This window comes from Poecilia reticulata, chromosome 14, assembly GCF_904066995.2.
Source record: "Poecilia reticulata chromosome 14, P_reticulata-male-v2, whole genome shotgun sequence".
Lineage (NCBI taxonomy): Eukaryota > Metazoa > Chordata > Actinopteri > Cyprinodontiformes > Poeciliidae > Poecilia > Poecilia reticulata.
Genome location: NC_088843.1, coordinates 14,911,217 through 14,973,409, shown reverse-complemented (window position 1 = coordinate 14,973,409; position 62,193 = coordinate 14,911,217). Strand labels below are relative to the sequence as shown.

Sequence of the window (62,193 nt, the reverse complement as noted above, 5' to 3'; positions counted from 1 at the left end):
ATAAAGTGAAACATAACAACCTAATGCCTACAGATGATGGAGACCCAGCATTCAGTGGCCCACAACATTACAGTAAAGTGAAAAAGCCATTCATGAAGGGTGCATCTAAAACTTGCAGGAGGACTGGACTTAGACAACCATGAGTGGATATCCCTTAAAAGTTGAGTGGTAGGAAAAAGTGTGGCTTGAGACAATTGTTGAGCAATATCTTTCCAGCGATTTGAGGGAGTTTCATAAGGAGAGGGCTGAGGCTGAAGTAACGAATCCTGGTGTTTCTGTTGAAAATATCCTGTGTTTTTAGTCAATTTCACATAATTTCTGAGACACTGAATTTTGTTTTTTCATCATCTATCTTTAAATTTGCGAGCAATAAACGCTTGAAATATTTATTTTAAAAAATAATATATTTTATCATTTTCACTTTCTGACATGAGGGACAAAAATACTGACCAAATTTTTCTGAGCTTTAGTCGTAGACTCACAAAAAGTGCAGGTGTCAAATGTTGTAATCCCTTCAATTAGCAGATTCGCACATCATTATTTTATCATGAGCAGCAGGTGCCAAGTCCCTCACAAATGGGATGTGAACTATTGTCTGGCTCATGCTGCTAAATTGCAAATGTGAAAGACTTCACTCATTAAAGTCGCAGCTGTGACTGGGGGCTGCTGAGATGAAGTGATTCCGGCGTTGGCAGGGGATTTATCGCGGAGGCATAATTGAGATTGCTTTTCTCTTTGGGGGAACTGTGCAACCTGTGCTTTAGGAGATACAGGGGAAAAGAAATGCTAATATAAAATGCATTGTGGCTCTGAATGGATGAAGGCAGCGATATGCTGCTGTACAGCCGCTAAACGAAGCTAAGATTTATCCTTAAATGTTAAACGCTGTGCAGTTTTTAGGGTAAAGATAAAATATGACCTTCCATTATAGACGCAGCATGTCTCTACTGTCAGCCATTTTTAGCAGCTGGGAACAGCTAAAGCTGCTCTGACGGCTAAAATTAGACGATAACTCGTGGCTCCAGTCTTTTTTGTGATTTTTCACACAGTGAGGAAACGATTTCCTGGTCAGCGTGACATCCCTGCCAATCATCTTCTTTTTCTTGTGACGAACGAAATAGGACACGGTCCTGCTAAAGATAACAAAGCCTCAAAGGAAACCATTACAGAGACGGCAAAAGACTTGACTGCACGTCTTTAAAATAACCGAATGAGGAATAATTAGGTTCTGTTCACGTCAGTTTTATTCACGCAGCACCAATTCACAACACACGTTGTCTCAAGGCACTTTCAACTCAAACAGGTTTCAATTGATGCTGGCCATCAAACGGTACTTCCTATGTTGAAGTTAAAAAATACAAATAAATGATCAGAAATTTATATGAAAGTATTTGTGAATTAATAATCATGTCATTAATATTTTTTTTTCTTTTTTAATAATGAAAACGTGATTGAAATAAAACTCAAAACTGGGTGAAATTATTATTATTTTAGATGGATTATTGAGAAGAAGCCTGTTTGTCTATTTATGCTTGGAAAAATGCTAATTATACCACAGAGCAGGTCATTAGAAAGCAAAATAACTATAATTTCATTTTTTTTATTATAAGGTCTTGAGCTTATTTAATTTAAGTAAAATTCATTCTAAAAATCAAACAACATAGTTCCAAAAATATAATTGCACAGTCGTGCTTTTAAAGGTATGGGGACTCAGATCACTGCTAGCTGGCAAGAAGAAACCTAAAGCTGAAGGAAATAAGTTTTATTTGCAGTTTGCAACAAGCTAGCGCCTGCAGTAACAAATGACAAACGTGGAGGAACTTTATAAGCTACATGCCAAACAATATGGAAAACTAATTCATCACTTTTCTTACCGGAAGAAAATCTGTTCAGACCGGGTTGGTGGTCCACCAAAAAACAGGGATTTCCCACCCCTCCAAAAAAAAAAAAAAAAAACATTTTTATTGCAACGATGAAGATCTAAACCTATTTAGTTAGAATGATCTGGCAAAAGTCATGGCTTAAGTCCATTGGAGAATTTGTTGCAGGGTTTGAAATCTGATGTACACAGACTCCATCTGATCTGAGTTTGTGTTGAGTTGCAAAGGAAGCCTTATAATATACACTGCTCAAAAAAATAAAGGGACACTTAAACGACACAATATAACTCCAAGTAAATCAAACTTTTGTGAAATCAAACTGTCCACCTAGGAAGCAACACTTGACAATCAATTTCCCCTGCTGTTGTGCAAATGGAATAGACAACAGATGGAAATTATTGGCAATTAGCAAGACACACTCAATAAAGGAGTGGTTCTGCAGGTGGGGACCACAGACCACTTCTCAGTACCTATGCTGTCTGGCTGATGTTTTGGTCAGTTTTGAATGTTGGTGGTGCTTTCACACTCGTGGCAGCATGAGACGGACTCTACAACCCACACAAGTGGCTCAGGTAGTGCAGCTCATCCAGGATCGCACATCAATGCGAGCTGTGGCAAGAAGGTTTGCTGTGTCTGTCAGCGTAGTGTCCAGAGGCTGGAGGCACTACCAGGAGACAGGCCAGTACACCCGGAGACGTGGAGGAGGCCGTAGGAGGGCAACAACCCAGCAGCAGGACCGCTACCTCCACCTTTGTGCAAGAAGGAACAGGAGGAGCACTGCCAGAGCCCTGCAAAATGACCTCCAGCAGGCCACAAATGTGCATGTGTCTGCACAAACGGTTAGAAACCGACTCCATGAGGATGGTATGAGGGCCCCACGTCCACAGATTCGGGTTGTGCTCACAGCCCAACACCGTGCAGGACGCTTGGCAATTGCCAGAGAACACCAGGATTGGCAAATTCGCCATTGGCGCCTTGTGCTCTTCACAGATGAAAGCAGGTTCACACTGAGCACATGTGACAGACGTGACAGAGTCTGGAGACGCCGTGGAGAGCGGTCTGCTGCCTGCAACATCCTTCAGCATGACTGGTTTGGCAGTGGGTCAGTAATGGTGTGGGGTGGCATTTCTTTGGAGGGCCGCACAGCTCTCCATGTGCTCACCAGAGGTAGCCTGACTGCCATTAGGTACTTATGAGATCCTCAGACCCCTTGTGAGACCATATGCTGGTGCGGTTGGCCCTGGGTTCCTCCTAATGCAGGACAATGCTAGACCTCATGTGGCTGGAGTGTGTCAGCAGTTCCTGCAAGATGAAGGCATTGAAGCTATGGACTGGCCCGCCCGTTCCCCAGACCTGAATCCGATTGAGCACATCTGGGACATCATGTCTCGCTCCATCCACCAACGTCACGTTGCACCACAGACTGTCCAGGAGTTGGCGGATGCTTTAGTCCAGGTCTGGGAGGAGATCCCTCAGGAGACCATCCGCCACCTCATCAGGAGCATGCCCAGGCGTTGTAGGGAGGTCATACAGGCCCATGGAGGCCACACACAATACTGAGCCTCATTTTGACTTGTTTTAAGGACATTACATTAAAGTTGGATCAGCCTGTAGTGTGTTTTTTCACTTTAATTTTGTGTGTGGCTCCAAATCCAGGCCTCCATTGGTTAATAAATTTGATTTCCATTGATGATTTTTGTGTGATTTTGTTGTCAGCACATTCAACTTTGTACAGAACAAAGTATTCAATGAGAATATTTCATTCATTCAGATCTAGGATGTGTTATTTGAGTGTTCCCTTTATTTTTTTGAGCAGTGTATATTTTTTGTACAGCGCTGTTCTAAACACTCAAAGACACTCGTGTAAAATGACGAACACAACACTATGTACATAAAAACAAAATCAAAAAAGGAGAACACTTAAACACATGTAAAAAAATAAAAATAAAACAGGACAGTAGTTATACAAAGCTGTTCTGAAAGGGTGTTTTTTTTCTTTCAACCTTAAAGATTTTCATTGTAAATAATAAAACATATGTGTAAACGCAACAGGCATAATTTCCCCATCACAAGTATAAGTTACTCTGCATTAGTAAGAGCATAAAGGGGGAGAACATTTTGGAAATGTAGACAACACTGATAGAAAGTAAGAGAGCATTAAAGCAAAATAATTTCAAAACAATATAAAAAACCCCATAAAATTCAACACTATTATTAAATTAACATTGTGTCATCTGTAAAACTGCTTGTCATGCAAAATAATGGTTAATTAGCTTAAATTACATAACATTTGACATATTTTTCTTATTTTTATTGTGTTTATTATCCCTCCATTTGCCCACGTAACCCCCCACCACCACCAGCCCGCACGTGCTGCGTGCTCGCCCCTGCTCCGCTCGTCTCGTGCGCGTCGCCATTGGTGTGGGATGATGTCATCCACAGCGGAGACAATAGAGCCCACCTCCCCCGTCAGTGTCTCCTCGCCACACGCGCACCGCGGCTCGGCGTGACACACGCTCGGACGTGACGCCAGCTGAGTGAGCCAAGCACTTCTGATGACATTCGCTGCCGTGTCGGTTCAGTCCGGAGCCCAACCGAGCACGCCGAGCATCTGCCACTCAGACCGGGGCTCCTCTCTCGTTACGCTCCCACGCAGAGGAAAGTGTCACACATCTGGATCAGCACACTTAACCCACCGGCTGGTTCCGCTCGGGGTCCACGGCATGAGGCGTGAGGATTTGTGACTCGGCTGCGCGTGAGTGATGAACACACAGCGGGACTCTTGATGTAAGTCATGTTTAAATCTCAGTGGTGTTGGTGACTGTCGGCCTCAAGCAGCAGCAGCAGCAGCAGGTTCCAACAAAGAGCCGCAGAACAACCTCCACCTACGTGGCCCGATGACTTCCACTACAATAGCAACGTGTTGTTCACTTCTGCCCGAAACGTGCCACAACGCGCAGCGCGTGCCCCTTCGTTTTTTGTTTAAAACCCACGAGAAGGTGGCACATGCAGGATGGTTATTGGTTCTGTTTGGGTAAACAGTGCAGATTTAGGCAGGGAGAAGAAGTGAAGGGACAGGCCTGCTGGCTCGGGCCCACATCAGCTTTATTTCTCATCATGGTAAAGGTTGGCAAGACCGCAAAGATGCGATGAAACATGGAGTTGGTGGGGGGAAGCGGGCAGTGCGCCACCTAGCCGCCGAACAGGAGTGAAGTGTGTTTTTTCCATCACTGACCTGCAGAGTGGCCCTGAAAACAACAAGGTGGAGGAAGAACAGCCAAGATTTTAGAGCTGATTTACTCACCATCATTTGAGCCTTTTGTTGTTGGTGCAAGCGGCATCGGTGAAAGATTAATGGCTTAAACAGAGGAGGCTCTTTAGATCGGAGCTAATTCGTTCTGTTTTCTGTTTTTTTTTTTGAAGGACTGCTTAGACAGAAACTAGTCTGCAGAAAATGTGACTGGTTATAAAACACACAAGAACCATTGAGGTGCAAAAGCCAAATTGAGCAAAAACAAACAAAAAAAACCAACAACATAAATTCCCGTGAGGCGTTTATTGCACTGTATGTATTTTAGATGCCAGCATGACTCTTTATTGTGACAGGGTCACGCCTATTGATCACCCCACAGAGAGCCATCACTCAGCAGCACAGCTTGACGCTGCTTTCACACACCATAGACTTGACTCATTGCTTATATAAAACCACAGGAACCCTTGTTGGTGACAGAGAAATGTTTCGCTAATGTGCTTTGCTCATGAAATCTAAAGTTTTTGATGCTTGTGGGGATTAAAATAAAAAAAATAAAATAAAAAAAAAGATGCCTCTCTGGCTGGAGGATGATCATTCACAATAAGACAGGTGCAGCCTTTCTCTGTGAGCAGTTAGCACTTATTTCTAATTGGCCGGCTCTATAGTTCTGAACCGTGTGCTTAGATGGAGCCATTTCACTATTTACTGTGTGCATGGATAGTCCACTGTTCCACATCGCTATGTGAAAAAATCAATCACTATTTATCTCTGTTGTGCAGTTCTATGTACTGTATTTAGGCTATACGCTCAAATACTCTTGTCAGCATTGTGAACCAGAAGTAGATCCAGACTTATATGCATTTTATTTATTTTTTAATGATAATAACCCTTCAAACTGTAACTCTCACCTGACCAAATGTGCGGTCTGATGCTAAGTGCTAACAGCCACAAAGTCTCCACGCAGACCGTCGTGACGTCACAGTGAAGCATAGAGCACTTAACGAGGTCTTAGAAGCTTTGACCTTTAACACCTAAAGGAATCGTTCCGTCCTGCAGCCGAAGTGAAAGACTTGCTGCAGAACCAAAAATCCCCTTTGGGGTGTTTGAGGGATAATATGTTCACGGAGGTGGAACGAGGCAAAATATGGAAGGACAACTTGAGAACACAATGCGTTTGGCCGTGGTTGGCGTTGGTGTGAACACATGAATAATCGGCATGGGGGGAGGGACGGCCTCAGGTAGGCTCGTTCTGAACGCCTCAGCGCGTCGGATCTAAATATAAATAGATTATTTCGCATTATTAACAGGGTTTTTTTTGTCATTTTTCTGATTGACATCTATTGATTTTTGACCTGAACTTCATGTATGATTTAGTCTTAAGTTATTAGGGGAGCTAAATGCTTAATGAGAAGGCACAACATTTTGGTTCACAAACATTTTTTGTTGTCCCAGCATTTCATAAATCTCAAAGTCAACACTGGATTCAAGGTGTGTCGTCTAAACACGTTTCCACAATTAACATCTGAAAATATTGAAAGTTCCCAAACAGCAGTCTCATGTGAACGAAGCCACAGTTTAGCAACGTTTATTCTCTTTAGTCTTCTTCAATAATTTGACATGGAGTATCACCTCTGTACTTACGATCAGTCGGCGCTTAATATGTGGCTTATTTGGGTGCGTTAAACATGGACCCAATGTGAAATGGGATTATTCCTGAAGAAATCTCAGGAAATGTAGCTTCTAAATTGTCCGACACCCTACAAGAAAACATTTCTGCCCCAAAACAAATGCAAGATGTCCAAAACCAGAGATGAAAGTATTGAGTGATGTCATTTTGTTCATGCAGGCCTGAGAGAGAGAACTGATTTCTATGCGAGCGTTAGCAGAGATAGAGGGCGCCACGCTTGAAGCTCTCTCCCTGATATCAGCGGATTATAAAAGAGTAAACTTATTTTATCCAGACGACAGCCAGAAATGACAGCAACCTGGACAGCAGCGTCTGCAAATCGAGATGTATTGCCACATTTTAATATTGTGACCTTTTTATACCCCTACAAAAACTCATGAGGGTTTTTTTTGTCATCTTACTAATGTTATGACGAAATAGCGAACCCAAGCAAAACTCTAAGAATTATCACTTCACATAACCTGCAAGACAAAATCCTGACTGATCGATTCAAGGAATTTTATTATGCATCTAAACTTTGGTTCTCTGGGGTCACACCGTTCTTCAAAACGTATATCCCTTAGAGTCACTTAGCCCAAGTTTAGTGATAAGAGTAACTTTTTTTTTCTGTGTGCTGTGACGCTGTCTAAGGTTGTGTGAGTTTCCCACTGTTGTTGTTTTCGTTGATTTTCCTTGAAGACCGTCTGGCGCCAATTCCAAAGGGGGAAAAGAAAGAGTCTGTTTTTATCCACTTCAGCTCATCGATGCTACTGTTGGTTTTTTATGTTCAAGCCAAGCAGTCTCCTGTCAAAAGGAATCGTCTCGCATATTATTTGGGTTTATTTTTCTGAGGCGGACCTGAAAACTAAACGGTTTGGCGGATTCTCTTTGCTGCAAAGGTTATTGTGTACCTGAAGAATGTAGAGGCTATATTTAAAGATCAACCTAATTACTCTCATGCATACCATAACATGCCTCACAAACGTATTGTTTCCTATTATAGCTGCTTTTGTTTTAATTAGGAGTATCTGAGTCAATTTAAACACGGAACATGCTTTTTGTTTGCCTCCTTTTTGGTACTTCTACCTTGTGTCACCCTGTCACATAAAACACGATGGAGTTCTCTCATCTTTAACATAAAGTGCAAGAGGGGTTAATGCTTCTGTGAGGCTCTATCCAAGCCAGAACATTTTCCACCTGAGGTCCATTAAGGTTTCAGTTCTTGCTAAGACCGTCTGTATTTTGAGAAGATTATTTAAAATATATTCAAAGCAGATTACGGTTGGTTTTATCATCACCTGTCAGAGGGCTCAAATCTCAGCCAACGACAAAACCTTCTTTTCAGGCGAATTCTCTTCAGAGACTTCTATTTTTGGAGGCTTTTTGTTCTAACTTTCTGAAAGATCACACTCCCGATTGAGTGTTTTAATGCATTTTTCTTGAGCAGTTCAGTGGCTTAGTTTAACATATTTCCTATAAAGGTAATCGTAAACTTTCTTTCAAATAATGAAAGTAGAAACCCTTTTTTATTTTTTAATCTCAGACGGGGATTCTGACGCTAGATGTCCACTCAGGTTTGTCCGCATGGTAAATCCGTCAGGCTGAGAAGAGAAGAAGAAGAAACTGCTGCATGTTTTCCATCACGCCGTTCGCTAATTTTCCTCTCCACTCTGCAGCTTCAATCACTCTGTCTGCTGACTGCGGAAGTTAAGTGATGTAATTATTTTGACTTGCCCCCTTCTCGCCTGACGTGATGTGAGGTCTGACGAGACGGACGAGCGAATTTAGCGCATATCTGGAAAGGGTCTGCTTTCCCCCCTGTAATGGAAAACGTCATCATGTGCTCCTCACCCCTCTTGTGCTTCAGATTGTGTCTGCATGATCTCATCATGAGATTGGTCAAGCTGCTCTCCTATAAACCTCTACAGTGCCGTATAACAGCAGGAGTTTCTTGATCCTGGAGACTATCTAAGTGTTACTCCCCCAACGTAGAAGTTATCTGCCCTCTTTCCTACCTCTGTTCCTTAACAACAGCCTAATGTCCAGACCATCCGTGTTGGGCTCCACAGAACTGTTGGTACATAACAATCAGGGATTCACACTTATTGTCTCTCTTCTCTGACCAGAACCTGTAAAAGGTCAGAGCAGACTTGACAGACTCCTCTCACCTTGCAAGGTTTTAATACATTTCTTATTTCTTCTCATCCAGACTCTTGTTAAATTCTTTTTTTTTTTTACATGACACCCCCCCAGTTCATCCAAACGGATCTAAATCAAACGGCACCGATCGTTATCGGGGTGTATTATAAGGCCAGTGTTAACGCGGCGCTTTAATTTGGGCGACTGAGTCACGGCGGGCGGCGCGCCGAACCGAGTCGCTTTGTTTACTTCGTGTGACATCATTAGATTTGTAACGTAAGCCTGAATAGAGTTTGAGTCATCTTGTAGTTTTTCTTTTCATTCACTGCACTTGATTGAACAATTCATCGTCATTTGATTTGATTTGATTTGTGTGCTGATCTAACTCCCTATCCGTTTTGTTTTTTTGTTGTTTTTAGTCACGTCCCTGAGCTACACTCTATAAACAACCAGCTGTTTACTCCTTCATTACTGATAACGACCGACCCGGCTAATGTTGTCGTTTTCATTCCCTGAGTCGCAGTGTGCGCCTCCTCAGAGCTACGCCCCACTGGGCCGCCGGAGGGATGTGACATCAGCATGAAGGCTCCCTCTGATCCCCTGCTGACTGTTTCCTCTTTGTTTTTAACAAATAGGCCTGGCTCCAGACTTATTTGTATATTTAATGATCGCCTCTGATGTTTACCCGAGTGCATTTTCTTTTCTTCTGTTTAGCTTGAAGACGAGTCAATCTATTTTCTCCAACCTCCTTGTCCAGATGTGAACATCTAGCGCCATTTCTCTTGTTCTTGAAGCAAACATTTTCTCGTTGCGGATGTCTTCTTTGGTCCTGTTATGTGGACTAATTGAGCAAACTGTGCTGCACGTCTCGGCATTTAATCTGTCCAATGGACCCGACGTCTCTGCACACTCCTGCAAATGTTACTGCTGCATCAAAACAAATGGAGCAGCTTGCATGTATTTCCTTGATTAGCTCCCTGTAGTTAACCGAGCGGCTGAAACGGTTTGATGTCCTTTTTCTCGTGTAAGGATTAGGAGAGCGACTCGGTTCTGTTCGGCTTATTTATGTAGAGCCAGCTCACAGCGAATCTCAAAATAAGCAGGTCCAAATCCAGAATCCTATTCAGTTCATGCTAATGCAGTCCGCTCAGTCGGATTCAGATCCACTAGAATCTGAATCTAGTGTGTCAGATTCTAAACTCGGTTAATCTTATCATCCTAGTTGCTTAAAAGAGGTTGTCGGAGGAAAACTGCAGCAGTCCCTCCTTCTGAGCAGGCATGTGGAGAGGAATGATCCACTTTTGACAGACAAGGTTCAGTACAAAAGTGTTGATCTGCTGTGACTGGCTGCTTCAGGCAAGGAAACAAAGGGTGAAAAACCATGGAGTGAACTATGCAGTAATGTCTCCACCAAAGTTTTTATGCTGGAAAGAGTCCGAGCTAAACACTGAAGCACTGGGTTACTTTCAAGAAGAATAAATCCTGAGTATACACAAAGTTAATGGCAGCAATATCTCCATTAATGGTGATATTAAAGATGTTTCCCCCCCCCCCGCTGGTGGTGGAGAGGATGCTGAAGGTTTCAAGAGCTGAAGGTGGAGAAGGGGTGGAGTTGAGTTGAATCTGGTATAGAGAGGACGCCAGAGATATTGATGATGGTGATGCCTGTTTGGAGAAGACCGGCGCCGATGGTCTGGGAAGGAGGCGCATGATGAGATGGAGAGAGTTTTCCAGTCTGAGTTTTTTTTCATGAGAAAGAAAGAAAGGAAACTGAAGGATAATAGCAGCAATGCTTGTAAATAATACAGGACTGGAGTGTAGAAGACGTACGGTTGTGACACTAATGTTACCCAGATAGGAAATGCATGAACGCAATAAATAATGAACTTACTGCATGTATTATTAATTTTGTCTAAAGCTTTAAATACTGCTGCTCACTGGGGACAGCCAATAGCTGCTACAGGTCAGAGTTAATGGAGCATCAGCTGGTTCTGCTATGACCCAGAAGTCTGAATGTTTTAGCAGGAAATTGTAACGGCAAAGGATTTCAACTAGAGAAAATATCTCTGTCCGTTCTGTAGCATAGTTTGAACCGTTTTCCATAAAATTTTATTAAAACAGATGGTACAAAATGTTTGTACATGTATAGATAATTTGGCTTTATTACTATTCTTTTGAACTGACGGATAGCCGGCACAATTTACATATTCCTTTCGAATCAACAGCCGGACTATTGTTCTGAGTTTTAGCTTGTGAATCAAATGTAGACAGAGCCACTATGTGATGTCCCTATTTTGAGGTTTGCAGCCTCAGTCAGCAACTATCAGGTTTCCAACGAAGTGGACAGCAGTCGGTTTACATTTTAGGAAGCAATATTTCCTGTCACAGCAGCAGCTCTGCTGTAAACCGAGTCCACACCTCGACGGCTACACGAAAACAAACAGAGCGGTCGTCCTGTCGCCGTAAACAGAGGAGAACCCTCCACCTGCTGCGACAGTGTCTGCGCGTCCTTAAAAGATTTTAAATGAACGAATCTAAAATTTAGGCCTCAATGTGTCTTAAATTATTTTTAAAAAAAAGCAAGTTGGCTTTAATCACATTAGTCTCAAATTTTGTTTTTGCCTTTTGCCTTTCTCGTGGTACTTTTCTGTCTGGAAAAAGTTTGAATCGTGCGCAGACGTTGTCATTGCGTTTTGTAAGTCGATGCAGTCGAGACTACCGCTGGCTGCTAATACTCTTGCTAGCTAGCTAATTTTACATCCTCATTATAAGAACAAATTTATCAGCAATAGGTTGAACAACATTCGTCTTCACCACTGGTCTCCTGTTGATTAAAAGAAATGGCAATTAATCTCATAATCTTGAGTAAGAATCTGAAAATCTCTCATGGTTAATCTCACAAGGAGTAGCATTTCTTACTCTTAGTCTGTACACACACATATACATGCATATTTAATTTAATTCATAACGGTCTTAAAAAATGTCTGTGTTGAATTTGGAGGTCCGATGTAGATCATTTTCACCTTGTTGCTCTGATGTCATCCTCTCCACACTGTGTTTGGCTCCATCATGTGCTTTTTGATGAAGTAGCTGCATAAAAGTGGGATGTAGAGTGGGAACGGAGAGCTCTTCATCAATCTTGTGCGTTCAAAGAACCATCTTGAACGTACCAAATACACCGCCTCCCCATTTGGAGCAGAACCTCGCATCCCAAACAGGCCAGGTGATGAAGACTGTGGAGCCTACAGGAGAAGGAGAGGCCTCTGTGATCTCACTTTGCAAATACCAGGCGCCGTCTTTATCAGATGATGAAGAAATATGTTTCTTTATCATCTGATTTAATTAAAGAGCTACAATGCCCTGCATTAGTGTTCACACTCTCACGTTACAACCACAAAATGTATAAAAAAAATAAAATAAAATTAGGTGATAGATCAACAAGATGTGATGTATAATTGTGAAGTGGAAGGATTTGTTTTTCACTGGTTTGTTTGCAGCAGCTGCCATGCTTTTTATCAGCCTGGCCACTGCTTTCCATAACAAACTGCAAACAAGACTTTTAATGACTTTTTCTTTCTTCTTGCCTTTGTTCCAAACTGGCTGGATTGATGGAGCTGCTTCTCTGATTAATGTTCTCTGTCCTTGGCCAGTCGTCTCAGCGAGATGATTAAAGTTTTGTAATCTAACCTGGTTTTATACTTTTCCACAACTTTCTCCCCGAGCTGTCTGTTTGTTCACTAAGGTCAAATGTAAAAGCACTTTGAATTGCCTTGTTGCTGAAAATGTGCTTTATAAATAAAATTACCTTAGCTTAATGCCCTAGAGAGGGGGAAAAAGAAACCTTCTGAGTCCTTCACGGAAAAGCTGGATTTATGCTGAGACTAAGTTATTGTATTTATTGATTCCCCTGATGTTAACTAAGGATAAGAAAAAATTGAAACTTCACGATTTTGCAATACTTTGTGTTGATCTAATGGCCTCAATAAAGTAAAATCAATACTTTTGCAAAGCTTTATCCATCTAAATACTGAATTTATGTCCCCAGCAGTGCTGGGTGTTTGTGGGAGTGAAATCTCTTGACAAAACATGGACATGTGCTCCGTCCTCCTCCTGGCGGTTGGCTGTCTGTTATCTTCCCTCTGCTGGTGTGTTGTGAGCCGAGGGAGGCCATCATGAACTCCCCCTGCAGACGTTTAAAGCTCTTGCTTTGTAGGCCTGCTTCCCATCTCTTTTTTTAGCGCGTGTCTTTTTATCTTGGTGAGTTTGAATTCCAAATCACTCCTCTTTCATGTGCTCCACTTCAGACGGAGCTGAAGGGATTTGATAGCGTAGCCTCCTTAAGCTTTTGCACACCTGAGTGGACGCGTTCTGCAGTGGTTTTGCCGTAAATATTGTCCTGACATCTTTTGAGAAGATCTGATCGTGGCCTTTGTTGTGATCCGCAGGTATAGCTTTATGCTTCCTGTGATATCTTTGGAAGACATATAATGCCGTTTCACCGCATGTTACAGCTATTTTCCTGCCACTACTTACCTCAGAGGATTGCCATCACACACTGTCTGATGGCCCTGAGTCAGGAACACTTCGATTTGAGCCATTAAATTGATGGAAGAGTTTCTTTTTCAGCGTTCTCGCAGTCAGCACCGAGCCAGACTGTGCCTGCACTGTGCAGTAACACTCTAATCGGCGTTGTGTGCTTCCCGTTATTCCTCTCTCTCTCTTTCTCTCTTGCTTGGCTGTCACCTCTGAGGCAATCTGCTGTTTGGCAGTTTAAACAGCTAACAAGTGGACCACAATGAAAAAATGCCAAGAGAAAAGAACAAGTCAGTTCTTTGATCACAAGCGAAACAGTGTTTTTTTGTGGGTTTTTTTAGACAGGCCCCTAAACTCTTTGTACTGTTTGGCTGCAGGTTTTAAGAGAAGCGGCTTCAGCAGGGATGTAAGCGCACAGAGCAACAGGACTTGGTTACTTATCAGCTTCAGTGACTAATTGGGATCAACCAACAGAAGTGCTGTTTCACATGAACCAGGCTAATTAAACACAGTTTTGATTAACCTCCTAAAGAGACCGTTTTAGATCATTTAGAGCATTTCGCCTTCGGGACGAGAGAAAACACAGCAGAGACATGACAGGATATCAGATGTTGTTCCAGCTCAGATTGGAAGATTTTTGCATCCGTTTGGAAGTGAAAACCCTGAAGACACGGCCGCCGGTAGAAGAATGATGCATTTATCTTTTTTGTGTGTGTGTGTGTATTTTATTGAATGCGTCAAGTTGCAATTAAAATGACAGCAATGCAAACAATAAACATTCAAAGGAGTGGGTAGAAGTGTAAACCTATTAAAACCCAACCCTTCTCCCTATTTGTAAGTATTGTATCAGAATACCTTCATTCTACTCTCAGGTTCTTGCTTAATGCAATACATTCAGTAATTTACTAATAATAACTCTAATAACAACAAAGTAATCATAATGTTGAGGCTAACAGTGTTTTGCAACAACAACAGCATAATACGTCAAAACAGTCCCATATTTAGTGTAAACCGTTTCCTTATAAATTTGAATTGGTTAATGTTTGGACATTATTTTAGTTCCATAGTTTCACACCACAGACTGGAACATAAAAACTCCTTCTTGTGGTTCTGATCCTACAAACTTTAAATTTGTCTTTCCCTTAGAAATTATAAAATCCTTCTTCTTTTGAGAACAATTTTTTTTATTTTTTTTCTAGTAACTGTTGATTTTGTGCTTTAAATAAGACACACGCTGTTTGTAAACTCACAAAATCAGTAAGTTTTAATAATTCCTCTGAATTCAGACACATTCAGGATGATGTGGAATAATACCTGTTGTATGTATTGTACTTTCACTCCGATACTCAATATTGCAGTGTTGCATATCGGGCGATTCCGATAACGGCCCGATACGATATCAGCAAAAATCATACATACTTTTATTACTTATTTGTTAGAGTGGAATAATAGAAAAGACTCGATCAAGTGATGTTACTCAAAAAAGAAAATAGTCAACAATAAGAACTGACCCAATATAATGTGGAAGGAGCTTCTATCAACATAATTATATCAGAGATTGTAGAAGCATTTCAATACAATCTGGTTCTCTTTTTTTGATTGATTGGACTGATTTCTGATATCAAATCAGGTTGAGATGATCCTGATATGCAGCCAATGTTCTGCCAATGCCCTGCAGAAGTATTGACATCCTTGATAGATGGTTAAAAAAGCATCAATATAAATGTGTGTCTTGTTGACATAACGCCTTCCAACACTGATCTTTATCTGTTAATATGAGTGAATCTATACATTGAGATTCCTCAATAATCCATATATTCAACTAAATATTTTTTTCCGCTGTAAATTTTTAGCACTCAAAGAATTAAAAAAATACTACTTTTTATGCTACGTGTCTTATTTTAGAGCATCCGATTCGAGATGAGACCTATTAAGCAAATCAGGCAGAATGTTTGACCTAATCATGCTGTCAGACGAAATGGCAAATCAGATCTCTGTAATCTCTGCCAGCGCTTGTGCTGCTGCCCCTGGCTCTGGCTTTTGCTCATGCTTTTGCTCATTCTCCCGTGTTTTTCCCAGTAAAACACTGTCAGCCAGCGACACTACCACCCAGTATTTTTAACTTCTGTTTGGCCCAAGCTGCAACTGTAGTTGAGTGAAAATGCCAGTGGCCAGCCTGCTCTTTCTGTCACACATTCTGCTTGTGAGGGGAAAGTGATCAGAGTGATAGTGACTTCCACCATGATAAAACTGGGTCAATGTAACCCCAACCCCCCTCCACTGCAGGCAAGGCTGAAAGAGAGGGGTGGAAAAGAGATGAGGAAACCATCACCAGACTACGCCAGGACTTAAACATGGAGACACCGGAGTGCGCTTTGCTTTCCCGATGGGTTGGTAACTGTGTTGTGTTGGGGTTGAACTCCCGTCCCCACAATTGTTCTGACATGTTCCTTCCTCTCCCTCTAGTCTGTGGTTCATGGTGCATCTGTCTGATCTGTCCCTCTGTAGATTTATCTCTGCCCACTTTTGTTACTGTCAGCCGGGGTCGTGCACTTCCAGGTCTTCCCAATGGTCTTCCATTCCCCAAAAGAGTCTTTTATGTTTTTTAAACTATGGTTGTGTTGAAATGAAAATCCACCCTATGGGAGGGAGGGACTGTAGGTTGGGTAAAGTTTGCTTACGTCCATCCTAGTTGACTGAGAGTGACCAACCAACTAAGCAAATTTCTGCCCTTGTTTATTCATGTGGACAGCAAAAATGCCTCTTTTGTGAAAACGCGATTAACTCCTGAGCTATAACCCCAAATATGACATGCATAATAGCAACATTGAGGGATTATATGTTCGTCTGGCACTTTTTTAGGTAAATAATTCAAAGTGACTTTGTCGTCACTTAACACAAATGACTCCACTTGTTCTTTGTTGTTAGACTTTGTAGTTTTCTTGTTATGTTTACCACTAACCTCATGTGGAGGCTTTATGCGCACATCCAATTTTCCATGTTTAGCGCCACTTAAAAACAGTGTTTCGGGCTGTTTTTAGGGTTTCTGTGTGGATGAAAACATTTCTGGAAAAGGCTCCATGTAGACATGAGTGTCTTTAAAACTGGCAACCAGTTTTAAGAAAGAAATGTTCCCGTGTGGATGGAGCCAGAATCTGACAACTTTAGACGGTCAACATGCTAAATGTGTTCCACCCATTTCTAAGTGTCAAACTAACCATACAAGTAGTTTCAGTGAAAGGTTCGAGGTCCATTAGCATGCACTATTCACGGGGGGAAAGATTAGCATTACACATGTGGCTCACTAGCAAAGCTGGAACTACAGGTGGAGCAGAATGTGCTTGTATCTCCATTACTCTACTTGCATGAAGCAATAAAGACCAAACGCTTTAACACAATGGAGGAATCCTTAAATGTAATCGTTGGTTTTGTGTTCATTGAGAAAACATCTGATCCTTTTCAGCCAACACAGACTTGAACTTGATGCTAAGTTTAGCATGCTAACATCATCCTCGCTGACCAGTGCGGCCACCCACAGAGCCGTCTTGCTGGAGGAAATTGAGGCACTTCATCAAGCAAAGATGGAGGCTGATTATAATTACCCGTGTATGTATCAAGAGGGTGGATTTTCATTTTAATGGCAGTAATATTTTATCCTAATGTCTCACAGCAGCCTAATGACTGCACTGCAAAAAATGTTAATATCAAACTAATGTAACAAGTATAGCAATTCTATAGTTGGCATTAATCACAGAATAAATTTAAACTTCTATCGTGTTTGTTTTGCACAACTGCTTGCATAAGAGAAACACTCAGATAATCTTTTCTTGCAATACAATGAAATGAAAACTTACTCTTTAGCTGCACTGTGTTGTTGTGTATGTGGGCTCCCTGTTTATACCGCGGCATGGACAAATGCTTGTTTCTGGCAGGCCCAAAGAAATTAGCTGGTTTGTTCTGTTTGCACCAAAGGCAGGATGAACCAATACCATAAATAGAGGCTGGAAGTTTTTCATTTCAGATGATCACAAGACTCTCCAGCACTCAAGCAGCCTCTGAAGAAAAGAAATGCTCCAAGCTATTAGACATGAGTCACTTTCTTGTTTTCCTTTCACAATGCAGACCAGAAACAACAAATGCAAATTGATTTTTGTCTTTATTTGCTTCAAGGTACACACGCTGACAAGCTATAGCTTATCCTTATTTTGTAATTATTCCATCCATAGCAAAAATTTTGGTTAAACATGTCAAAACAGGCATTTTGACATATTCTTGAGATTTAACATGAAAGGTTCACCTAAGCAGTGATTCTCAATATTGTTTGCATCACCAGGATTTTGTGGCATCAAAAAAGAAAATTTTAATAAATGATGCATAAAATAAAAAAAATTTTCTTTACAAATTAACTGAAGAACTGTGACATCTTCTTGAATTATAAAATAAAATGGCATAATAAAATAAGAAGTGTGCACAACCTTAAACAAAAGCTTTGCTGATGCAACTTTTGATTTGATTTGAGTTAAAATGAGTTTTTCCAATCACCCCATATCTGGACTGCGCAATATTTGCCAACTCTGCCTCGCAAAGGTTCTCCAAATCAAATTAGGATTAGAATCGGATTGTGAGGAAATCACAACTTTCACAGCTTTCTTCAGGCGACCCCCACATATTTAGTCAGATTTCATTGGTTGAGTTGGAGCTATTAAAACCTGGTTTTTTAACATTTTTGAAAGCCACTGCATTGTAGTGCTTTAGCTATTTTTTCCATGACTTGGCTTATTATTTCAAATGAATGCATCTTGTTAAGAATTGGGCCTCTCAGAGGGAATGAAGGTTGTTGCAGCTCATTTATCACAGCTTTTGGGATTTAGCTGTTAAGAACCCTCAGTGCCATCAGGATTAGCTGGGATTATGCATTGCCAACAGCAAACAGGTTAGCACCTTCAGATATGACAAGGGGAACAATTTAAACTGTAATTACAGACAAGCATCATTGTCCATGGGATAAGCGGGACCAGCCTGGGAGCTGCATGCTTGAATGGATACATGAACTGTAATATCCATCCCAGTCAAACATGCACTTGAAATGAACCTGGTTTTTGTTGGGAGGTTTCTCCTTTTGTTGATGCAAATGTGAATTTCTGCAAGGTCGAAACTAACATTTAACATCAGTGGTTGTTTATTTTAACAGTTATGCAAAAAAAAAAAAACTGCAAGTGGTCTTTCAAGTGCAAAACGTATGAATTTGCTGTGAATATGTGTCACCATTTTTAAGAGTTAACAGTGCCTTGCAAAAGTATCAATGTCCTTAAGGTTTTTCACATTTTGTCACATTACAACCACAAATGATATGTATTGTACTTGATGTCACAGGCCAACACAGTGTGGTGCATAATTATTAAGTGGAAAAAAAAAACATGATTTTTTTTCTTTTTTTTTAACGTCTTCATTAAATATCCGAAAAGTATTTTCCACCTTCTACTTTGATTCTCCAAAAGTTCAGCTTGTGTCATTTAATCAATAATATGACTTCAGCTAATGGTTTAGATCAAATCATATTAATTCCTTATAATGGCCTAGTCAAAGTCTAGACCTAAATCAACCAAGAATGTGTGGCAAGACTTCTTTCTGTTCACAAGCGATGGAAAAGTCGAATGAGGGAAAAAAACCTCGGTTTCTACATTTGCAGTATTACTTTTTCTCCACTTCAAAAAAAATTTCACAAGTTTGTGTTGGTCTTTTTCATAAAATCCATCTAAAATACAATGTTTGTGGTTGTAGCATTTTAAAATTTTAGAAGATTTTAAGGGTATCAATCTTGTACGTTAGATTTCGAAGTCAAATATAATATTCATTTAATAAATAACTCCCTATTTTAAGATATAAAAAAGTATGACAGTAGTTTTAGGGGTTTTGCTACAACTAGTGAAATTTAAAGTGCTTTTGCAATAATATTCCCCTGACTGATTTGATTCTGTCTTTCTTCTCTCTTTGGTCAGCTTTGCATAAACCCAGATGCCTCCCCTCCCTCTTGACGAGCGCATAGTGGTCATTCAGCGCCCTAAAAACGTGTGTGAGGCTTCCCCACAAACCATCCCGCAGCATTCCTCTCAGATATCAGCCTCTACCAATGGACGGGTTTCCCAGCCTTCGCATCTCCATGCCTCTCATTCCCACTTTTACTCACCCGCGTGTAAATCTGTGAGTGTGGAATGCAAGCGCAGGTCATCCCGTGTGCAGAGATTCAAGGGCGACCAGCCTGCCATCCCAGCAGATGTCCTCCACATCCCGAGCCACTGCCATAGCAATGGCACAGTAACGCTTGCCCCACGGCTTCCCTCCCACACACATACTATTGATATCAAGGTATCGGTGGACAAAGGGAGACGGGGAGGATTAAGTAACTCATTAGGGCGCGCTGGAATTGTAAAAGGCGGCAGAGGGAAATGCGTCTCTTCCCAGTTTGATCAAGGACAATGCGAGAGAAAAACCGGAAGCTTTGGGAGGCCCTGTGGATTCGAGCACAAGCCACAACAAGTCCGTCAGCTGTCGTCGTCCCCTGGAGGGATCCTCCAGTTTGTCCCTGCTCAGGCAAATCAGCATACATTCAGGGGTGAAAAAGAGAAAGAAAACTCCAGTTTTCATTACAGAGGTGACCAGGAATTTCCCTCTTTGGGTCACAGGAAAAGTTCCAAGCTGGGAACTGTTCATCAAAGCCATAATAGCCACAGTCTGCCCTACCACCACCACTCTGTTCCTGTTCCCCATGCCGCCATCCTAAACTCCACCTATCCTTCGTCTCCCCCATCCCAAACCACTCATGTCCCAGTCTCCTTTCAGCAGCTTAACCAACCTCACCCTCCTCGCACAAGGGATCACCGCCCTCACATCCTTCATGGTCTTCCGCTGTCCCCTTGCTCCTCCCGTGTCGGAGGGTTCCCTAGTCCAGACCACACTTGTACCATTGACTGTGCGCACCCATTCAACTGTGGCTGCTGGAGGTTGGTAAGATGCACGGGATGTAAAGGAGACTCTTCCAGTTACCAAGGAGGTGGAGGAAGCACTTCTACCTCATTTTCCTGTGGCCACAATGTCGGCGCAGTGAAGAGAGGAAGTAAAGACATGGGCCTGAAGAATATGGGTGGTTGCCTCTCCACCGCTTCCACATCAAACACTTCCTCGTCTAACAGCACTGCTTCTGATTGTCGAGCAGCTCTGTTCAAACCTCTACCTTGTGCCTCCTGCGGTGGAGAGGCTGGAAACTTTGAGAGTCCTGCTATCCTTCGGAAGAAGCTAGTAGGAGGATGCCTTCCCTGTACTTCTCTGTCGTCTTCGACCCCTTTGCGGGCGATCCAAAGCTGTGTGTCTGGTTGCAACAACAAGGCATCTCAGACTGGCAGTTCTTCCTGCAGCTACTGCAGCAGCGACCCGATAGTGGTGACGTTCAACCCTCGCCGGGGAAAGCCTCCTGGAAGAGGCTTAGGACCGACTCACCCAATGGCTATGCTACAAGCTGACGATGACGACTACAGCGTGCGCACCATCTGGCCTGAGGAACTGGCCAAGAAAATGACCCATTCCAAAGCCCAAAAGAACAACTACGCTGGGATGGGTGTTGGGAAAAGCTGCTCTAGCCAGACCCAGAATGGCAGTAACAGACCCGACCTTGCCCTCTTAGACTGTCAGAACCTTCAGGAATACGCTCAGACTAATTTCACAGACCATGCTGGCCGACGACGGCTTCAGCAAGGCAAAATGGCTGCCCTTGGTTTTGTAGGCAGCAGGTTGGGATCTAGCTACGATGACGGCCGTAACTCGTTGAAGAGGCTCTTGAATAAAGCGGAAGATGTTGGAATGAACGACAGTCCTGAGCATGGCCAAGTGTATCCACGATCCCCCTCTCCCTGCTCCGTGTCTCCGCCATCACCCGTGTCCTTTTCCCCTCCCCCTTCGGCCCCCAGCACACTCATCAAACCCAAACCCTGGCAGAGAGAAAGGGAGGGAGGACACTCTCTGCCGTCGGCTCAGTCCCTTCACCTGGCTCTGAACTCCCTTAACAGAGAGCAAGATGAGGAGAACAACCGAAGTAAGACTAACTTACTGACAACCCAAGTACAGCATGTCATGTCTCTTTATTAATGCTGAAAGTACATACACAAAAATCTGGTAGTCTGAAGTCTAAACACCAATAAATTAACCATACATTGAGGATATTTTTGTAATATTTAGAATAATTGAAACTGTAAATGATGTCTTGTCATGTGTCATGTGACAGTTACATTTGAGAGAATTCAATCAAATTTCAAAGTAGCTGCATAATGTTTGTGTTGCTAGCACGAAATTACGTCCAACAATGAATGTCCAGCATGGCGTTCTTTTTTTAGCAGTGACCAGATGTCGATATCCTTTTGTTTGAATTTGAGTCTTATAACCACTCTCGAAATGCCAATGCACGTCCACACTTTCCTTGTTGTTCCCCAGTGAGGCTATCTTTGCCACTCTCCTCATCGCTGCCTGCCTCCCTGTCCGATGAGACTGTGATGACTCCCGATGCGGAGAACGCCGTCATCAGCCCGATCCTGCCCTTCCTGTTCCTGGGGAACGAGCGAGACGCCCTGGACCTGGACCTGCTGCTGCACCTCAACATTGGCTATGTGGTAAATGTGACCACACACCTGCCCCTCTACCACACCAACGCGGGGCTGCGCTACAAAAGGCTCCCAGCCACTGACAACAGCAAGCAAAACCTTCGCCAGTACTTCGAGGAGGTTTTTGAGTTTATTGGTGAGAATTCAACTTTTACAACCCGAATGTTTTGTTGTGCGTGTCTGTGTGTATTTGGTGTAAGCGTTGTGTTTTGGATTGGGGAATTGGCTCATTTGCAGGTCTGCTAGCATTTAGGTGAAGGTTTGCTATCAATTTCCAGCATCCAGTTAAGTAAAAGAAAACTAGGAACTAGGAAATTTTGACTCTCATTATAGTTGGTTAGGGTTAAAGAAATGACCATTTTTGTTTTCAGAGCTTTCCCTTTTTCTATAATAATGGTTTCTACATTTCCATTATAGTCCTATTTTCAAGAATTAGCAGGGGACATTTCTGGTGATCCCACACATGCTGGACACAAACTGTTAAGACTTTTACCTTCAAGTCATTGCTAGAGAGCATTGGAAAAACACACAGAGATTGTTTGTTTCTCCAGGTTGTCTCTCTGATGTACATTAACACAGTCCCCAGAACAATACCTGGCTATAATGAAATGTTGTGATGTCATTATCATGATTAAAGTGCTTAATGAAAAGCAGCTTAAAATCAAGGTAGATAAAAGAAAGCAGTAAAGTAATTTAGCAGTCAGGGACAGTTTTGTCGCCAAATAAAATCAGCTTTGTTTTTTGTTTGAGAATGTTGTGGATTATTTAATTCTGGTCTCAATGGTAAATAAATCTGCAAATAATCTGCATAACAAGGAAATTTAACAACGTGCTGCGTTATGATTGATCCAAGTGTCAACATGTGTAAGGAAAAAAAGCAGAGGTCCTAACATAGAACCTTGTGGCGCCCCACACAAAAGAGAAGAAGATAAAGAGGGGAAACAAATGAGCATGACGGAAAAGATTTTCTAAATCGGGTAAGCGGTAAACCACTTCAAGACATGGATACCTACATGGTCATGCAGGCTTTGATTTTAAAAATCCTGGAGGCGCCCAGACAAAGAGCTGTGTGCGTTTGTGGTTTCATACACCAAAATGCACCACTTATAAGCTTATACGCTCTGTATTCTTGGTATATTTCTACTTTAATGTCAAAATTGCAGTGAAAAAAGTAATGTTTCACATACTAAAGCAAACATTGACCAAGTTACTTTTCTCATCTCCAGAGGAGGCATATCAGAGTGGACAGGGCGTGTTGGTTCACTGCCAGGCAGGTGTGTCCCGTTCTGCAACCATCGTCATCGCCTACCTTATGAAGCACACCCTCATGACCATGACGGACGCCTACAAGTACGTGCGGAGCCGTCGGCCCGTGGTGTCGCCCAACCTGAACTTCATGGGTCAGCTCTTGGAGTTTGAGAGGGACCTCAACTCCGGGGTGACTCCTCGGATCTTGATGCCTAAGCTAAATGGTGTGGAGACGCAGGTTTGAAGGGGGCAGGGGGTCGACGGTCAGGACTGTGTAGCATTGAAGGGGTATTAAAAAGAAAAAGAGTGCAGCACATTTTTTAGAGCGACAGGTCGAGAGAGAATCTTGGCGGGTTTGGCAAATAGTGCACTTTCAATACTGTGAAACACGAGACAGAGGACTGGATGGTTCATTTGTTTTATTGTTAGGCAATTTGATCCCCATCCAGCGTACTGTTCATAAGATAATGTGCCAATATTTTGTACAGCTCCGACATAATTCAGATATCTTTTTTTAAGATCTAATACCTCTTCCTTTTTGTTCCTGTTTACAACGTCAACGTTCATGCAGGAGGAGCGACTTTCTTGCCCGAAATCATAAATGCATGCAGAACCTGAATGCACCATGGAAAGGGTTCATTGTTATTCATCTACAACAGCTCTTTACTACTTTCCACCACATGTAGCAGCGCAATGCACTTTACTGCCCATTCATTTGTTATCAGAGAGATGAGGTAGGACCTCAGTTACTGTTTTTAAATCATTAACTTTGCTTTCATTTAATCAGTTTCATTGTTTCTTTCAGTTTGAGCTGTGGAACAGTGAGGTGTGGACCTAGAAAGTAAAGTTTTTTTTGTTTGTTTGTTTTTTTGCCATTTCGGTAGTTAAATCTTGCAGACTTGTTTAAATGGTGCATTAACATGCAATGTGGATGCGAACAATTAGAAATGCAGGTTTTACAATTGTATAAATGCATTTATTCCACTACATGAGCATTTCCTAGCAAACAGTTCAGCAGATGGTTGGTTCCTGCTGTTGCAGTGTGCTTTTAAATCTTCTCAAAGTGTGAAAACTAATTTAGTTTTTCTTTCTTTCTATGTTAGGTTGTATTTCTGTGTTTTCTGCTTAACAAAAAGTAGTTTAATATGTAGCATGAAACAGATCTGCAGGTTTTTTTCTAGAAATCGAGAGAGCACATGGGTGACATGTAAGGTCCTGCAAAGCTTTTTAGGTCATAAAATTGTTTCTGCATTTTAAAAAATATATATATATATATAATTATAATAATCTGCCCCGCTGCAGTTTGTTATTCACTAAACGGAGCTCATTTGAAGTAGCACAGTGTTGTTTAAAAGCCTTCAAATCCATTTGTTTTTATTGCAGTAGCATAGTTTAACACTGAAACATGTAGAAAAGCCCAACCTTTAATTTGAAAACATTTATTTTAATGGGGGGAAAAGGTTTAGGAGACTTTAACATAAACTCTTTCAGAGTTAATGGCTCTCCCGCTGTCAGTACAACTGGTGCCGATTATTATTATTTTTTTCTTTAATCATTTCTGAAGGAGGTGACGTGGCACTTCTGTTGTGCCCTATAAAGCTCAAGTAAAGTTTAGCAATCCCAACATTTTAGTGTTTTTGCCAGTACCTGTCCCAAACAGCCTGGTTGCATCCAGATGATGATGATGGTGATGATGAAATTATTGCTGATTCCCAATCAGACGATCTAAAAAAAAAAAAAAGACTCCTAAAAATGAAAGAACTACTTACAAAAGGCTTCAAGTCACGTTTATGCTAAAAGTGTTTTTAGAGGTACTAATAACTGCTTTAAAACCAATTATTCCTTAACATGGGACTAAACAAATATATTCACAATGTTTCATACGTATTTTCTTTATTGTCAGAAATTGCTACTGTAATAAAAGCTGAGTGTTTTGGGCTTTTTTACATGGCAGTAGATGTGGATGCCGATGCATTTTAAGTTATTTGCAGCCTTCAAGCCAAAAATCTTTGAATTACTTTCACACCATTAACCATCATCAGTCCTAATATTATTATTATTCCTGAGCTCGGCTCATGCGGCTTGCTGACCTTCTCCATTACTATGCATTATCTTGATAACAAGAAGTTTGGTTTGGTTTGAAAATGTTTCTTGATTCACTGTGAACTATTTTCCAGAGTGGTTCAGACTCAGAGAGAGAGCGAGAATATAATCTGTTACAGGATGATTACATTCAGTTTAATTAGCTCATTATAACTCAATAAAAAAAATGGTCATTCGACAGTAGATGAGGAGTTGAAGTGCTGTAGATCCAGCGGATCTTCAGCTAGCAGAACTTCAAGCATTGTATTTGACTGGATGTAAAGTCTTTTAATTTGTTGGAGCAGATTTTTCTCAAATAAGATCACATTTATATTTTTAACAGCAGTGCATACAGAACATTGCCTTGCAAAAGTATTCGTTTAATTCGAGATTCTAATGTTTGTTGGAGGATTTTTATTAAACACACCAGCTCCGCTTTTTTTAATTTGGAGGCATCCGAATCGAGGGGGCTAAACACATTTATAGGACGCACTTTTCAGAATTTTATTTTTATTTTTTTTCTTAATCCATCCAATAAAAACCCAATTGAGGTTTATGGATATGTGAGCAAATGTAGGGTATGAATACTTGCAAGGCATTGTAATTTGGTCCAAACTTTCACTGGAAGTGAACTCGGTTATTGATGCTCCTCCTGACAAACTTAAAAGCAGCAGCTTTTGTTTTTGTTGACGGCGGCGGAGGGCAAAGTATGCAGATTTTTGACGCATTTCTTCAAATTACAAATTACTTGAAGGTCCAAACAGTAGCAAAGTATGTGTATGCGACAGATCAAAGAGCCGCAGTACACCAGAATTCTCTGCTTTTCTCAAGTATTCGACTCCGACTGCAGTTAACCCTTTTCTTTCTCGAGCTGTTATTAACGTGAGGTCTGGCTCCAGTTGTCTGAAAAAAACCAAAATGCCTTTAGTTTGTGTAAACTGGTACACAGCTGCTGTGGAAACTGGGTGAACAAATCCCGAATTTTACTTGGTGGATTTATTTTCTGACTGATCGACTTTGTTATAGTTCTTATATTTTTCTACAGCCATACTTATTTTCTTTTTTCTTTTTTTTTTTTTGTTGTATTTACATGCATTTTATTTTCTTTTTTAAACACGAAGGTCTACATGGACAGAATGACTCCCTCCAACTCTGCCATGACAGTTTGGATGTTGGCGAACGAGGGTCAACATGGCGCGCTCGTGTTTTGGTGATTTCCTTTTTTTTTTTTTTTTTTATTTAACGTCTCGCCTTCTTTCAGCTGGAGAAACGTCAGCCCGACCACTCCTCCTCCCATCTCTGCAGCTCAGCTCACCTTGAAAAGAGGAAGAGAGAGAGGTGGCTCACTCGCTCGCTTGCTGTTGCTACCAGATTTTTTTGTATGAACTCTATATGCAAAATGGCTGCCGACGCGGATTACTTTAATGTCACACTGTGTGAATTTGCTGCGCAGCGGGGTCGTTGCTGACCTCAAGAGAGACTCTCTGGAGGAAATTCTTTAATTTATGGAAACTGAAGGGCCTCTTTTTGTGAGTGTGTGTGTGAGTGTCTATGTGTGTGTTCAGATTTTCTGTTTGTCTGCTTCTCTTGGACACAAAAAAAAACTGGGTTATTTCTTGCTGGCCATCTGGGAACGTTGTATACTTTCACTTACTTCGGGGAACTCCAGTTATTCCTGTTTTGAAAGCTTACTTTCAAACTTTGTGGAATAATTTTCTGTACCAAATTCTGAATTTGAGGTTATTAATGGTTCAGCTGACGAAGAGAAATCAAAGTAGAGCACCACCCTCCTCCATCCTGATGGGGGGGCAAGAACTCTTCTTCAGGTACGACGTCGTCATAGTAACGCTGTGCTGTTTCTCCATCCCGCCTCCAACCAGAGACCCAGAAACTCGTATAAACTTCCCTCTAGCGCTGCCTCCTCCTTCTTCCTCCGCCCCTTTGTTTCTTAATGGATTGTTCCTCTTTAACCAATTGTAATATTTTTCATATTGTAGCATCTGGTCCTTGTATTTAGGCAGTTTTTTTTTACCTCCATGTACCGACTATACTCTTCATAATCCTTCTGAGGTGCACTGTGACAAACACGATGCTGCTATATCAAAAGACTGAGTATGTTGGTCACATTTAAGCAGATGGGCTGGTGACTGGGAGCCCCTGCTTGATTTGTTTCAGTTGGAATCCATGTGCTGCCGCTAACGTTTTCCAGCTTGAAATGCACAAACGCGGGATCTGTAGCTGTCCACGGTGGTCTTCCTCTGCGAGTATTATAGAAAAGAAAGCAAAGTGTCTTTACTGTGTTGCTTTCTTTTCTGCAGCACTAGTGATTCTGGCCAATATTCTCTCTAACCGGTGATGGATTTATGACTGAATCTCCTTGCTAAGCCCAACATGCGGTACAATTATTTAGATTTTTAATACAATTCATTTTGTTTTTATTATATAGGCATTCAAATACTGTTGAGCCATTCATGCTGATACTAAGATTTTGAGAAGATTTGTATGACATGTTGCAAAGGATAATAAAGATGCAGATGTGTGTGTGCGTGTGCCGTGGCGTCCCATCTGTTCATTGATTTAACGTTTATCAATTTGTTTGGTTGTCAGACATGTTCTTCCACGTTTTAGATACACTTGGCACTAATTGGTCTCCGATGGAAGAATTAATTTCTAACTTGATATGAGAGACAATCGAAAACACTGATGTTGATGGAAGGAATAAGTCCCATTAATGTCGGTGTCAATTCTAAAAACAAGAGCTGCACTAGAATGTTGTAGAGCAAAAAACGGCAACAAAATCGATGAGAATAATTATAAACTAAAAACAGTTGCCCACAAAAATTGTGGACATAAATTGGAGCCATAAGTGTGCTAAAAAAAATTGAAACTAAAACATTTTCTAACTGAAAAACAATAAAGTAGTTTTGAACAAAAAAAAAAAAATTCAGATTCAATGATTTTTTTTCCTGTTCCAAAAAGAAACTTTATTTTAAGCAAATTTTATGGCCCCAATTTAGCTCCATATAGAGGAGCTTCACATGTTAGAAGTTCAGTAGCTGACGGACAGTGATCCAAGTGGACTTTAAACACCTTTCAGTCAAATACGACTTAAACTATAAGGGCTATATGTTTAGTTCTGGCTGATTTTATTTAGAGATATCAGGTTAAAGGACGCTAAATATAAAAGTAAAGCACAACTCCTTCTGCTTAATGCACTACCCTGATCGGCCAATCACATAAAATGCCCAATACGGCTTCAACACACAAAATAAAATAAAGCTGTCTGAGGTTCTGATCTACTGGCATGAAGTCTGTTAAAAGCTCCTCTGAGCGAAAACATGCAATGAACCCGACCGGCTGGCACCATCAACAGATCACCAGCACTCTATGAATGAAGCCAGTCGTGTCTATTTGGAAAGTATCGAGTCTTTACGTTTCTGTCGATGCAAATGGACGATTGCGGCCGATGATTCGAGTGATCATCTGCTTCGCTCATCATCGTTACGTCAGAACGGTTTGCGACTGACAGCAGCGTGCTGCGGCAGCCGCAGGGCAGATCGATCGGAGCGGCAGAGAGGTTGAAACAAACCCAGCATCCGACTGATGTAACTTCCTCCAACAAGCTCTACTGCACCGACTCTGTGAGAACTAGAGTGTTATTTAAAATACACGTTGATGTCTTACTGGTTTTTGGCTTTGATGCTTTTGACCCAGGGTGGAATAATGACGCATCGTACTGCTTAGAATGATGTCAAAAATTTACACTCCACTTATTTGGATTTGAAAAAAAAACAAACTGATAACGCTGAATCTTCGCTTCGGTGCAATCTGAATACTGAGCAAGCACAGAGTGACGGTGGAGAGGATCAAGAGGATGAAACAACCACCCTCAGAATGAGTGAAAATTAGGACTGAGCCAAATGATAACAAACTCAAGACGATCCTTTAAGCATGCCATTGTTTTTGCATTGAGTGCACCCACTGAGCCTTGTGAAAGTATTCACAAACACAAAACCTTTTCTCATTACGTCGCATTACAACCACGAGATTTTATGTGATGGATGAGCACAAGCACATGAATTATTGCGAAGAAGGAAACTGAGACTTGCTTTTTCAAACATTTTCTTTTTGCACATGTAAAATTCTAGGAAGTAGCATACAGACAAAATCCATATTTCATAGAAATTCACAAAAAGATGTGTCTGCAGTTTTCCGCAAGGCATGTAGGGGCCAGACGGAGAAAGGTGCTCTGCACTGAGACCAAAATGAACTTGTGTGGTCTTTGTGTTGAACACTTTTGAGTGGAGGGAAAGTAACATGTCACATCACTATGAACATGTCAGTTCAGTTCAAATAATAATAATAAAATATTTATTGACCCCAAAGTGAATTAAATGTTGGTGTAAGTCGTTCAAATTCTTCAAAAAGTTATCAAATGCTGATGGAACATTTTTCTTAGAGCGAGCTTGGTGCTCTTGGGGGCCCCCTGGTGGTGTGGGGAATCTTAGCAGCCACTTAACTCTGCATTAGGCGGGCTCTGGGACTTAATACTTAAAATATTTATTTTTACAGCTTTCGCCATCATTTTTAAGGACTTTTAGCTAGGTATTGTTAGATATATCTGACATAAAGATCAAAAAGCAACTGGAAGTAGTTAATAGGAGCTTATCAGTCATTGGTGCATGATAGTGTATGACTCTGTGGCCATTACAGTTGTTGGACGATGCACAAATATCCAGTCTAATAATATGTAATTTACTCTGACACTGATAATTCACCATTCTTCACAATTACAATTACTGTTAATCCTGAAACACGTTCAGCCTTGAGGTGTCCGAGTCCAGTTACAGAATCGACTCCCCAAATGGGTTCAAACGAAAACCTTTTGCCGTCATAGCAGTCGACGTGAATGACGAGGTGGAGACAGCGGTTCAGACTTCTCAGAAGCACATTCTGCAGGTTTTATTATATATTGTGCTGTGTGTAGCTGTACCAGCAGCTCACCTATTAAGTGTATCTCTGACATATCTGCACATCAGTTCTGCAGGATTATCAGATTTTCCTGACTCTCATTCTGCTTGTTCCACAGGCTGTAGTTGATTTTCTGAGTAAAGTGCATGAAATCAATGTTCAGTAAATCCAGATTCCTCAGCTGTAAGTGTCTCCGGACTCACAGGTCCCTGTGTGCTGCTACAGTAATTAAGTGTAACTTAATTAAGATATGTTAATTAAGTGTTTAATTCTCACATGGCACATTAGGTAGCTCGGATAAATGCACAGAGTAAGAAGTACGGCCGAGTGTGGTATGTTGGTAACGTTTACATGCCTGAAGAAATGTCTGTATTCCACCGTAACATAAAGCCTATAACGAGATAACCACTTCAGAAAGAACTGGAAATCACCTGAATTCACTTCAAGGGTTTTATTCCTGCTTTCCCTTCATCTGCTACTCCTAATAACAACAGAATAAAAATAAATAAATTTAAAAAAAAAAGCATAATCAGAACTGTGGTTATTTGTCTACCTTAGCCAAAACTGGAGAGTACATGCATCAGCTCAGCTGATGGGTCGATTTATAGAGCTTGTTTCTGGGGATTCATTCAAGCCTGCCAGCAGATGGAGTCCTGCAACTGCAGCCATTCACATCCACTGCTCTGTTCTGCTTAAGTTAACCAGCAACAAGGAGAGCAGTGAGATAAGTGCTCTAATTCTTCAAATAAAGTCATCCGTGTGTAACTAAGTTAAATCTGATGCCGAATCCTAAAGACAAACAGGAATATTTCTGAGGTATGTGAATGTATTTTAGCAGCAAAGGCTCAATCGTCTTTATATTTTAGGATTGATCGTGATTGGAACATCAAGGGGAAACTGGAAATTTTGATTTGGCCTTACTATTTAGGACTTTAAAAAGTGGGAAATAAAATGTGTATTTGTGTTTCATTAGCTGAAAGGAGCAGCAAAAAAACTAATTGGCAGATGTTTACATTATGCCTTGTAGTTTTAGAAGATGTTAAAAGATTTTTTTTTATATTGCTGGTTGTTTTCCAAAAACAATATCATAACAAGAACTGCTGTATAATCATATTTTCTCTTTTAATGACTTGTTACACCAGATTTCTTTCATGTTATCAAAGTAAAACAGGTTGAATGCAAAATTAAAATGAAATATTTCTGATTTGTAAACAGTTTGAAAACCCTGTATCGACTTCCTTCCACTTATTTTTGAGCTATTCTGTGTTGGTCTACAGCATTAAGTTGTCTATACCTTTCCCCTTTACACCACTGACAATTTACGGCAGGCATCAATAGCAAACGGAACACAGAGACGATAAAAAAGGAGGAGATATCCCTCCGCCGGAAAACCGGAGCGCGGGTCGGGATCACTGCGCCATTATTAAAGAAGAGGAAACAAAGATGGCGTCGAACATTTTTCGGAAGGAAAAAGAATGTCGTATTTTCGTCTCCCAGGCTTTTCCTGTCGGCTTTGCTGTTGTGTAAAATTTATAGCTAATTCGTTACTGAACAGTCTTTCGTGTTTGAATGCGTCCAGACCCATTCAAACACGTTTATTTAACATTGACAAAGAAGCGACGCGTATCGACGTGTGCTTGTGGACATCTTTGCTCTACAGGGTGTTTGGTCTGAGAGCATCCTGAAAACACACACCTGCTCTACCGTTTTATTTATTCTTCGTCCATCACCCTCATATGGCAAAAGGAAAACAAAACGATATTATTTTATTCCCAGATGCGGCTAATTCAAAGAACGCTGAAGACCTACGGATCTTTAACATGATTGCAAGCCGCTAAACCAGACTGCAGCAGTCCCCATGGCAACGGAGGAGAGGGTGGGCATCACAAATCTCTCAGGAACACAATACCAATCAGGGCTGTGGAGAGGGGTGGGGGAATCATTTCATGCAATCATTTATTTTGTAAAAAAAAAAAAAAAAAAACAATCAAAAAAACATAAATTAAAAAATATAATCACCACTGATATTTATTTGAATATTATAATCTGAGAGAATCCAGCACACAGATATGGTGCAGTCCACCCACATAGGAGAACCACCACTGGTGGCATACAACCTCCCCCCCCCCCCCCTCCTCACCCGCACCTCCCTCCGTCTGGCAGCTACCATTCACGGCTGAGGGGTGGAGAGGAGAGGGGGGGTGATCCCATCCATCCAACCATCCACCACAAATCTAGTGCTCACTGTGGCAGAATTGCAGTGCACTGGACTGTACAGAGTAGGGTGCCATCCAAGGCTGGTAGTCTGTGAGGGGTGGGGTTCGGCTACACTGATACCACCAAAGAACAGAAGCTCACAGAGGAAGAACACGGAGAGGCGGAAAAAGACAGCCGAACATAAAGAGAGAGAGCGAGAGAGAGAGAAGAGGGGGGAAGATTGCACCTGAAGAGGAATATCATACGGGTAAGGAGGGAAAAAGGGGGGATGGTTGGAAGGAGAGGGGAGAAGACAATGAGGAAAGGTCCAGAATAAAAGAAGCAGATTCACTCTTTTCTCTGCTCAGCTTTTATTTTCTGTTCCCTGTTCATAACCCATCTGACTTGATCTCTGTTTTTTTTTTATTTTATTTCGTACAAAGTCCTCGTCTCGTACTTGTCTTCACGGCTTTAGTCATCTGCTCCTAATATTTCGTCTCTCTCCGGCTTTTCCTGCACAGACTGGGGGGGGAAGAAATAGTGGGCCATGTCGAATAGACTTGCCCACTTGGCCCACTTTATGCTCCTTTCGCCTTATCAAAGAAAGACGCTGCCTTTTGTCACTAACAAATAACATAACAAATCAGCCGTGACGAGTTTGTGACACAATACTGACAGATACTCATACTTCTGGATAAGTGAGAGTCAGGGTTGAAGCTCGCTTTGCAACCAGAGCCACTTAGCTCCATTGTCTCTTCGGTTAGACCTTATCGCCAGCTACATAGTCGTGCATCGCTGTGTATTCTACTCGAAAGCAAGCAGCAGGACATTAACGAGACTAATGTATGGAGCCAAACCACAAATGTTGCTGTTTCTGTGGCCAGGATGAAAGGAGACACCCCAGTGAACAGCACCATGAGCGTCGGCCAGGCCAGGAAGCTGGTGGAGCAGCTGAAGATTGAGGCTAGTTTCTGCAGGATAAAGGTAAGAATCACCTGCTACCCACACATATGCAGTGTTGTAAATATATGCATATATATTGGGTGCTTTTTACAGACTTCCTCTGTATTTGCTGTGTTTTTTGTTGTTGTCACACTTCAGTTAATGGATGGATACAAAGCGAGTGAATAGAAACTACAAACAGTCAATCTGGTCCTATGTTAAAATTGAACTTCCTCAGTAACGAATGTGATTTTTTATTATTTTTTTAAGTAATCCTACTAGCTAGCTACACCCTGTACAGTCAAGAAATCCCCTAGAGTCTGCCTGACAACATGAAGTAGGCCCGGATCTATAGAAATTCATCATCTGATCAGAAACTAACTTACTGACATCATTACAAATCCATTTCTGAGACGTTGTGATTCCAGTCAACCACAGTGAGAGCCATTATCAGTAAGTGGAAAAATGACAGAGCAGCGGTGAATGTTGGGAAGGAGCGGCCGGTCAATCCGTGATTTCAGCAGAACTCTCAGGGCGGCACACGCGGAGGCTCACAAAGGAACCCAGAAGAACATTTGAGGCACTTCATGATTCATCAAAAAAAACTAAAAACTGGGCGAGTTTCAAGGTCAAAACCAATACTGTACAAACAGTAAAAGGCATTTACCACAAAAACATCTTGATGATCTCCAAGACCTTCTGGGAAAACATCCAGTAGGATTACGAAAGTGTGTTTTTGTTTTCATGCACAGCATTACAGAAACAGAAAAGAAAAGTGGTCTAGTCAAAGTCAAATCCTCAAGACTCGCTACCAGTAACAGCAAAGTCGTGTTGGCAGATGTAAAGTTGACGCAACCCAACAAGTTAATCGGTTCAGGGGGCAGTTATATTTTCCGCATCGGGTCAGATTGATTTGGAAAGCTTTTTGGTATTAGATCAAAAAAATCACAATATGTTTTAATAATCCGAAACATTAAAATGTGAAAAAACTGAAGAGATCTGAAAGGGGAAATTATAATTTTTTTCAACTCATTATGTCAGTGTAAAAAGTTATGAGCTAATTAGAGGAAGACAGACATAGCAGCCCACTGGATTGTTTTTCAATGGTTTTGGCTCAAAAAGACGTTTTAAAACTCTAAAACAAATCATAAGTGCAGAACAATAAGATCGACGGAGAAATTCAAAATAAATGCAACGATTTCACCAACCTTCTGTTATGTTTTATAAAACCACAGCTTATTCTTACACAGAGCTTCAACTTAGAGAAAAGAGCCACATTTTAACATCGACGTCAATATCCCGCTAATAAAAGATTCACTGCGAAAATGGAGGTTTTAAGAAGGAAATGCAGAAATAATTGTGGGTTTTTTCCTCTTACAGTCCCTCCAACATAGTCACAGTCATTCAACTATAAGCACATAGTTGAATGAGTGTGTACAAGTGCAGCTCAGGTTAAAGTAAGCGCTGCCTTTTCATGAGCAAAATTTGTGTCACATAATGCGAGTATAAAAAAATAAATAAATAAATAAAATCCAGCATGAAAAGCCAAGGGTGCCGGCAGAACGGGGCTCCGGACTTGATGCTTTTCATTATCCCGAGTTATTATTAGGGCCATACACACAGTGTGTGCAGTGACGCGTGGTGAACCTCGGCTGGAGACGGACAGATGAGTACATTGACCTCAAACAGTAGGCGACCGCAAGATGGTGCACAAAGAAAAAGAGCAGAGCTCGGGGACAGAAATCGAGGGAATCAGACGGAGAACCGTCCCTGCTGAAGCTCTGGGACAACAGACCTTATCTCAGCAGAGCTCTGCAGAAATGTTCAGACTTCTTGAAGATGATTTTTATTATTATTACTGAGATTGGGAAGAACGTCATTGTTTATAGAAACCTCCACGTGTTGGAGACATGCTGAAGAAGGTGAGATGAAACTGAAGCGATCTTTTTTTGCCTACGTGCAAAACGTGACAGAAAACGAACTTCTCCTCCTCCTCATTCCCTGAAACGTGACGCTTTACTCGAGAATGAGCCGGAAATTTGGTTAGTCAAACCAGTTGGGAGTCAGCTGTGGACTTGAGTCTAGGGTTGAACATGAAGCCAGAGTTACAGACGGTTCAAATCCACATGTCTGTGTTGGAGAATGCGTGAAAAGAATTGAAAGCCGCTTTTGCAAACAATCTCTAAATAGTCTGACCGAGCTTGAGCCGTCTGAGTTCAGGATACAAATACACGTCGTCGCAGATTTTTATTTGTAAAAAAATAAAATGAAAAAATGTAAAAACGGTATATCCTTTCACTGCCACTTCACCAGTTACCCAGAACCTTGTGTTGGCCTGTTACATCTCTGGTTGTAGTGTAGCAAAATGTACAAGTAGTTCATGGATTGTGAAAAGTATGGGGGGAATTCTTCACAGCTCCCAACGTTCCCGTTATCCAGGAAGGTAAACCAGACAAATGGGTTCCAGAAGAAGCTCAGTGAGACATTAAAAAAAAGAAGAAAAATCAAACCGAGGAACTCAAATGGTTAAAGGGCAAAGGTCATGTGGATAAGCGGATGTGTGATGTCTTTTTTTATTTGTCCTGCTTAGATAATTGTCATTTAGCTGTAATTTATTTGTCCTCATCTTTAGTCTTTGCTTCAGGAAACTGTTCCAACACAAAATGAATGAGTCCCATGTGACAGAGCGAGCAGTCTGTGCTGCCATGGGAATAACTGACCGACTTCAGACCCGTTATGGATCGTTGTTTTTCTTATACACGAGAACCTCACGTTGTGTCATTTCAGTGGCTCATCTAAAGGGTTGGGAATCTCTTCCTTTTAGCTTGATAACCTGGTTTCCACGTCTTCACTCCCACATGCAGCTGACTGAAATACGAGCCACCTCCTTTAAATCTCGTCTGCCCACAAGCTCATTCCAACTGTGGAGAGAAATCACTTCTGACGATGCCACACCCATTCCTGCTCGTCTTTCAGTCAACAAGTGACTTTTTTTTTTTTTACAAGGACAAAGAAACCATTTCTAACGATGTTCCGATCGTCTTCGTCTGCAGGTTTCGAAGGCGGCGGCCGACCTGATGGCGTACTGCGACGCGCACGCCTGCGACGACCCCCTGATCACCCCGGTGCCCACCTCAGAAAACCCTTTCAGGGAGAAGAAGTTCTTCTGTGCTCTGCTTTGAGACAAATCAGGGATTGTTGTTGATTCAAAGTACAACTGTACAGTACGTACATGTATGTACAGCGCGTACGTGTACTTCCAACTCAAACAAGACGTCGGTGTACTATAGTAGCCTCGCATAAAATAAAATAAAAAGCTGCCAATGTACAGTTAAGAGTCATCTACAAAATGTCTTGGTCTAAATTTCTTGAATCTGGGAAATTTGTACAAAGGGATAAAAAAACAAGGATTTGAGACAAAAAAAATGTGAACATAATAAAGATAATGAAGATGCTATAAAATCCTAAGTGAAAAAGCTGTCATCTGATTTCAAACACGTATATCTCATGCTCGAAGAAGCTACAAGTAACTGCTAAAATGGACAAAATATTCATCCAATATTAGTTTTGAATTGTTGTAACATGTCATAATTCAGTTTATAGCTTTCAGTGGTGCTATATGTTCAGAAATTACAGGTGAAGTTTGACATTTACCCTCTAAAAATTCGTTTTACTTTGGTGGTTTCTCATACATGTATGCTGATGATATTGAGCTTTTTCTACCAGGTCAAGCTATATGTTTTGGTATTCTGGCAGTTACTTGTACCAGCTAAAGACAACAGCTGTTTACGAACTTCAACATGTAATTTATCAGTTTTGTCAAGATTTAACGTTACACTTATTTATTATATCGCTGTGGCGTGGATGTTGAAGCGTATGTGTGTGCGTGTGTGTAAGGCTAGGTGCTACTGTGAAAGCTAAGCAACAAGTATTTGAGCATTGTAAATTGGAGATTTTATAGTTCGATAGTGCACCGACCCCATTGCAGCTCACTCCAGCGATTATTTAAGGACATTTGACGTGTACTCGAAGAAGCAAACATCAGCTATTACATTAACTCTGTCGTATATGAATAATTTTCTATCTTTAGAGCACAAAACAGCTGCAGCAGTTATGGCGTACTTTTGCAGACGGGTGTGTGTGTGGCCATCTAGATGAGACGTTCCTGTGCAGAGAGCCCGCCTCTTCCAAAGTGTTTTTAATGGTGTTCATGTAACAGGCTACTTGTGTTTTAAATCCCTGCGTTAAAAAAAATAATTCAAAATTATCTCTGGCATCTGGAATTTTGTGACCATCCCTTGCATTGTCAGTACCTTGCAAAACATCGAATCTGGAAAGAAAAAAGAAACAGTGGCAGAAAATCTTACCATGGAAAATGAAGCACTGAAATAAAACTTCCCGTCATCAAAGATGAACTCTCTTGTGACTTTTTTTTTAAAGTGAACATGAAACCACAGATGTGCTTGAATGTGACACATGCAGTTTATTGTTTTTATAATAAACACAATAGAAAAGCTTAAGTTTTCACAGTTCGGATGAAAACATGTGGGCCAGTGTTTTGTTTTTTTTTAACAAAGGAACAGCAGTGACTCCGGTCAAAGCTGTTCATGACACAGATTAGAGGGCGTTATCAGATTTAAATACAACAGCATGCTTTAAGGCATCTGATGACTTCATGTACAGATGAAACGTAAAAGTGGATGTGAATAATCACTTAAAAGCACAGCAGCACACTTTATTTTGAAGTCTGGTAATGTAGCTCACATCTCAACAGTGTCTAGGTTTGTTGCATCGGCGTCTTTACTCATGTACATTTCCCATCTTCAGCCCCAGAGACCTTAGATCAGATCTGCTGTGGTCTAATTGTGATGTTGTTCCAGGAACAGCAGCTTCTACACGTATTTTCTACATCACTACAATAAGAAGAATCGGTTGTATTCTCAGTAAAATGCTACATGCTCTAGAGATATAGTTTTCTGAACAGTAAATGACATCTAAAATGAACACTAAACCTTTACTGAACTAGTAAAGCAAAGCATTTTTTTTTTTTTGCTTTCAGATGTGAGAATACAAAGCGTAAAACGGCAGATTATCAGTTGAATTTACATTTGGGGACATCCGAGCCAAGTGATCAGGTTAAAGGTCGACATTCATAAACAGATTTTTTATTCAGATAATTATAAAACACAGTTGTGATGACATTTAAAAGGCCCTAGCTAGACCATAACTAGCACAAATGCAACCTGACTTATCAGTAGCCCACAAGCAAAAGGAGGAGAAGTCGGCGTTCTACTCTTTCCAGCTCAAATTTATCCATTAGTTTTTGCATAATAAGGAAATTACCAGTGAGTAGACATTGCAAGCTGCCATTATTGTGTAGCTTACAAGCTTAGTGAGAAAAGTAATGAAAGTAGGAGCTCTAATCTGAATGAATGGCAAGTAAAAGAGCACATGTCACTTTACTTATTTTGTGAAAACTACTGAATACTTGTGACTGAACTGACTGCTGAAGAGGTAATGTACATTTCAGACTTCACAAGCTAGAAAAACAACATGATTGGCAACCGGGGCTTATAGGAAGGCGTCGCACCATTCCTTAAGACAGCCATAGCAGTCGCGCTGCTGCTTGGCGTTTGCTCCACATGTATCTTTGAGCCAGTCCCGGAAAAGCTCCTCATCTTTCTTCAGAACCAGGAACTGCCCAAGGACAACGTAGGCCTAGAAGAAGAAGAGGAAGGATAGGACATTATCGATCAACAGAACTGCAGTAACCTTTCAACATAGAGAGAAACATGTTGTTAAGCCACTGAACTTCGAAACGCTGCTCTGGCTACCATTGCGCCTCGCCTCTGCTGTAGTCAATCAATCAATCAATCAATCAATCAAATTTTATTTGTATAGCACATTTTAGCAGCAAGGCAAAGTGCTTTACATAATAAAAAATTGCATGTGACATTGAGTAAACAGTAAGAAAGAAAAAGATTTTGAAAAAAAAAAAAAAAGAGTAGTGTTAACAGATTGTTCAGTGTGGCAGCGGAAAGGCAAAGCTAGCTGGCGTTTTACCAACTTTGTATCAAACAGAAAATGAAAGAAGACTCTTTCACTTCTAAACTAGTTTGTCACTACCCAGGAAATTCAATAAAATATATCAAAACCAATACAACTGAAACTGTAATGAAGTTCTGCATATTTATATGCAAAAAAATAATAATCTGGAGCTCTTAGTCGTCTTTTCTGTGTTGGAGCGCAGCTTCCTTTTATGTTAACCCAGTGGTTTGTTTTATTTTATTTTTTTAACATTTTGTCAAAAACCCAAATAAAGCTTAGGGTCATATGCTTTACATATATATATATATATATTCCTTTCTTTTCAATCAAAACTTCCTCTATTTTATAATACAGCACTAACAGTAAATCATTTATTTAATCAGTCGAAATCCGGACAGGCAAAACAGGTCGCTGACCTCTGACCCTTTATCAATTCACCCAACATACATATGTGTACCTATGGTACAAGTGTACATATGTTCACTTCATAAACTGTGATATGAAATATTTTTTTATTTTTTTCTAAATGTACAAAGAAATAAAAGACACACCTTATCAAAACCCTTTTCCTCCAGCTTCCCTCCAAGGACTTCTCCGATGCCGGCTAGAGCCATCACAGGTTTCTCACCCATGGGCTCGGCCACGAACTCTTTATGCTTTTGGGATGTTGAAGACATGGCTGTGTCAAAGATCCAAGGGCTGAGCTGCAACATGAAGGATCACAAAATAATTCGGGCAATAGCAAATAACATGATTTTAATTAATTAATTAGTTTTTTAAAAACCATATAGCTACCTTTTTAACTGCTTTTTTTGGTCAACACTATTTTGCTGGTATGACAAGGTATTTCTTTACACCAAATTATTTCAGCTATGCAACACAAATGTATTCAACTCCATCTAAAAAGAAATACTTCCCAACACGCGTTGAGTCGAGTAAATAATATAGGAAATAAGTAACTAGCAAATAGCTAGAATGTCTTAAACTGTAATCGGAGCTTAATCGATATCAAGATTGTTTTGATTGCCCTTTCTAATCAGGTTTACGCAAACACTTCAGCGTTGTACATCAAATGAAGAGCAAAGTTTACTGCAAGCTTCACGTAATGCTAGTTATGTTCGTTCCTGACCCAGAATAAGGACTTTAGTCTCAGCACAGTGGAAAATCTGTCGTGTATTTGCTAGAAAGCTCGCGCTCCGGAGACAAGCCGTGAAATGGGCGCGCAACGCCCAACATTTGTGTCACAATGACCGGACTTTCACTGCTAGCTGCACATTCCATTAAAAAACCTCTGACCCAGAAATCCTGCAAGGCCAGAGGGTGCGAGCCACTTCCAAACATTGCGCAATCCATTAAAAAATCTCCGAGGAAGCTCCAATGTTTGAAATTAGCGCTACTCTGACATGATGTAGCTCAAATTGAAGGCGCCTTAGGACTAAAACAACAACAACAATGTTTCTCAGCTTGTTTTCCTTCTCTTTGTTGCTTACTATAATCTACCGCTCTGTAATGCTTACAGTAAATTTACAGCTAGAGAATATGGCAGCGTGAAAAACGTACCTTTCAGCGTCCAGTTCAAAATAAATGAAACCGTAACTGAGCAGCTATTTGGTTTCTGTTTCCACCGGCACCCACAATGCATTGCGCCCGCGCCAGCACGTCATTACTTTGAGGGGAACTGTTTGCCCTGCGCATGACCTGGCAGGCGCAATATATTAAAATGTAAAAGCTTTTGACGTGACTTCGACAGTGGGCCATCATTAACATAGGCATGTATTGTTGATTTTGAGCTTGCAGATATATTATGAATTGCTTTTTAAAAAAAATTACAGTCAAATCAAATGAATGTGAAAAATAAGAGTTAGTTGTGTTATTGCCTAAAGTAATTGCTTTAGGATTTTTTTTGTTTTCCCCTTTACTGCAGCATTCTTGGAGAGACAGGAAAGACAGGACCTTATAAAGCAATGTATCTCTACCTCGTGTTATGTTGAAGTTTCAGACATCTTTCTACGACATTACCATTACTCATGTCATATTTAACTATTTCTTTGTAGAATATCTTTTTTTGTTGTCATGTTGGTAACAAATGGGGCTCCTTTGTTTCTATGAATGTCTTTTAAAGGATTCAGTCCCTTGATTTATACATTAGTCAGTAAATTTAAATCATGTAGAAATAATTTGCTTCGACATTAATTGCACTCTAGAACCACAACTGGCTTTTGGACCTTCCACAATGGCTTTTACTAACTCTGGTTAAAAAAAATATTCCAAACTATATAATGTCAAAAGCAGGTTTTAGCTTTTTCATGGAATAACTGCATTTAATTTGACACCAAAAGTACCAGTAATATCCTTGCAGATCTATTTTTCTTGTCATTAAATTAGAAACTGTGCTTTTTCTTTTTTTTGTTACATAAATCTGCACAAATTATATTCCACATAGAAGAAAATGGATCAATGCTCCTTTTTCAAAGGTTTCATCTTTTTTCTTTATTTTAAAACCTAAACCCAGAAATAAAATGATGGCACACATTGAGGAAAATAATGACGTTTATTAAGATTTAAGTAGGAGTATACAAAGGCTAATGGGTTGTGCAAGAAATTGCTCTTCGGGTCAATATTGTGCGCATTAATCACCTTCTTCCTGACACCTGCGACCAGCGTTTTCAACCGCCTTTGGGAAGAGAGCCGAGGTCGAGTCGGCAGGAGGCGAGCTTCGTTTGTACAACTTTCAGAGCATCTGCAGGAGAGGAGCTGGATTAAAAAAGCTACAGCAGCGACCTACAGCTCGGCGAGAACGTTGGAGGAGAGGCTGCAGGTCAGCCCAGTGCCGTCCGGCTCCACGTTGATCTTCTTCACCACTCCGTCTTCCACCAACATTGCGTATCTGAAACAGATTATTCAGAATACGAGGGATTTAGATCGGAATCGGCACAGCGAGCAAGTAGCCATCTCTGAAAACAACTACAACTACAGCTTTAAAAACTTCCGATTTTTGAAGTCAATCAAATTTCCAGATTTATTTCGGTACATTCACAAATACAACCATTTTAAGTGTTTTGCGGTTAGCTATATTTATAACTTTATACATCTTGTACTTGTCAAGTAAGGAGTATCTTACACTCATAGTCTAAGATACATCAGATTTTTTTTTAAACCTCACTTTGTTGACTTTCATTGAATTCCTAAAACAGAGGTTTTATTGATTTGTTTTGTCATTTTAGGTCCAATTCAACAACTTCTTTGCATTACTATTTATTAGAAAATGTAAAAAAAAAAAAATAACTTTAACAACAGAACAACAGTAAAGGACATGCAACCTTATTAAGACAATATAGAGAAACCTTAAGTTCAGAAGCATTCAGAGCTAAATTAAACTGTAATTGTGACATTAGAACCACAGTCATAGGTATAACAATGCTTACCTCTTGGAGCGTTTGTTGCCCAGTACCTGCACAATCGTATCGCTGTCAAGCAGCAGGTCGACCGCCTAATGAGCACAAACAGGAAGAGCTGATGAGTACAAAGACTTTGAACTAAACTGACATATAGGGGACTTTTATTTTTTACCTTTGCAAATGCACCAGTGGGATCAGCCAGCATTCGAACCTACAGAGAAAGAAAGAAAACAATTAAATAGACACATCTCCACACTCGAAGCATGCATTTTGCATATTTCTGTCCAATGTATACCTTTCCATCCGCTCCATGCTCCTTTCCCCATGCAGCCATGACGAATGCATCATTGACAGAGATGCACGCCACCTCCTGTATACCTTTACTCCTCAACTCCTGGGCTTGCTGCACGAAGCCTGGAAGGTGAGTCTGCGGGCAGCAGTGAAAGAATGAGGCTGGGTGATGAAAAGGTCGGCGTGTGGAGGAGAGGGCAAGCGGAGTCACCGGTGGGGGTGGGGGGGTCTCACCTTAGAGCAGCCGGGGGTAAAGGCTCCGGGTACAGCGAAGAGGACTCCTTTTTTCCCCTTAAACAGCTGATCCATGGACACTTTGTTTCCTGGTTCACCCTCCTGGACCTCCACCGCAGGAAGAGCTTCACCAACCTGACAGAGATCAGGACAAGAAAGACGATTAAAAAATGTCCTAGAGCAACGCAGTTTGTTTGTTTTTTTTTTTTTTTTTTTTAAATGTTCACTTTATTTTTTTCCCATACCAGCTAGTAGCATTTATTTTGGAATTTAAGCAAAGTTTTCATTTTTGATTTGTTAAAAAAAAAAAAAAAATCTTTTCATTTCTCAGCTTTCAAATAAATCTATTTATGGAGCACAGATTAATCTGAACACAAAGGAAGATGGATCTGCATTTGACTATTTCATAGTATGAGAATGAAGTTAACTCAATTTGGACCCAAATGGACTCGATATAATGGAAACTATATTAAACCTGTATGACCTAGACTATATAAATAAACTACACGGAATCTGACATGGAATACTAAGGAGCTGTTTGTCTTTTATTGGTGAGATAAATATCTTTACTGACAGAAATTTGGATTATTTCAAAATACGTAAATACCCATTAAAGGCCACGAGATGGAGACAAATCACCATACTTTCAAATTATATATTAATTTATTAATTTTCTTGACATTTTCAAAGTGTGCAGCGAACGTAAACGTTTAAAGTTGAAAAACACAGGTTGACTCATCCACATATAATTTTTTCACCTCCACACAAGCACAAGCACAATGACAAGGGAGAATGAGGAAGGGGAATGAAGAGCGAAAAGACTTGTATGTGAATAAATCCCTTCTGTTCTGCACCAGGAATATCTTTTAATGAGTAAAATAATTTCAAAAATAGTCACAAGGAAGTAGTGTTAACTAAAGAGGCCATTTATTACCAAATGTTAGGTTTCAGTCGATAGCTCCACGTCGAGCATAACTTGCTGCTGAATGACAGCAAACGGAGAAGTATCCGCTATTCGGCTGTCATGGCGACAGTGTGACAGCTGCGCGAGCTACAGCTACACCCCAAAAACAACGTACATAGATTTTTGATTTTTTTTTTTATTTTTTTTTGCAGGGCAATACTTGTTATCCCGTTCGCTAAAGGTCAACGGGCGTTAATCAAAGCTAACGCTAACTGGAAGTTTGTTACCTTAATCGGCATCTTGGTGACTGGAGAACAGTGCAGCAGTCTGACGCACTGGAGGACTCGGGGGGTTTTAAGAAGAGAACCCGTGATGGAAAACATAATGGCTCCGCTGTAGCTGCGCAGCTAACCGGGGCTAGCGTTGAGGATTGCGTCACGACTGGAGAATTATGCAACGGTGCGTTCAGAGGCACGTCAGACTGATTCCGCTGCCACTCTTAGTTATTTACAGACACAGTAAATGCCCGCGGATGTGTCCCACCCAGAGTTTGTCTGAGTACTTAACCTATCTTTCAGGTTCAGGCCTGCTAAATCTGTATCACAGCGCCATCTGCTAGTAGCAGCCATAAGCCTCAGTGTTTCAATAGTGATGCTAATACAGGTTTGTTTGTAGAGCTAATTATCCCTTAGCTGCAGTCTCTGCTAAAGGGAACGTTGCCATGGTATCCACAGCTGGCCCTGTCAGCTCAGGTTTGGGCATCTGAAGAAAACCACTTGCCACGCACACCACAAAACTGGCTTATATGGAACTGTGGCAAAAGGAAAGTGAAGTACTGCAGTCTGCAGTTTCCTACAATCACAGCAGGGGGCATAGCAATCAAGTTGAAATGTGCTCTGGTCAGATGAGACCAAAATTCAACTATCATCCTAAACAGAGAATCATTACTGTGAAGCATGGTGGTGGTGGTAGCATCATGCTATGTGGAGGTTTTACTTAGAGACAGGAAAAGTGGTCAGAGGTGATGGTAAGACCGATGCGGCTAAAAACAGGGGAGTTATGACAGAAAGCATGCAAGAGGCTGGAGCAGAGGTTCACCTTCCCAGCTTTCAGCCTGAGCGACAGTGGAACAGTAAGTGGCTCCAAGTTCAAACCTAAATCCAATTGAGAGTCTGTGGCGAGACTTGAAGGTCAAAACACTGTGCATCCAATCTGGTCGAGCTTTTGCCGTTTTGCAAAGATCATCAGCTATGACAAAACATGAAAAAGTTCATAAGTCACTGCATGATTCCTCTTCTCAAAATACAAGCCATAGCACACAGATTAATTATGCCAAACTAACAAAAAGGAAACATTTAGTACCTGAGGAACAGGGTTCCACCATTATCACAGGACCTAGACAGGTCTGCTTATAGGTGAGAGGAAAAACAGATGGGCGCCGACCAAAGCCAAATTGATTTAAATGAATGGGCTGATTTACTTTAAAAGGATTAGCTGCTCGCTAGCTGCGTGAGCAGTCAGGACGTCTGCATGGGAATGGTAAAAAACACAACACGCATAGATAACACATCCACAGAGAGATGAGTCCAATGATGTGTGGTGGTGGTGTGTCCATTTATTACACAACACAAAGCACCTACAATAATCCACTCCCTGCTGCGCCAGACAGTGGAAGATGTTTTTCTTTTTTTTTTCCTTCTTTTTTTCACAGTGAGTTTAATGTGAACATGTTTAGACAAGGACATCAAACTGTTTACCTAACAAAACAAAAAAAAAATGCCTACACACAGAAATTTACAGCCGGTATCACACACAAAATTAAAGCAGTGTCAACAAACGACAGTAAATTGAGTAAAAAATAGAATTTAATCATTTAAATACTCTTTCAAAATACAAACATTGATTTGAATTTTCTAAATAAGATAACATTAACTTGTTTTTCTTTTTTATGTATTTAATAATTAGAACTGGCAATGTTAAATGTACACGATGGCTATACAAGGAAATGTGTGAGGTTTGGTAATTTGTTGTATTGCTCATTTATATTCATGTGCACATTAGTAATAGAACCTATAAATGACGGTATAATTTGAACAGCGACACCACAAGCGATCAATCTGAAGCTCCCCCCCAAACCAACTGTACCGAAAACACACAGAGATAAACAGAACAACTCCATCTTTGCAGTAAAGAACTGCGTGGTAAAGAAATCAGAGATAAAATCAAAAATGAAACAAAAGAAACAGCTAATCTGGGTCACATTCTGCCAGATATCTGATGTTGCTAGTGTAATTTTGCAGCTGCACCAACTGTTCAAGCAGGATTACTGAGTCGGATGCGTCTTAAAAACCAAAAATTAAACAAACTCAGGCTCAGAGAATTGGTCTAAATCCAATACGCAAGTTGATCGTTTTCTCCACAGTTAGTTGGCCATGTGGCTGATGCTGCCTCCTGAGGTAGCCTTCTGTAGCCTTACTAAGCCACTGCATTTATAGTGCCATTTGAAATTGATCCCTAAACTAACAACCCCTGCCCCCACCCGCCCCAAATAAAATTAAATAAAAAACATTGATTACAGCCCGCATGAAAAGCTCAACTTCAAACCCACAACAGAGTCACAATGTAAGTACCCTTATATCCTAAGAGGGAAACTATATGAAAACTAAGTTTTAAGTTTTTACAAACATCAGCACACAGTAAGCTGCACAAATATTGTAATGGGGGGAATTAGTATTACATCTGCTGGCTTTCTTTTTGTTAATTATTATTTAGCTTCCACTACAAATTGCATGTTTGTTTATTTAAATGGAACTGTACATAGCTAAAAGAGTATTGACCGTTTTGGTCTCTAGTTACAGGGATCTGGTTATCTTTCTTTTTTTTTTCTTTAAAACATCAGATTTCTTTTTTTGCTTACCTAAATGATCATTTACACTGTGACTATACAAATAATTCTAATAAAGAGTAGGACCTTCGACACGTTAACCAGACAAGGTTTCAACATCTGAAAGAAAGATGTTGCATAAGCTGAACGTCTTGTAGCCCTGAGCACCGATCCAGGGCGCGGGTTCAAGTTCACCATGTGCATCCGCAGGAAGAGGAGGGAGAGGAGGAGGACGACGAAGGATCTCAAACCGAAACCGTTCCGAGATCTTTTATGCAACGTTCGTAGTCACTGCAGAAAAAAAAAAAAAATGCAGCGAAATCTCACCGCGCACATTAGCAGTCACGTAGGTTAGTGTTACATATCACAGCCCAAGTATGAAAGAAGTGTTTTTCCTTTATTTCTTTTTTTTTTTTTTCTTTAGACACACAGCTGCAGAGGTCAAAGTGTGGTTGTAGTGGAGGATGAAGGTGAGAGGGTACGATGGAGGGCGTTATATAAAAAACAAGCAAAATGAGGCGGATCCATTGCTGATCCAGCCGCTATTGCTGCCACCAAAACTTTAATGTCAAAAAATAAAAAATAAAATGAAATAAATAAAGTTGTGTTCTTCCCTGATCTCATTTGTTTTCCGCTGCACGCGACCACAGACGCGCATGCTGCTGGAAGCCAGGTTTTTGCTGCTAGGACAGAATTTTATGGATATGCGCGATCCTCCGACGTACCGCCAAACGTTTAGAATCCATCCGGAACTTCTCAGTGGCTTAATGTTAAATAACCCTCTTATTTAAAAAAAAAAAAAAGTTGTAGTCTTTCCTGTTTTCCACACATACATCCGGTATTCCTAGAATACAAGAGAGTAGAATTAAAAAAATAACAACAATAATAAGCACTTGGGGTCCAAAGTATGCAGAACAACTGATACAAATACCAACAAGCATCTTGTTTTTGTATTTTGAAAGTCATGGATGATATTGCTTTTAAGATATTGCAAGTAGGGGGTGCTGCGGTGGCGCAGGGGTGGAGCACAACCCACGTCAGGAGGCCTCAGTCCTAGACGCGGCCCATTCCTGCGCGTCTTCCCCCTCTCTCAATACCCACTTTCCTGTCTGACCGCTCTCAAATAAAGGCCACCAGAGCCAATAAAATCTTAAAAAAAAAAAAAAAAGAGAGAAATATTGCAAGTAACTCCTATGGGTTTGCCTACAGCTCCTGCTCCCCTCACCCCCTCCTCAATGGACCCTCAAGCCTTACACTAGATGTCTCAATATGGCTTTTATGTGCAGATGTAGCATAATGTTCAAAAGTTCAAAAGCTACACAGATTGCAGTCTGTCGTGTACCTAAAAGTGAAGTGGTGGTCGTTCGTAGCTTGATGCCATAAAAAAACAAAAAGCATTCCATGATGTAGTTCAAATATTACGCTGTCACACTTGCAGTTTTTTTTTTTGTTTGTTTGTTTTTTTTTAAACTGGAGCTTGGCAGGTACCGCGTGGTGTAAAAAGCAAAATCCCTCTAAAAAAAATGTGAATACAGTTTATTTTCTTATACTTTCCTTGCTTAAAATGAGACGCATAAATCCCTCAATAGTTCTCTAATAAAAACTTTCCTTTTTGTTCTTTTTTCTTTTTAAAAAAAAAAAAGCCACTTGTCCAGTCTTGTAGACCAGCTCTGTTGTTGGTTGTTTTTCTCTTTCTCCTCCTTCCTTTTTTGCACTCCACACTCTAAGGAGAGTCCATCATGGCTTCCAGCATCTCCAGAAATAGTTTGTGCATGGGAACACCGCCACGGGTCTTGATGCTGTAGAAGGTGGTGAGCGCGCGGCCGGCAGTCTGTCGGAGGAGCGGCAATGTTAAAAGGAGGCGTCCCGCCCGCTGGGGGTCGTCCGGGCGCCGCTGACACTCCAGCTCCAGCAGGGCCTGGTGGAGGAGGTCCCGGAGCTTCTGCACGGCCTCCATGTCCTCGATGTAAACAGAGTCTGACAGAAACAACCAAGATTAGTTTAGCTTTTCGTTCCAGCTGAATCGTTTTGTGTCGAATGAAACGTCGCTGAGTCTTTACATCTGCATTTTTAAGCAGCAGCTCCGACTACAGACTTTCCTGCAACTTCTCCCACCGTTGCTACATTGTCCTTGGATGTCCCCCCTCCCCCCCTTCTCTCTAAAGTATAAATAGAATTGAATGTGTGCTGCGTAATTCATTCAGCCGGTGTTGCCAGAGCACACCTGCAGCTACTAGGAAGCTCTCTCCCTGTTGGCTGCATAATCATTCTGTAAAACTCAGCAAATGGTGAAGAACACGACCGTTTTGAATTTGGTTTTCTTTCTAGACGATTACCTTCAACTGACACTTGTTTTCTAGGTACAATGCAAACAATTTGTTGCAGAAGAAACTGCATCAGTGTGGATGAGAAATGACAATCCCTTCTAATAGTTTATCTTTGGTTAACCCTCAGCTGGAGCATAAAAGGACATCGCTGAATCAGCCATTTTTGAAACACCGATAACAGCCACCTGTTTTATTGCTCTACATTAGTTCACTTTAATAAAACACCTAATGCACTTTTATAGTTTATTATGTACATGTTAGCCATTCCGTCAATCTGTGAGAAGATTTAAAAGTAAATGAGCAGAGGTGTTAATCAACAGATCGTGAGGCTGAATGAGGTCAGTGCATAAAAATTCAAGTGGAAGTACCCGAGTTTGTGAGAGCGATGGCTTTTAGCATGACGAACTCCTCTCGGTCCACATTCAGCGCACGGAAACGGCGTGCGAGCTGGCTGATGGCCGCGTTCAGCTCCGTCAGTCCGGCAACGCGCGACATTTCCTCATCGAGGACAAAGTCCTCGGCGAAGACCACCTCGTCCTCGCAGCCGATGGAGCGGTACGCTACGCCCAGAACCAGCACCTCCAGCCACACCGACTGCAGCACGGACATCTGGTCTGCTAGAGACAGAGACAGGAAGCCTGCAGGAGACACAAAGAGACAAGGTTTGTATGAGAAGAACCTGGTAGGTTCATACATTATTGGTGCAGAGAGCTGCTCATCCGACATGACAAACAAATAACATCTTAACTAATGACTGCCTGATTGGTTTAGCTCAAACCGTTCTATTGCAGCAAAAAAAGAAAAAGAAAAAAGAAGAAGCAGCGTATAACAGAGTTTAACTGTAACTTAAAAACCCATATGAGGTGTGAATACTTTTGGAAATCACTATGAATTATTGGTGTTGCTTAACTGGAGGGAAAAGAAGAGAAAAACAATAAAAGTAAGTGCATATGTAAAGTTTATCATAGACGACCTAGGAACATCCTACTGGGTCAAATGTACCATATGAATCTCTGAGTGATTAAAAAGATTCTTATTGAGAAGTAACTTTTTCAATAAGAAAACAAAAAGCAGGAAATCAAAGATTTGTACTCAATGATGCCTCCAGAATCTCATTTCATCCATGTTTCAGAGATAATAACACAAAATGCACACAGCAGATGCTGCTGTGAACGATGAAGTAATGCCCTCTTGGCAGAGTTGTGCTGAAATAGCTTTCTGAAGGTAGCACAACAAGTTCAGTTGGTGGAAGAAAAGAAACATCTGTATTTGTAAATCCACACTTGCAGGTAATAAAAATAACCATGTAATCCTTTTAAATGACAAGGAAGTGTTTCAGCGCGAGCGCTGCGGCAGAGGAGCCGCGGTTCCTGCTCAAAGGTGAGCCACAGTCATAGCACCATAAACGCCTCCTTTAATGGATACTGAAGCCACATGACCCAATCGCCTCACAACACCTTGTTACTATACGGCGGGAGCAGATCTTCTTATTCTCCTGCATTGCTACTGTGCTTATAGATGCCTTTAGCGCCACTTCTTTTCTCCGTCGCCGTCTCTTACCAGGAATGTGTTTGGCCCAGCCGATGATCACAACCAGCTCGCGGTCGGCGAGGTCACAGAGGGTGGTGAGGGTCCGCTGGGCCGTGTCAGGCTGCAGAGGGTCCGGCATGGCAAATAACTTTTCGGGCTCTGCCACTAGAAGGTGGGACACGATGATGTTGGAGGAACCTGCATGAAGACACAAAGCAAACGGTTAATTAGCCTGTTAGACCTCGTAAGCTGCAGAAATATTACTAATTTATACCCAGACCTGTTCCTCTAATAGTGCAGCAGCTAGATTTGTCTAACAGCAAAAGCTTAAAGGTTCGTCAAATTTTAATGAAGCTCCTATGAACTAGTACAATGAGGCTTTGTTAGCAGTAGGGGGCGCCACTTTTAGTCCAAATGAATGTAATCAATTCACAAACACAAAGGGAAGTAAAAGGAAAATACTTTTGCAATTCCACTGCAAATGCTCTACTAACATGTGCCTTTGTGTGTGGCTTCTATTTTTTAAACAATTTAGTTTTTAAACATTTTGCATTTTTTTAGAAGCAATTGCAGGCAAGTAAGACAAAAAGGTGAAGACTGAGATGAATTATCTGAGCAAATTGTAGATCCCCTTAAATATGTTTCTTATAATAGTCTATTGGATTATGGCTAGCTTAATGTGTCATATAAACACTACTTTATGGCATTAATGAAATATGCCATTTACATTACACATAGTGGTTATACATGTATGAAGTGTTTACATAAATATCACAAGTTAAAAACTTTATCTCAGACTGAGCTCATTAGTATTTGTTTAAAAAAAAAGTATCAGGTCCAAATGAAAAAGTTTTGTTCTTATTTGCACAAATAAATTGGTTTTAACTCAAGAGGTGGAAAAAAAACCCAATAAAAAAAAATAGATGGAGGATAGATTTAACCTTTTTCGCTCTCTTTCGTCAGAGATAGAGGGGCGCTCTGATATGTTGCGTTCTCCACCTCCGGGCGTCTTTTGTACTTCTGCCGTCCACCTCTGACTCTGTCAAGACGAACTCCTAAAAACAGAAAGAAATACTTAAAATAGCTCAGAGCGAAGCCAATCAATCAGCAATTAACGTACGGCGGAAACCCCAAAAAGCCGAAAACAAGTCAGCATGCCGCGTCAAACACTTACCCTCTTTCAGCATGCCTACTTTGAGGCACTTGGTAAAGCGGCACGCCTGGCAGGCTTTCCTTCGCCTTTTGGTGATTTCGCATTCATTTGATGCAGGGCAGCTGTATTCAATGTTACCTTAACAAGAGAAAACAGAAGTTTAAAGTTAAATAGATGTCATCTTCATCAATGATCCTTTATTTAGATCAGTATCAGCTACTAAACGTGATCATCATTCTCTCATTAAGGCATAATAAACGCATTTAAAGGCGACTGTGACACATTACATGGTTGGTGTGTTATGCCAACACGAAATTATTCACCACAACACACACATGTACACACACCTTGAATGGTTCTCTTGAAGAAGGCCTTGCAGGCCTCGCATGACGCCACGCCGTAATGATAACCCGAAGCCACGTCCCCGCACACCAGACACAGCCTCTTGGGCAGCGTGCTCAGGGCGTACTTGCAGCGCCCCGCTCCGTTTCCGGTGGACCCCTCCTCCGCCCCATCGCCGGGCTCATCTTTAAAATGGCAGCGCAGGGCCGGCGTGTAGAGCGGCGGCGAGTAGCGCTTGGCGCCGTCTCCTCTGGTGCCCCCGCCGCCGCTCTGAGACGAGTCCGAGGAGACCCCGCCGGGGCTGGTCCGGCCTCCGCCGCCTCCCTCCGGGCTGCTCGGCTCCGCCTTTATGTAGACCTCAGAGCGCCGCTCCCGGGAAGACATGATGCCTGACGGAGCAAAAACAGAGAAAGGTCAAAGTAAATACAGGCGCAGAGAACGGACCGCACATTAAACTACATTAAAGAGCGCTAAAGCTGAGTGGACTGAAGTAGGAGGTTTCACTTTTACCAGAAACCATTTTCAGCTATTTAAATACCTAACAGATGAGCTCCAGGTGAAGACGCAATTTAAACAACCAACCATCCATCGCTTGCTGTGGTTTAAAATCCTTGTTGCCAGAGAAACCAAGTTCTAGGCCTGTCACGATAAACTGTCCCAGAAATGATTGCAATAAACGATAACACTGTTGTTTTGAGACCGTTTTCCAATAATATATAGAGCAACTTTGTCCTTTCAAAGACTGAGAAGCTTTACTTTTGTAAAGAACACTTCACACTAGAACTGGAAGATATTTAGTAGCCAAAAGAAACAAACACAAACAAAATCATAAAGTAAAAATGGAAATAAAAACATAATTACAACTGAAATCATAAATAAAATGGTTTATGTCTCTGTAAACAAAATCTCCATTAAATAAAAAAGTTATCAAAATAAAAATAATCAAACTCATTTTAATTTAACAGACTTACTGGGGCCTGTAATTTCCCTAGCCTAAATCCAGTAAACCAAACCTGCCCCTCCCCGACATGTTTCTACTTTAAGTCAGCTGACTGTAAGAAATATAAATAAATAAAGATGCTACATTTTTCCTAACTTCCAGAAAGAAAGCCAGCTGCTGAAAAACACAGATGGGTGTCACAGAGTGAATGTAAAAAGAGTGCTCTTATTAAAGGTCGCGCTGCAAATGCTAACGGAGGTTAGCTAAAAGCAGCTGAGATCTAATATCAAGTTTAGCAGGTTTAAACTTATCTCAAGATAAGAAATGTTTAGGTAACCTTACATGAATTACATTATTTTGTTAATACATGGTCATACATATTCACTCAATAACCTGAAGTACATTTTTTCTTTTTCACTAATGTACCGCTGCTATGTTCTTGCACTGTGATGTATAGTAAATAAATTAATATATAAAATATATTATTTTGTTAAATAAAGGCTCATGTCATTCACTTTTTCTTTTTCTTTCTTTTATTTTTGTGTACATACTGTGAAGCCAGTAGGGTTGGGAAATATGTTTTAAGAAAAAAAAATATCTCTGAATTTTTAACACCAAATTCAATTGCTGATTTTAAAAAACACTTTCCCTCCTGTTCCATAAAAATAACGGAACAAATGACAGAAAATATATGTGTGTTCTTATCAAAAAGATGGTAGATCCTGGCTCTGAACCATGGGAATCTAAGGAGTGAATTAGTGGGAATAAAAATGCAGATTCTTTTCTCCAAGACTCTCAAACTGAACTGTACCTAAATGTGTTTTTTTTTATCTTAAGAATTATAATCAAAGCCATTTAACATTTTGAAATGTTCTTCTAGAGCACCATCTTATAACATGAGAATGTTGACACTGAAAAGCTCAATTATTAATACGACTGTTAAATACAGTGGTTTTTTTGTTTTTTTTTACTTCTAACGTAAAAGCAACGCCATATCCAAAATTGAATAAACCACAGCGCACACACACACACACACACACACACACACACACACACACACACACACACACACACACACACACACACACACACACACACACACACACACACACAAAATCCATGTTCTCCTTGCTGAGAAAGCTAAATAAACTGGCTGAAAACTTAATCTCAGCTACAGACCTCAGTCGATTACAGCCAACCTCAACTCCATGTAGTCGAGCGTTTACATCAGCCGGGTTTAAGGTTTGAACTCGAATCACAGAAGCGGAGTGAGTTGACTGTAAACACCGTCATGTTAAAGAACAGGACAGCAGAAAAAATAAAAAACTCTCGACACAAACTGTGGTGCTCAACCTGCCTAAATCTAACATGACACCTTCTTGGTGCTCTTTCTTCCTTGCTTATTATTTTTACCTGCCAATCAAAATGAAGCGTTTAACACTTTTGAAATGAAACTCTAGAGTCCTCAGATGATCCCCGCGGTGTGAAGTGTGTCGGCGGTGTGTCTCTAGTCGTTAAAACGGCCAAGGTGACAGAATGAAGGTCACTGTGCTCATAAACACTGGCCACTCCTCCTTCAGATCCAGTGATATGACTTATGTTGGAGTAATGCGGTAAGGGTACTGCAGTAACCTGCGAGTGGGACCAGGGCTGTGTGCAAACCCCAAATTTAAAACAGGAAATTAAGAGGAAAGACAACGAAGCGCACCTCTAAGTATCCAAAAAGTCAAATGCTTTACAGACTTGTTTCATTTTTAACCAATTTATTCAAAATGGTGACCAAATGTGTGCTATGGAGGATCTAAGATGGCGTATAAAATCCAGATATTTCTGCCAAATGGAAACCCAACGTGAACTTGTGCTTTTAAAATGTAACTTAGTCCTGAAGTCTTTTGCAAATAAGCCTAAAAGAAGTCCACTCTCTCTGAAATAGACATTTTAAATATATATAAGAAAACAAAAACACAAGCCAGGTTAAACACACACGCACTAATTCATCGGATTAAAATCTGCACCTCTTCTGCCTCGAGGTTTCAGATCATCGCCGATGACGCCCGGCGGCGCTCTTGTTCCCAACGCATGAGTTGAGCACGACGGCATCTATGCAGCCTAAATCACTTCAATCCAGTTACGACTAGAATGTGACTTCTGAGCCTGGCCTGCGTGTTTACAGTGGCGGTCAACTTCAGCAACCATTTTTCTCTCTCTCTCCCCTCCTCAAACATCAGTTATGTCCAGATAAGCACATTTCAGCCGCCGAATTTATGAAGAGTTGCAAATCTCCAAACTCATTTAGCTGAACTCCATGTTTCAGAACATGAAGAGAGAAAAACACAACAGTTTGGGTAGAAAACCGCAATGATAAAATCTAAAACTAAAATAATGGATTCATAGATAAGTCTAGTTTGTAATCGCATTGCATTAAGCCCTTTACTCTGTTATCATGTTTAAACTGCCCCAACTGCTTGCAAAAGACGTCCATTACGCACCGGCATCTACTGACAACATTTAGAGCCTGATATGACTCACATCTCTCCATGCATTTATTTAGCGTGACCCCGGTGTTCTGCACTCCTTTGCACAAACACGGCCCTGATAACACGCTGCTGTTTCTAATCTGCTGAATACTTTTTTCCTTTATTCCCCAGGCATAATCTGTTGTCGCAAAGGTGATCAGAGCTGTTCAATATCAGACGTGTAAACTTGAAAACTTGCTTAAGGGAGGAAAAATTAGAGAAGCTTCCAGTGACACAAAGATATTAGGAAAACTGAATCAATCTCTAGGCAAAATTTTATGAATACTTGGACTGAATGATATAACAGAGGATTTCAGTTGGTGCTAAAACGTTCATCTCAAAGCAACCATGCTTTGATAAAGTGGATATTACAAACACACAGGTGCTGGCACACGTTTCTTGGAGTTTGCCCTCTCAGGTTATGAGAGGACTGTTTGGCAAGCAGTAAGGGGGTCACAGCAAACCCAGCCTGTTTAAAGTTTAGCTTAGTTGGACTGAGTTATGCAGCATAGTGAATCCCTTAACGCCTGCATACCTTGTGCAAAATAAATCTAGATGATCAGCACTGAGATTAAGTAAATCAATTCATCAACCATCTGCACTGCTGGCCACCTCGACATATGCTTTGGCAGAAAACGTTGAAGAAAATGAAATGCATGCAGGCCATTATAGCTACATTAACTAAAACACAATTAAACTCGTCAAGTTAAACACGGATATAAATGTCTTATTAACTTCACCCAACACAGAAAACGTGTGTTGCGGTGATGTAAACCCCTGCCACCACTTTAGGTGTAGCGTTAGCATTAGCTAGCGTCAACATTAGGATGACAGCTGTAGGTTAGCTAACCTTAGCTAACTAAGCTGGCTAGCTGGTGTTAATCCTGACTGGCCGGCTTCCTTCTCTCCCACTGCGCTTTATTTTTGTCACTCCGCCCGGGACAAGTCGGCGTCTTACCGTACAGCCGCGACCACTACAGTGCTAAAAGGTTAGCTCTGTCCACGGTGTGGTCTCATGGCACAGGTTGGACAGGAGAATCTGAGAGCAGACTGCCAAGCCTCAGCTAGCTTGTGTCGGCTGCGTGTTCACATGGGCCGGGCCACATCGGCTTTCTGTAACAGCTGCTGTGATCAGGATGGATCTGCTGGGGCTGAACATATTAGATCCAGGAGCAGCACTGGGAGCCGACAAGAAACCGGTTTCACGTTGGAAGTTGATGTCTTTTTAAAGCAGCTAGACTCACATAAAAAAACAGAGACTTGGAGTTAACTCTAGTTAAGACTCTCTTCTGATGTTGGGACTGAAACAAAAGTTATGATATTGCAGAAATATTCTAGTTCCAGTTGTAACTTTATTAATTCAAGGGATGAAATAAACAGGGTTCTGCCTTTATCTGCAGTTACATATCATTTAGTCTTTCTTTATTCCCATGTATTAAAATGTTCCTATACGATTAAATGAAGTTACTGTAAAAAATAAATCACACTCCTTTATGTGACTGGTGTCCCAAGTATTACAAATGAGAATGTTTCTCAACAGCAATATTTGTGTTTGTGGGGGTCATAAATGATGTGCCATGCAGTTACAGTTATAAAGTTGCCTAAAAAAGTTATAAATAGTTCTTATCATCATTTTTATTATTATTATTATTAACACAATAGCACCACAACAAAATATTGTGATAAAGTCCATTTTGCCCACCTCTACTGACAAAAATTTATATTCATTCACAAATATTCAGATTTTTTTCTCTACTTTTTAGCATTTTACTGTGTTCTCTATTTCAGCTGACTGTAGTTTTGATTTCACATGACGGATTACGATCCCTGGTCGAACCGAAATAACAAGGATGGAGTAATTATCTGGAGTAATACCACCTTATCAACTTCTTTTAAAAAAAAAAAACATTAAACATCCCAAAAGCTGAGATGACTTGAGTCATTGTTTGTTATAACCGTATAAAGGAAGAGCTTGTCTTCATATCCAAAAAAAAGTCAGACACAAAATTAACAAAACGACTAAGAGATCAAATACAGAAAAGACTAAATGTCCGGTTTTCCCATTGAATACTAGTTTATTTCTCTTTTTCATGAATTATAATAGTCTAAAACCCATTACACAATTTAACTTAGTTGAAGATTGTTTTCTTAAGATTTATATTAAATCCTAGTTCCACCAAATTTTGATCCCTTAGTTATGAAATTATAAGAGATTGTGATTATTGAGCTAAACAAAATGATTCTGAACGGCCTCCTGCTGACAGATATGAATTATTAAAGTACCATAACCGTTTTTCTGTACAGCAGACTACTATTACATGATCTGAAAATATTTTAAATCTGAGGCTGTTGAAGCAGGAAAAAAAAAAAAAGAAAAAGATTCCTTCATTTTGTACCTGGGTGAAATGACCACGATTCAACCGTATTATTACGCAAACATTACTTGTAAACAACTTTTTCAAACAGATATTTCATTGTGTTGTTTTTCCTTTTTGATTTGCTACTTAGACTAATAACCGTCTCTCTCTCTCTCTCTCTCTCTCTCTCTCTCTCTCTCTCTCTCTCTCTCTCTCTCTCTCTCTCTCTCTCTCTCTCTCTCTCTCTCTCTCTCTCTCTCTCTCTCAAGCTGATCATCACTTGACTTGTTTTTTTAATCGACAGGGTAATCAAAGACCGCTCCATACAGTTTACATCATAAACTTTGAAGCAAAAGCCTAAAAGATAGATCTACGTTGTGGCTTTAAAGAGAGTGGAAGTGCTTGACAGTGATGCAATATTCCACAGATTATTCAACCTGCATGCTGCTTAAATTGTTTGTTTTTTTTTTTTACTTGAAATTCAAACCTAACTTCTTCTACTCTTCATACTTTGCTCATTTCTCTTCCGTCTTCAGCCTGAGTGACTACTTTTTGAAAAAGACGCCAACAATGTCAGCCGAAGGTCCATCGCAGGATCGAGGAGCGGTGACTCACCCGGACATCTATAATCCTTACTGAAGCATAGTTTTGTGGACAAATATCTCATCAACATAAAAGGTAATGTGGGGGCAGCTTACCTGTTTTGTGAACTGGAGCTTGAAACCTATATATTGCTCACTCCTGGTTGGCAGATCGCTGGCTTGTTCTTGCTGCAGGCCTGTAGTTATCAGGACATCTGCAAAGTAAGCAAAGAGCTTTGAGTTTCACACAAAGCAAGAAGATAGCTACTTTTTTTTAAAAACATTAAATTCACTTTTTTTTCACAACTCACAAAAGGCTTACCAATTACACGTGTGTGATATACACCAAGTTAACATTGATCACTGAAAGTTTCTAGTCACAAAATATGCCAAGATTTTAAAATGCTACCCTAGTTTTAAAACTGCTTAAGTTGGATTTGTTGGAGTTTTTGAGGTGTAAATCGACCATTTACATCAGTATAATGTCACTCCTCCCAAACTTGTTGTGCACACTGCTGGTCAGCTGGCTGAAAAAAGCCCAACAAAACTTGTCAGAAAGAGAAATTTGACTATTTGGAAATATTTTCAGTGAAATCATCGTTGCTTTTTGGCATCCAATAAAATCAGCTGCACCATGTTGGTGCATGTTTGCTAGAATAACATTATTAAAAAAACATGATATCATTATTCAAAACTGTCGTTCCGCAATAATTTTCTTATCTTAGTCCATACCTTCTATTAATAGTCTTGGTTTTTCAATCCACAAACTCGCGTGTACTAGCAACAAAACAACTTTCTTTTCAAATATAAATACACCCAGTGTGTCTATGCAGAAATCTTCACTCTACCCTCCCCCTTGAATGCTGCATGACACACTCCAAAGGTCACAGTCACAGGAATGCTTGAAGGACAGACAGAGTAAAGCCAACACCTTGTCCCTCAATCATCTGAAGTCGTGCAGGCAAAAGTTTGGTTGCAACTCTCGGTAAATCTTTATCGAAATTTAGTTTAGATGGGGCGAATTTTTGCCTGAGAGAGAGAGAGAGAAAAAAAAAAAGAGAGAATCCATTCTTGTTCATTTTAAAAAGTAAAATGGTCACTTTCATAAAACAAGTAGGGCAAAATAGATTTAGTTTTTCACCCTGAACTAAATCAAATAGTGCTTTCGTTGATATAAGACACTTGCAAAGTGTTACATAGTGTTTTTGTTAAGTTATAGACAGGGGGGGCGGAGGGGGGGTGTCCCTGTCAGTGCATCATACAGACTGCACATTAAACTCAGTTTGAGGCTTTCAAATGCGGCGCTCTGTGGAGTCGGAGCGGCTCCCCAGTGGTGACCTTGCCTACTGATCTTGGACCGGTGAAAGGTTAATTGCCAAAGTGGATTATGCCTTCAGATCACTGATCCCAATCTTGGTCCAGCAGGCACGGTGACTTACATAGTTCCATGCATTGCAATCGAGATGAATAACTCGATACATACACAGGGTAAGTATATACAGTTCTGGAAACCGCTGGGTGTTATGAATATTCACGATTTGTGTCATTAGTGAAGAGCTGCAGTGGAAACAGAAGGACAGAAATAACCACTGCACAAACCCAAGCCCAATCTCTGCATTCTTCGCTTGCTGTATGTGTGTGTGCTCAATCATACGATCATTTCGCACATTCGTGAAGTGTTTGATGGGAGCTAGTAGGGGGGGGATTAACCATTAGACAGACTGACGGGACAAACGCGTGAATTAGCATAGAGGTGATCACATGAGAGGCTTCTAAGACAGACAGGAAGCGCGTGCCGCAAATTATTACACAATTTGTACAACTACTTATTCAGCGAGTTGTGCCCCTTAGCCCAATAACACGGTCAGGCGAACTTAGAGCTCTGCCAGGCGAGTCGTGCATGCACGTCAGGCAATCACTGAGGCATGCCCAGAAAAAAAAAAACAACAAAAAAAAAAACACATCAATAATGCCTCAAACCCACAGCGCTGGAAGTGTACATGGTATACTTACTGGTAGATGGAGAAGCATCGCGTTGATCCTATTCAGTCTCAAATCAAGTCTTTAACGCTGGAAAGTCGGCTGGACTGCTCTGATGGCGCCCGGACTTCTTTTTTCACATCACGTCGCCTTTAAGCCGTTTCTCCGCGTAATATGGCGATAACCAACAACAACTCCACCCGGCGACCAAAAAGCTCTACCCGGCTGTTCGCTCCTGGACACTGGCGCTATCAATTCCCGTTTAGGCTTCTACAACCAGGCTGAGCTTTAATATTAACGTCAAGACATGGAGGGGAAACAGAGAACTTCCGGTAAGAATTAACAACAATAAAACAATTGTATTTTTTCTAGCAACGTCTCTCAGAGCAGTTGACGCCTTTAGGCTGCGAGTAACGTTAGAAAATGTTTAGCTCTACGTCAGTATATCAGAATGTTTCCAAAAAACTTAAAACTGTCTGTATCGGACTAAATAAAGCAGAAAATGTTGTTTTATTTCTCGAGCTCAGCTGCCGAACTTCCGCTTCTCCTCGCGCTAGCTTGACGAGCTGATGACGCAGCCTCTGTCTCGTGCTCCTCTCTCCTCCCTCTGCCTCAGTTTGCGTCCGCTGTTTCTCCGTTACGTCCGTCAACACCCCCACCACCGTCATCATCGGCGTTAAAATAAGGGTCTGCAACCCCAAAATAAAATAAATTCAATCAGTTCAGCTTTCACCGTGACGTTGCCCCGGTAACTAATTCGGAGTCTGTACTGCCCACTTACCAGTACTGTAGTGTCACCTCATAAAACTCTCACTCCAGTTAGGATTACGGATTTACATATATTTTTTTATCTTTTGGCAGATTACGTGCATTTATGTTTTGTTTATATAACTACTTGCAGATGTTTTCTTGGGTTGTTTTGAGTTAAAATAATAGAGTGTTGCAGAGAGACTGAGCTGCACCTCTTGCGGGACACCACTATGGAAAATGTTGTCATGCTGCTGGTCATATGGCACTGACCGGGCTCAGTCCACTGTAGCCCTGATTGGATAGAGTTCAGGGAAGAATAGTTCACAAGTTCACTGAAATTGGGTTAAGCTGGGGGGAAATACTGTAAAACACAATAGGGCTGCTCTTTTGCACTGTGATT

The 62,193-nt window shown here is 40.9% G+C and overlaps 4 protein-coding genes across 7 annotated transcripts; 1 reads left to right on the top strand and 3 right to left on the bottom strand.

The window, feature by feature from the left end:
• Nucleotides 1-4,305: 4,305 nt before the first annotated feature.
• LOC103476207 (uncharacterized) lies at nucleotides 4,306-37,815 on the top strand. Its single transcript, XM_017308644.2, has 7 exons — nucleotides 4,306-4,667; nucleotides 19,471-21,557; nucleotides 21,953-22,255; nucleotides 23,346-23,608; nucleotides 32,868-32,884; nucleotides 33,501-33,600; nucleotides 36,612-37,815. The coding sequence occupies exons 2-7, from the start codon at nucleotides 19,487-19,489 to the stop codon at nucleotides 36,738-36,740; spliced, it is 2,883 nt and encodes a 960-aa protein (XP_017164133.2). The 5' UTR covers nucleotides 4,306-4,667; nucleotides 19,471-19,486; the 3' UTR covers nucleotides 36,741-37,815.
• Nucleotides 37,816-38,021: 206 nt separating this feature from the next.
• Nucleotides 38,022-41,303, bottom strand: banf1 (barrier to autointegration nuclear assembly factor 1). The gene is made up of 3 exons (XM_008428377.3): nucleotides 41,167-41,303; nucleotides 40,158-40,310; nucleotides 38,022-39,276 (listed from the first exon to the last, which is right to left on the bottom strand). Exons 2-3 carry the CDS (start codon nucleotides 40,281-40,283, stop codon nucleotides 39,130-39,132), a joined length of 273 nt encoding a protein of 90 aa, XP_008426599.1. The 5' UTR covers nucleotides 40,284-40,310; nucleotides 41,167-41,303; the 3' UTR covers nucleotides 38,022-39,129.
• An 835-nt stretch (nucleotides 41,304-42,138) lies between these two features.
• Nucleotides 42,139-45,042, bottom strand: prdx5 (peroxiredoxin 5). Its single transcript, XM_008428378.3, has 6 exons — nucleotides 44,721-45,042; nucleotides 43,530-43,664; nucleotides 43,300-43,431; nucleotides 43,177-43,215; nucleotides 43,032-43,096; nucleotides 42,139-42,493 (listed from the first exon to the last, which is right to left on the bottom strand). The coding sequence occupies exons 1-6, from the start codon at nucleotides 44,814-44,816 to the stop codon at nucleotides 42,388-42,390; spliced, it is 573 nt and encodes a 190-aa protein (XP_008426600.2). The 5' UTR covers nucleotides 44,817-45,042; the 3' UTR covers nucleotides 42,139-42,387.
• Nucleotides 45,043-46,028: 986 nt separating this feature from the next.
• esrra (estrogen-related receptor alpha) lies at nucleotides 46,029-61,700 on the bottom strand. Of its 4 annotated transcripts, XR_535423.3 has the most exons (9): nucleotides 61,077-61,700; nucleotides 59,181-59,278; nucleotides 52,675-53,058; nucleotides 52,349-52,465; nucleotides 52,116-52,229; nucleotides 51,205-51,372; nucleotides 50,013-50,282; nucleotides 48,660-49,294; nucleotides 46,029-48,161 (listed from the first exon to the last, which is right to left on the bottom strand). XR_535423.3 is itself a non-coding variant. In XM_008428380.3 (8 exons), exons 3-8 carry the CDS (start codon nucleotides 53,051-53,053, stop codon nucleotides 49,041-49,043), a joined length of 1,302 nt encoding a protein of 433 aa, XP_008426602.1. In that variant the 5' UTR covers nucleotides 53,054-53,058; nucleotides 59,181-59,278; nucleotides 61,077-61,700; the 3' UTR covers nucleotides 46,029-49,040. The 4 variants fall into 4 exon arrangements, 3 of the variants coding, with proteins under 3 accessions (XP_008426602.1, XP_008426604.1, XP_008426603.1); XM_008428380.3 differs by having other exon boundaries at nucleotides 46,029-49,294; XM_008428382.3 differs by lacking the exons at nucleotides 59,181-59,278; nucleotides 61,077-61,700 and adding an exon at nucleotides 57,084-57,313 and having other exon boundaries at nucleotides 46,029-49,294.
• Nucleotides 61,701-62,193: the final 493 nt, after the last annotated feature.

Bases quoted from the DNA above. Each gene is read 5' to 3' on its own strand.
- LOC103476207 (XM_017308644.2), top strand. From the start codon at position 19,487: ATGCCTCCCCTCCCTCTTGACGAGCGCATAGTGGTCATTCAGCGCCCT. The intron at 21,558-21,952 runs GTAAGACTAACT...GTTGTTCCCCAG, and splicing joins AGATGAGGAGAACAACCGAA to TGAGGCTATCTTTGCCACTC. The intron at 22,256-23,345 runs GTGAGAATTCAA...TCTCATCTCCAG, and splicing joins GGAGGTTTTTGAGTTTATTG to AGGAGGCATATCAGAGTGGA.
- banf1 (XM_008428377.3), bottom strand. From the start codon at position 40,283: ATGTCTTCAACATCCCAAAAGCATAAAGAGTTCGTGGCCGAGCCCATG. The intron at 39,277-40,157 runs GTGTGTCTTTTA...TTCTTCTTCTAG, and splicing joins AGGAAAAGGGTTTTGATAAG to GCCTACGTTGTCCTTGGGCA.
- prdx5 (XM_008428378.3), bottom strand. From the start codon at position 44,816: ATGTTTTCCATCACGGGTTCTCTTCTTAAAACCCCCCGAGTCCTCCAG. The intron at 43,216-43,299 runs GTATACATTGGA...CTTTCTCTGTAG, and splicing joins AGCATGGAGCGGATGGAAAG to GTTCGAATGCTGGCTGATCC. The intron at 43,097-43,176 runs GTAAAAAATAAA...TGTGCTCATTAG, and splicing joins CCACTGGTGCATTTGCAAAG to GCGGTCGACCTGCTGCTTGA.
- esrra (XM_008428380.3), bottom strand. From the start codon at position 53,053: ATGTCTTCCCGGGAGCGGCGCTCTGAGGTCTACATAAAGGCGGAGCCG. The intron at 52,466-52,674 runs GTGTGTGTACAT...TCTCTTGTTAAG, and splicing joins CTTCAAGAGAACCATTCAAG to GTAACATTGAATACAGCTGC. The intron at 50,283-51,204 runs GTAAGAGACGGC...TGTCTCCTGCAG, and splicing joins CTGGGCCAAACACATTCCTG to GCTTCCTGTCTCTGTCTCTA.